Genomic DNA, 72,089 nt, shown 5'->3' with positions numbered 1-72,089 from the left:
AAATAGACACATATAGGAAGGAATTGGTGAAATTCAAGTCCAATAAATTTAATACAGTCACAAAGGACTATGAAGATAACCGGGTTTACCGGTGGCTGATGGGCGGGGATAGTAGGCTCCCAAACTACAACAGGGGTGGCCCTAGTAATTATCGCCGCAGACGCGAATATCAATCCCGAGATGCCCCCACATCCAACTCGGATAGTGATTTCCGACCAAGAGATTCTGATGACCCCTCCTCAGTAGTAGCTGGCCCTTTAGAGCAGGCACCCGCACCACAAAGGCGCGTAAGAGGAAGACCACCCGCCGCAGCGGCCAAAACGCGAGGCTCTCGCGAACTGAGGGCCCTCATGAGGAGTTGATTTATAACCTCTCAGACCATTCTCTCTCCATAGCTGAAAAATCTGTATTAAATAAGGGATTGTCCTTCATCCCTACCACAGTACATGATGATACCCAGTGGGAGATTGATAAATACCGCTTTGAAAGAAACCTGCGGCTCAAAGAACACTTTCAAGACCAACCGGCTCAAATTAGTGAAAATGAGTCCTTCACTAGATTCATCAGGTCCAGAACAACATCCACATTTGACCCCATTTCCGTCAATAGGTCTATACCTACCTTCACCCGTCTTGTCAATGAGGCTGTCATAAAGTACAATGCTGCTGTACCAGCCATCCATCAGAATCTCTCCGCCCTTGAAAGACAGGCATTGAAAGATCTGGCCAGCTACCGACATATCATCATCCGCCCGGCGGATAAGGGTGGAGCCATTGTTATCCAAAATTTGGCAGATTACAAAAGCGAATTGTACTCCCAGTTAAATGAGGCTAATACGTACATCAAACTTGACAGGGACCCCACTGTGATCTATAAAGAAGAATTAGACCGCATTCTCCATCATGCTGTCCAGAACGGCCAACTGGACTCTAAGCTAGCCACGGCGCTCTCCCAGAAACACCCCGTTGTCCCATTGATTTATTCCGTTCCTAAAATACATAAACGCATTGAGAAACCTCCCGGACGTCCTATCATCACCGCCAATAACTCACTGTATCAACCCATCTCAAAACTTTTGGACATTATTTTACAGCCTCACATCCAAGTTCAACCCACCTTCATTCGTGATACCACAGCTTTTCTCCACCGTTTGCAAGAAATTGAATCTGTCCCTAATAATACTGTGTTGGTTACTATGGACGTGAGTAGCCTATACACTTCCATCCCCCAAAAAGCTGGGGTGGCAGCAGTGGCAGAATTCATGAGGAAGCTTAACATTTGCGACCTGGAACATCCATTATTTCTTGACCTTCTCACGCTAACCTTGGAACGTAATTACTTCCTATTTGACGGGCACTTCTACCAGCAGACCAGTGGGTGCGCTATGGGGAGCCCCGTGGCTCCCAGCTTAGCTAATATTTACATGTTCAGAGAAGAACATGACAAATTCCTGGATGTCCCTGACTTCAATCAACATGTGTTATCATATGTCCGCTTCATCGATGATATATTTTTTATGTGGACTGGCCCTGTGACATATTTGACCAACTACGTTGCTAACATCAACTCTAGCCCCTCCCCCATAAAATACACAATTAATGTGCAGGAAAAGTGTATACATTTTTTGGATGTCCTGGTTAAATTAGATGGAAGTCACATCAGCACTGAAGTCTATTGTAAACCCACGGACCGGAACATGCTACTTCTGGCATCTAGTCACCACCCCCCACCCCTCAAAAAGGGTTTACCCAAATCGCAACTGATGCGGGTTGCCCGTATCTCCAGCACTCCTGATGCAGCCATTGAGAGCACTAATCGAGTGGTGCAGCGTTTTGCACAGAGAGGGTACAATATGAGGTCTCTTAGACAAATTCAATCCGAGATCCTGGCTACACCCAGAGTTACCCTCTTGCAACCCACCTCCAAACCTCAAACCCAAGTACTTCCTTGGAAACAATTATATTCTACTTCAAGTCCAGTGGTGCAAAGAGCCACTAATGCCCTGTGGCCTATAGTCAAGTCTGACAGGTCATTGCCAGGTCTCCAACAGCTCAAACCCATGGCCTGCTACACCAGGGGGCGCAACATCAAAGACCTAGTTATGCGCACGGATATCACTGGCTTTGATTCCAATACCACCACCACCTTTCTTCGTAAAGCCCCTGGTTGCTATCGGTGCATTAAATGCACCACTTGTAAAAATCTGGTTGTATGCAAAACCTTTAAACACCCCCATAGTGACCAGGTGTTCAAAATTCGACATGTGTTAACTTGCCAGACCACACATGTCATTTATTTACTTTTTTGCCCGTGCAATTTATGCTACGTAGGAAAGACCATCCGCACTGCTAGGGAGCGTATGGCGCTGCATCGCTCCGCTATCAACAGTGCCAGGCTTAGTAAAAAATCTGACCAACCTGTGGCCCGGCATTGCCTTGAGGCAAATCATGGAGTGTCTGACATTAAATTTATTCTTATTGACCATATACCCGCATCTTTGAGGGGCGGCGATCGTGATGGCCAACTCTTAAAACTGGAATCCAAATGGATTCACAAGCTACAGACTGTTAAACCTCATGGACTCAATGATAGACTCAACTGGAACATTTTCCTCTAAAATTTCATTTAGTCTAACCAGCAGTTTCAGCGTTCTGCATCCAGTCTGTGTGTTATTGCTTTTGCTATTTGTTTGGTGTTGTCTGTCACTAGTCTGTCTGTTGTGTTTACATCATTATCCACATGGACGTTGATCCCATTGGCTACAGCACTGGTGGGCTAGTCCCACGTCGGTGACGCGTCTTGTCCCGCAGCGTTGCCTAGCAGCGGGTACGCGATGACGTCAGCAGGAGGCGCCCCGTTCTCCGGAGGGAGACGGAACGTGTCATGCAGCCGGCGTGTGGAATTGGCCCGGGCTGAGCTGGTGAGTGTATTTATGTGGTCCTGCCGCCGTGCGGGCTTTGTATTTGCTGTTGTCTAGTTGAACAGGGCACATGGCGCCTTGATAACAATACCTATGTATTGAAACGTCGGCTATTTGCACTTGTGCACCTGATATATGTATTCTCTGCCTCAATACATTGGATGAAAAATCCCCTTGGAGTGACGAGTCTTCTTTCTACTTTTGACATATTTGTCTCGGCACCCGGGGTTTGCTGTTTATTGGAGGATAGAGTGCCGAATCGCTCCCCCTATCTATATATATATATATATATATATATATATGTATAGACATTGTAGGGGCTCTGCACACACTAAATTAACTGATAATAAATAGTGGAGATTTGGTTCATGAATTGATCAATGCATTTAAGCCTGCAGCCCCCGTCACGGGACCCGACCTTTCTGCAGGTCCTGACACTATGGCTGAAAATGGCTACAATACACATATCTATCACATCAATGTTTGATTCCAGGCATGCTATCTGGTCTGAAGCTTACAGCACACTTTGCTTTTATAGGTGAGCAGCTACCAACACACCTGTCACTAATCATCTAGGGAAACGGTTAACATAAGCTATGGAATCTTAGTTAAAGCAGGGTGCATGAGAGAATGTGACCACAATAAGACTAATTTAAAAAATTAATCTAATATATATATATGTTAGTAGCTGCTTACCTATAAAAGCAAAGTCTGCTGTGAGCTTCAGACCTGATAGCATGCCTGGTATAAAACATTGATGTGATAGCTATGTGTATTGCAGCCATTTTCAGCGATAGTGGTAGGACCTGCAGAACAGTGGGGTCCCTTGACGGGGGCTGCAGGCTTAAATGCATTGATCAATTCATGAACCAAATCTCCACTATTTATTATCAGTTAATTTAGTGTGTGCAGAGCCCATCCAATGTCTGTTTAAACAATGTGGTCACAAGCCATAGGGCACCCCAAAACTAGGAAAGGTGAGTGCCGATGTTAAGTGTATATATTGTTTATTAGATTAATTTTTTTAATTAGTCTTATTGTGGTCACATTCTCTCATGCACCCTGTTTTTAACTAAGATTCCATAGCTTGTGTTAGCCATTTCCCTAGATGATTAGTGACAGGTGTGTTGGTAGCTGCTCACCTATAAAAGCAAAGTCTGCTGTGAGCTTCAGACCTGATAGCATGCCTGGTATCAAACATTGATGTGATAGCTATGTGTATTGCAGCCATTTTCAGCGATAGTGGTAGGACCTGCAGAACAGTGGGGTCCCTTGACGGGGGCTGCAGGCTTAAATGCATTGATCAATTCATGAACCAAATCTCCACTATTTATTATCAGTTAATTTAGTGTGTGCAGAGCCCATCCAATGTCTGTTTAAACAATGTGGTCACAAGCCATAGGGCACCCCAAAACTAGGAAAGGTGAGTGCCGATGTTAAGTGTATATATTGTTTATTAGATTAATTTTTTTAATTAGTCTTATTGTGGTCACATTCTCTCATGCACCCTGTTTTTAACTAAGATTCCATAGCTTGTGTTAGCCATTTCCCTAGATGATTAGTGACAGGTGTGTTGGTAGCTGCTCACCTATAAAAGCAAAGTCTGCTGTGAGCTTCAGACCTGATAGCATGCCTGGTATAAAACATTGATGTGATAGCTATGTGTATTGCAGCCATTTTCAGCGATAGTGGTAGGACCTGCAGAACAGTGGGGTCCCTTGACGGGGGCTGCAGGCTTAAATGCATTGATCAATTCATGAACCAAATCTCCACTATTTATTATCAGTTAATTTAGTGTGTGCAGAGCCCATCCAATGTCTGTTTAAACAATGTGGTCACAAGCCATAGGGCACCCCAAAACTAGGAAAGGTGAGTGCCGATGTTAAGTGTATATATTGTTTATTAGATTAATTTTTTTAATTAGTCTTATTGTGGTCACATTCTCTCATGCACCCTGTTTTTAACTAAGATTCCATAGCTTGTGTTAGCCATTTCCCTAGATGATTAGTGACAGGTGTGTTGGTAGCTGCTCACCTATAAAAGCAAAGTCTGCTGTGAGCTTCAGACCTGATAGCATGCCTGGTATAAAACATTGATGTGATAGCTATGTGTATTGCAGCCATTTTCAGCGATAGTGGTAGGACCTGCAGAACAGTGGGGTCCCTTGACGGGGGCTGCAGGCTTAAATGCATTGATCAATTCATGAACCAAATCTCCACTATTTATTATCAGTTAATTTAGTGTGTGCAGAGCCCATCCAATGTCTGTTTAAACAATGTGGTCACAAGCCATAGGGCACCCCAAAACTAGGAAAGGTGAGTGCCGATGTTAAGTGTATATATTGTTTATTAGATTAATTTTTTTAATTAGTCTTATTGTGGTCACATTCTCTCATGCACCCTGTTTTTAACTAAGATTCCATAGCTTGTGTTAGCCATTTCCCTAGATGATTAGTGACAGGTGTGTTGGTAGCTGCTCACCTATAAAAGCAAAGTCTGCTGTGAGCTTCAGACCTGATAGCATGCCTGGTATAAAACATTGATGTGATAGCTATGTGTATTGCAGCCATTTTCAGCGATAGTGGTAGGACCTGCAGAACAGTGGGGTCCCTTGACGGGGGCTGCAGGCTTAAATGCATTGATCAATTCATGAACCAAATCTCCACTATTTATTATCAGTTAATTTAGTGTGTGCAGAGCCCATCCAATGTCTGTTTAAACAATGTGGTCACAAGCCATAGGGCACCCCAAAACTAGGAAAGGTGAGTGCCGATGTTAAGTGTATATATTGTTTATTAGATTAATTTTTTTAATTAGTCTTATTGTGGTCACATTCTCTCATGCACCCTGTTTTTAACTAAGATTCCATAGCTTGTGTTAGCCATTTCCCTAGATGATTAGTGACAGGTGTGTTGGTAGCTGCTCACCTATAAAAGCAAAGTCTGCTGTGAGCTTCAGACCTGATAGCATGCCTGGTATAAAACATTGATGTGATAGCTATGTGTATTGCAGCCATTTTCAGCGATAGTGGTAGGACCTGCAGAACAGTGGGGTCCCTTGACGGGGGCTGCAGGCTTAAATGCATTGATCAATTCATGAACCAAATCTCCACTATTTATTATCAGTTAATTTAGTGTGTGCAGAGCCCATCCAATGTCTATATATATATATATATATATATATATATATATATATATATATATATATATATATATATACAATCTTAGTTTAGAGAGCACTCACCAGACTTCCGATGTTTGATGCAAATTAAAACTTTTAATACATCACCAGTGTCTTCATAACAATGTCGACGTTTCGAGCCACGTCAGGCCCTTTGTCAAGACAGAAATGAGTGTGGGTCACAGCCACACACACACACATATATATATATATATATATATATGTGTGTGTGTGTATATATATATATATATACATACATACAGGGGCGTCAACAGCAGTGTAGACCCCCTGGGCATAGCAATGTATTGGGGCCCCTACCGATCCTCCAGCTGTAGGGGTGGGGGAAGCTTTGATGTCCCGCTGGTGGTAGGGGGTATTATATCAACCGCTCAGCATGTAGGGCCTGGATCAGTAATTTCCACTAATTACCTCTTTACTGCACAGATGGTGGGAGAAGGGGGCATTGGGCTGAATAAAGGGTCCCTGATACATAACTTCCAGGGTGGTAGAGGATGTTTAATACGCAGATGAGGGTGTATAGCGGAGTGGGCTTATTATTCATAATTTTCTGGTGGGAGGACAGCTTGCTTGACTTACTTCCGGGAACTGCTTCCAGTTCCAGGAAATAGATTTCTTAGATTTTAATGGAATTAAAAACTAGAGAATCCCACCTACCAAATGGTATTGAGGACTAGGGGATCAGAGTTCAGGAGGCGGAGCAATCTGCCAACGAGTATATAAAACTACATACCAGGTGTGTGGAGCTGGAGCAGTAACCAGCTGCTGGAAGGCTGATATTTCTGGCAATGGGAATAGTAGAGACAAGCTGCTAGTGTCCCTCAAAGGGGGAGAGTACCAGCTTTTGGAATATATCCTCAGAAAAAAGTCAGACAGAACCTGAAATATCTAACTGGGAAGAGCAATTAACAGGCTTGGATGGGGACCACTGCTTTGAAGTCAGATATCTCCGGGTCCCAAGGGCCGATTTTTAAAATTCTTGCACCCAATGGAAAAAGGGGACCCTCAGCTTTCAGACTAGTGCCCTTAGACTCCTGGAGGGGTTTCTGGCTACGCAGAAACCCCCCTGTGTGCGCCACTGCTGTGCAGGGTAAAAACTGGCTGCTTTATTTTTACACTGCAATATAGATATCATTTTGAAGTACAAACCCCACCCTAATCTAACTCTCTCTGCACATGTTACATCAGCCCCACCTGCAGTGCACATGGTTTTGTCCATAAGAGAGTGATTGTGCCTTTGCGAGTGAACTAGAATAACCCCCAGAGAGAGGAAGGAAAATGATGGACCAAGAGAGGAGGGACAGCGACGAGGAAAGAGAAGGGAGACAGCGATGGGGAAAGAGAAGGAGGGACAGCAACAAAGAGAGAGAGTTAGCAAGGAGAAGAAAGACAAAATACATAATTGCAGTACTATAATAATTATAAATGAAATAACATATGCTACATTTATTAAGCTTTTATATTGCCTCCAAAAAACCCTCCGGCCCCCCTGCAACAGTGGGATGAAATATCAGGGGATGAAAAAGGCGGAGATGAAAAAGGGTTTGGAAATTTGCCACAATATCAGGGCAGCAGCAACAAGGACGGGACTCCAGTGGTCAGCGTTAGAGGCCCCATCAGCTGACTGCAGGTCCTGCGGTCAGTGGACAGGGCCTCTAACGCTGAGCGCTGAAGTCCCATCTGTGCTGCTGCTGCTCTGACATTTCAAATCACTGACCCTTCCACCCTACTTATTACCCACCCCAGTCTTCCTCTCCTCCCTTGCCCCGCTCCTCTTACCCGTCTAGCACTTCTTGGCAGCCCTAGTTCTCCTTCCCAGCTGTCTGCGGTATCACACTCCAGTGCTCACCTTCCCGCTGATCGTTCTTCGCACCACATGTGGAGAGCGGGCTGGTGGCTCCATGCTTTTGCATGTCACTGCTGTGCTGTCCGCTGCTCTGGTGTGACTGGGGGCAGGGGAGCTTTGGGGCCCTTGAGTCAGCTCAGGTCCTATAGCAGAAGTTCAACAAGGATGCTTCTCAGAGTCATTTTCTGATAATGCGACAGATAGGGCATACACACGGGGTGAATAAAGACCCATTTCTAACCGATATGACTAGATCACTTAGAAATTAAGCACAGATTGCTCTGTGTGTATAGACCTCAGTAACGGCATGCAATATATATCGAATCATCACCAGTGTTCTCTCTCCAGAGAACATTGACCAGGACAGATCGCTCAGCACACATAGCCCACGTGTGTATGAGGCATAAGGTGAACCCCCATATTCTGGAGCTCCTAGGCCTAAAACTGCCTAACAGTACAGATTAGGGTGCTCATCTATTGAATGCAATCTTACATGTTGGAATGGCCCCTGGCTCTCTGAAGAAGCACTGGAAGAGAGCAAACAAATGCCACTAGGCAAACAAATTTCTGACTACGCCCCCTGCTGGCCACACTATATTTTTCATTTATACATCTGCACACATGTCAATGTATATTACAACTTCACTGTGTATATTAAGAAAATACTGTCTTTGTTACCATCTTTTGGGCGTTACCCATTTCAGAAATGAAAAAAACACAATTATTAGACATCCCTTTGATTACGCTTTCCCGCATCCACTATGAGTTAGGTTATTTGTTTCAGGGAAGTAAATAAATCCTAAAACGAAGAGCTATTACTGTGACTCTAAACCTGTAATAGCTCCTCTTGAAATGCAGAAGCTATAAATAAAATGTAATCACTTTACAGGACATTGTGAGCCTCCACAAGTGGTGACCACAAGCAGTAGTTAGAGAAGCCTTTATCTTTTAGAGAAGTATTTGATCTAAATGAGCTTATTCCTTTCCCTGGATACAGCTGTATAACTGGTTTAAAGTATATTTCAAAAACAATGTTCTTTACAAAATAGCAATGAGTTTTTACTACAAGAGAGACTTATCTATTACGATGTCATACTACAATCACTAAGTCATATGCAAACAATCTAGCATTTGTCCTTGGTAAAGCAGCATATTCATATATATATATATATATATATATATATATATATATATATATATATATATATATATATATATATATATATATATATATATATATATATGTACAAAAAGAAACACAGGAGGAGCGCTCCATAGTGTAAAACCAGATATGATTTAATAGATATAAAATATCCACGGTACAGTCAATCAGTACTCGTACCGTTTTAAAAACAGCAGTGGGCTGGTTACCACATGATGTATATATAACAAGCCAGGCAAGCCTCCTACCACCATCCGGGGCAACTGCAGCACGACACGGAACCTCACCGAACACTCTGTGAGGGAAGCGGTGTACCGAAAGGCTGGAGAGGATCAGATGCGGCAGGGGCTTCCCGACAGACACAGAGCTCGCCGTCACCAAGGCCCGCCCTAACGCGTTTCGTAATCCACTTCGTCAGAGGGCGTCCTCTGACGAAGTGGATTACGAAACGCGTTAGGGCGGGCCTTGGTGACGGCGAGCTCTGTGTCTGTCGGGAAGCCCCTGCCGCATCTGATCCTCTCCAGACTTTCGGTACACCGCTTCCCTCACAGAGTGTTCGGTGAGGTTCCGTGTCGTGCTGCAGTTGCCCCGGATGGTGGTAGGAGGCTTGCCTGGCTTGTTATATATACATCATGTGGTAACCAGCCCACTGCTGTTTTTAAAACGGTACGAGTACTGATTGACTGTACCGTGGATATTTTATATCTATTAAATCATATCTGGTTTTACACTATGGAGCGCTCCTCCTGTGTTTCTTTTTGTACAGATTGTCGCTTTTTCCTGTGAGTCCCAGGAATTACTTTGGAGGAAGCTGCAGTTCAAACTTGGAACTTTTAGTGTCTATTTTAAAGGGTGCTCATATCCTTTGTTTCTGACTGGTGCTAGCTAACCACAAATTAGCGCTGATTGGATCCACCTTAATCCACTTTTCTACATATATATATATATATATATATATATATATATATATATATATATATATATATATATACATATATGATAACAGAATAAAGCCAATAATCATCATTACCGTTGTGATCATTGTGTGCTAGCAAAATACATTATATATGTTACAAAGGGTACAATCGCTTGCTAATGCCACCTCTCATGCTCGTCATTCTGAACCGTTGGCCAGGGAGTGAGAAGGGATTATTCATCAGATGAAGGTGTGTTCAGACAGTGCCAATCCGTTGCCAGCAAGTAAAACAACATCTAATAGTTTTGGAAGCATTTGCTCCGAGCATGCTTACACTGACATGTGTTGTTTCGAAGCATTAGCTTCAAGTGGGCTTACTAGTGTGTGTGAGTATATAGGCGGCACTCAAATGGGATTTTTCAAAAGTGTATTGTGCCAAAAGAAAGGACCAACGTTTCGGGGTCTTAATCACCCCTTTGTCAAGGTGCAAGTGCTGATCTCCACTTGCACCTTGACAAAGGGGTGATTAAGACCCCGAAACGTTGGTCCTTTCTTTTGCCACAATACACTTTTGAAAAATCCTATAATATATATATATATATATATATATATATATATATATATATATATAACCCCAGAGTTGTCACCAGTGGTTTTGGGTCGAGTTTCTGATTGTCTCTCTGCCATCTCATCTTGGATGTCTTGTCGCCAACTCAAACTCAATATTTCCAAAACGGAATTACTTATATTCCCGCCAACTAAGAACAGTTACCATCCTGACATCTCCATCGCTGTTGACAACTCGATAATCTACCATACCCCACAAGCTCGTTGCTTAGGGGTCATCCTCGACTCTGAACTGTCCTTTCTTCCCCACATTCAATCTGTCTCCAAATCATGTTACATGCATCTAAAAAACATATCCAAAATACGACCCTATCTCACACAAGACACTACCAAATCTCTTATCCATGCACTCATTATATCCCGCATTGATTATTGCAATAGTCTCCTAACTGGTCTTCCCAAGAACAGACTCTCACCACTGCAATCAATTTTAAATGCTGCTGCTAGGCTGATCTTCCTTGCAAGACGCTCATCGTCTGCTGATCCGCTCTGCCAGTCCCTCCATTGGTTGCCTGTATATTACCGTATTCAATATAAAACACTTCTACTTGCTTATAAAGCTATTAACCATACTGCACCAGCATATATCTCTGCACTTATCACAAAATATATCCCATCTCGACCACTACGCTCTACACAAGATCTGCGTCTCTCTTCTGCACGGATCACTAGCTCCCATTCATTATTACAGGACTTTTATCGGGCTGCTCCCATCCTATGGAATGCCCTTCCACGCACATTAAGACTCTCCACCAGTCTCCAAACTTTCAAGCGTTCCCTGAAAACTCACCTCTTTAGGCAAGCCTATCATATTTAAGTTCTACATGCATAACCCTCCGAGGCACTTATGTATTATATAGCTTCCCTTCTGGACTTGTAACTGCTATGCTATTACTGGTGACTGTCCTTATGTTTCCCCCCTATATCCCTATAGATTGTAAGCTTGCAGCAGGGCCCTCCTACCTCCAAGTCTGTCTGTTGTTACCCAGTTTGTCTTATCACTGTCTACTATTGTAAAGCGCAACGGAATCTGCCATGCTATATAAGAAACTGTAAATAAATAAATAAATAAATAAATATTTATATATATATATATATATATATATATATATATATATATATATATATATATATATATATATATATATATATACTGTATATATGGTCACACCTATTATGCAATAAAGCAGTTCAAGTTATTGAAGCCTCCGAGTGACACCTTTTGCTTTCTACCTATATATACACACATTTATATTTGCAGCTTGCAGACTTGCAGCTTTGGAGTGTCATATCCACTGGGACATTTCTCTTGCGATATCCTGATTAATTGGAGAGGAACTACGGATAAGTTCCTTTCCGGATCTTATACTGTGTATAAAAAATTATTTGCCTATTTCATCATTGTAGTTGAGACCAGCGAATTTATCATTTAGTCTGTTCGGGAACCCTAGAGGAACCAGACCCGTTTTTAATTTGAATTATCAATAAGATGCATTCTACCATTGAGTCTATTCTTACCCCTGATGAAGTCTGATTGACGAAACGCGTCGGGTTATTATGATGACTGCTATATGACTCTTCATGGAATATTGGATGAAATAATGCTGCAATTCTGCATGATTTTCTAATTTTAATAAAATGTCTGTATAATTTTATTCTAATCAATTGCGTGATTAATACTTACCAATGAATCCTGAGGTGGTGGTGATACACTAAGAGGCGCACTCTATGTTCTTTCTGTGCATTTTGTCCTTTTTCCCCACTAACAGGGGGGACTTATAGAGTTGCTGCCATAGACACGTCTTCAGCATAGTGAAAGGGTCCACACTCATAGCTAATATATGTCCTCATAGGGGTGCTTGCTTAAGGTAACCTGATTTATGTTCCAATAACAGCAATGTAGGACAGTGTGGAGGAGAACATTACCTATAAAAGGAGGCTGAACCCAACCCTGGGATCCATCTAGTGTCATAGCGAGGACACTATGCTGATGCACTGCAGCCTTCCCTTGTATTATAATCATTTTACCTATCATTTCTTATCTTTACTATACATACACCAGGTATCAGGTGTGGGATTTCAACTCTTCCAATAGGGGAACACACAGCCCAGTGTGATTGACCATCAATAACTTTGTGGTGCACCTCTGGTTGGCCAGAGTCTGAGGTAGAGGCAGGTTAAACATTGAGAAGGCAGGTATACAGCAGCCTTCACTGCTTTTTTCCCTTTGAAGTTCCATTGGGCCATCCTGAGATGGCAATTTTATTTTGAGGATGAAAACGGAAAGCTGAGCTTTCAGTTCTTGAATTGATTTGCCCATACTATATATGGAGTAGCAGTATGTACAGTACGAATGAGAGGAAGCGGTAAAAGCCCTATTATCACTGATAAACTACTCACCACTGCATTAATAGACTACAGTGTCTGGTCTATGTTTGCGGATTATTCTGTATACAGGAGATATAGCATCCATCTAACAGCTTTTTCTAAATCATCTTGTATTGTAGTTGTGGTTTTTGGATTGCCAAGTGATCACATATGGCTGATTCTCATGAATGATAGTATCTGGGGACTAGACCGCCACACAGTAAGAATCTGGATAAGACTTTCCTGAGGTTGAGCGGATTTTTGTAATTCCATATGAATCCACAGAAGGGAGATTGAGGGCAGGTGGTGTGGGTGGGGTCCAGGATAGGCAGAGTTTTGAAGTGGCATAACCATTTATAGTTAATGAATTTATCTGTCCTATCCTATGAAAAGTAATGTTTTTAGCTGTATCCTAGATCTTGTACAGACTGCTTGATAAAGGCTGATGCCTTCAAAATTGTTGTTGTTGTAACAAGGATTTTGTCTAACTTTGAAATGTTCTCTAACAATGTAGAGGTGGATGCAGTGACAGAACTTGTGGGTGGTGGGCTCTGGTGCAATAATATAATTTCAGCCTTCCTTCTTCATCCCAGCGTAAGTTCACAATATGCCACACGGCAGTGGGTGACAGAGAAAAACAGTGAGTGACAGGAAGAGTGTGTTTGTTGCTGTTGGCAGTGTCAAATCAGTATAAAATTAGTTCTACAAGGACTGTTATATGGTATATGATAAAATAGTTTGGAGGAATATACCACAAAAGACAATGTAAGCAGGGTTTGGAAAATGAAGTGCCAAAGAAACCTTGTTGAATAATTTCTCTGTATCCAGAGCAAGTACCAGAGAAGGAATTGTATGGTCTGATTTGAAGTTTTGGTGGAAAGGGAACAAAAAGGATCCAATTACAACTAAACCATAACCTTGTAAAAATAGTTTTCAGCCATTCTTGTTGTTTGTATGATATCATAAACATATCCCAGTGTGTTATGAGTGCCTACATTCCTGCACAGCTCAACATATTAAACCGTTTTATTGCTATGCCCTCACACAGAGCGTCCTACACCAAGTCTCAGGGCCGGATGAAGGGGGTTATGCTGGTTGAGTCGCTCGGATCCGTATTCTCATCCTTGCCAGTCAGCCTAACTCCGCCTTGCGAATGATGGTACGCCGGCCCACCATTCACAAGGCGAGTTTCTTCTCACTGGCTGTGAATGGAATGGATGTTTTACATAAACATCCTTTTGCAGCACGCAGGGGAACACCCACATCATTCGATGGTCGGCGCTCATAAAATCGCTGGGCGTTCACATGTGCTAATGTGGTCGCCCCACGCCCCTCCCCGCCCCCCCCCCCATGCTGTCCTGGGTGTGTGCACCCAGCGATCCGAGTATTTGCAGTGGGTGCACGCACCCTACGTATGCACATGCTCAGAAATGCGCATGTGCAGTAATAAAGCGTCGGACCATGTGCGAACGCGCACCAGCAGCGAACGGACCAGAATAAGGTCCTAAGGGAAGAGCAATAGGAGCAGCCGTCTTTAAGTTTGGGGGCTCAGCTATTGTGTTCTAGTGTATCCTGTCCCATTAACCTGCAGAAGACGTTTAGCCTTTAAGGACACTAATTACAATCTCATTTTAGAGTTTATAATATCCCTGACCCAAATGCTGAAGGGATAATACATTCATTTTACACAAGGATTTTCCTCATTTGATCGATGACAATCTAAGATGCAAACAGCAGTTGAAGATCATTTGAAAATTACAGATATAAGACAATCCCCAATTTACAGTAATAACAACACGTATTTATTATATAAACATTTTTACACAGACAATTTGAGTTACATAAAATAGATGAGAGACAATGGTTGCCTGTGACAGGCTTTTACAAGCTGGCCTCACCCCAAGGGATTTACAAATACAAGGAGAACTGGGCGTTTCCGTGCCTCCCACATTTATACTTTAAGTGAGGTTTCAAGTCTTACTACAATTATTAGTATGTTAGCATTTTATGTTTTACCTTATTAGTACAGACAGCTGTAACAGAATATTGAGTCTTAAATAACATCATTAGGTAAAAAAAAAAAAAAACATATTAGAAGAAATGCACAAAAGAGACGGGTGCGAGTCATTGCGACAGCGGCCGCACTTTACATTTGGGATTCACGAACGAGTGTTTAGTTTTGCGCAAGGTGAGGCTGATTTCAGCGCCCATCGTACCCTTTGCGATGAATAGGAATGACCCCATAGAAAACATATAAACATTATTTACAGAAGATAGAACAGGCAGCATAAAAACAGTTTATTATAAAATGTATAAACTCAGACATTTATATACAGTATGATATGGAATAACAATGCTATGTGTCTGATGATGTCACTCGGTGGCACCGCTGTGGAGCGAGTCAGGCAACACTGGCGTCCTGCATTGGTGTCTTTCTACTATTTAGGGAAGTGTCATTTTGCTTTTGATTGTCCTTGATAACAGTATTAAATTACAGACACATTAGAACTACTTGCTGGTGTGGTCTGCAATGTCTGATGTTTGAAGTCCATTGAGTGCCACTCTGTGTACCCTGGTACCACCCGCTATCTATTGATCGATATCTAGTGATCGATCTATCATTATATATATATGCATATATACATATACGGATGGAGCCAGTTTAATCTATACTCATATATTCATCTTTCTGTCTCGGCGCACGATTGTCTCAAATGCACACGTGTCCCATTCTCAGTGAATGGGGCACCGAAATGGAAAGATATGGCACTCCGGCCAGATAGATGAAACTGGCTCGATCGGTATGTAGGCCACCACCCATTTTAAAATGGGATGTGGTCTTTCATGAGCTAGACCACACCCATTTCTGCATGGTATTGGCTCTTTGTCTTACCAGAACATATTTTTGGCTCTTTGCCTCTGATTGGTTGGCTAACCCTGCGCTAGGGGGATCCCGTATTTTGTTTTTGTTATTTAGGAACACCTATCCTACAGCTACATAGGGACTTTAAATCGACAATACTCGACTGCAATGGCCAATATTGACTTTTTTATACACCATTATTGTACACACCAACCCCTACCCCAGAGCGCACCAATATATACTTTTTATAAATAAATGTGAACATCTCTCTGTGCTTAACTTGCCACAAATCTGAAATGCAGAAATATCTAATACAGATGCATTTTGGAGCACATGCACAGTATGGAAATGTGAATATTCATGGCAAAAACATTCATAGTTCAAAGTCTAAAAAGAACCTTAACACAAGTTACTTTGACATATGCAGTCTTTTATAGGCAGAGTTTAGTGGTGTCATTTGCTACTAATTTCACCATTGCAAGGAAACGCAGCTCCACAAGTAGTTAACACAGTATTAACCATGATACAATCTATAATCTTGGGTTGAAGATCCCGGCAGTCACAATCCTGACATTCAAGATTTCGACAGAAGCAACCCACCAGTCACACAGCCTAACCTGATCCAAACCACCCTCTCCTGCAGTCTAACCCTAACCTCTCCCACCCTTACAACCTAATCCTAACTCACCCCTCACCTGCAGCCTAACCCTAACCTCTCCCACCCCTGCAACCCAACCTTAACCTTCCCCCTAGTTCCTATCCCTATCCCAATACTTACAGTACCACAGGATCCTGACCATATCCCAGCATAACAGCCTCTCCTATGCTTGATACACTGAGCACCACAGTGAAGACATTCAAATTATTTTCCCAAAATGTACAGTCATTTTACTTTCAACAAATGGCAAAATCCATAAAATTTTTACCTAAACTGATTTATTCCAGAATACCAGACAATAATAAAAAAAATGATCAAATCCAACTGTTAATTGTATTTACAAATTGCAATTTCACTGGATATGTAAGCATCCCTTCCAAGCTTCATACGCATACAAAGGGGGAGTCAATTAGACCTGGGTACCAAGCGCTGAGCATGGGAGTTAATATTATATGACATTTTGGGCAATATTTTCATGAAGCACTCTCAAGAAACTTGCACAATTACATTAGAAACGCCATGTTGGGAATGTCATTTATATACTCTGCAGAGGGCAGTGTCTGATGACGTCACTCTGTGACGATGCGGTGGAGCGAGACTGGTGGTTATATGCTCCATTATATTTACTCCATAAAACATGTTGTTATATGGAGTCAAATGGTTTCATTTTGGAATTTTTATAAATGGTGCAAAAATGACCATGAAGTGTATTTCAGCCAGTAACGGTGTCTAGGGTGTCTTTGGTGAAAGTAATGTGTCTGCAGTGATTTTTAAACAGGATTTTTTTAAAAAGAAATTATATATTTTTTAATCAATACAACACCACATCATATGCCCCACATCATTTACCCCAATTTTCTGCAAAACAAAGACATAAATGCCATGTATTTATTGCCCAATAATTACTAGTTAATAACCTATAAATACATTATTATTCATAAATAAGGGTATTCTGGGGAAAATGTTCAATGCAATCCATTTTTTTACATTATAATACAGATTATTTTTTTGTGTCTGTATTTGCAAACTAAAATCCACTCCTATTAAGACCTGTACTAAAGTAATGTTCTAAACAAATAGAAAAAAGTTGCGAACTGTGGCATTTTTAACCGTATTAAACAATTTTTACCCAATTTGCAGATATTTGAATCTCCTCCTCTGATAATGAATTTTTTCAGAGCAGAGAAACGTGAATCCAGGTGGTAAATAGGGTCACAGTGTTCAGTCCGGTGATCCTGGAACTTGGCATGTATATAATTCAGTACTGTACAAATATGCTGCCATGCTAATGTGGTCAGGGCTGCAAGTAACAAGGATGATGTTGTGATCGTTGTGAGTGGAACAGAGGTAATAGTGAACCAGCAGAGAGAGAAAGATAGTGGGCGGGATGTTCTAACATACACAGCCCTGTTTCGCCCCCCCTTCGCCGGTCACCGCATTCTTAATGATCGCATATGCTCTAACATATGCGATCATTAACGCAAGGGACAGCTCTTGCGTTAAGAGCTGTCCCTTGCAACAACGGCAAATGTTGAACTTCTAAGATGCAACCTCCATATGTTCACCTGAGATCCTCTAAAACTGATTTTTTTTCCAAGGGTGCTGAAAAACATTGAACTAGCCCTGACTATAGCATGCGGGAGAGTCACAATTTTTTTGGGTAGCCCTTAGGACCCCTGGGTAAGTGAGTGGATCTCCTGAGAATCTCACTAGGTATGATCTTCCCCACCCTGCTCACTTCACTTCCTGAGGTTGGCAGGATCGGGGAGACAATACTAAAGGACGCAACAAGCCCAAGCCTACCCTGAAATTGGTCAGCAGCATCTCGTCTCCTACTTCTAGGAGAAGTAGGCAAGTATGAACCGTAGTATACAGTAATGTACAAGAGATTATCACAGTATAAACATGGAGTAGATAAACAATATAATTTAAAGGACATTATCACAGTATCAATATTAATCAGGCATTTATAAAAGAATACTTTCTAAATGTATTCACAGATATATAGGCATACATTGAAAAACCTGATAAAAACATTGTTCTACAGACATTAAATTAAAAAAAAGACCTTTGCGTACTATACTGTACTTTATATACTGTAAATATGTTGGTGCACTTGTCTTCCTGTCATTTTGGAATACTGTTTGGGTTGCTATGGCACTTGTGGGCTGGAATGTACTAAAGTCAAACAGTATCTGCTGTTTCATGCATAAAACCGTCTGTATAACTGTTACCAGCAGTCTCTGTCCGTGCCTGTTTTCACAATATTATTGCAAGTACAGCTCCGTACAAGTTATATGCATGTTTTCACGCATATGTAAATAAATACTCCATCAATTCAGTTTAGAATTAATCCATGGAATTAGAAAATGAAGTTGCCCGGAGGATCTCTAGGCAGTTGACAAAGATGAGAGTTCCGCTGAGCTCCCTCCATTCTCTGGTCACGGGATACTTCATCTTGTCCAATGCACAGTGCAAGTCCTGTAACACATCTCTGTAACTCTCTCCGTAGTGCGCCGCCCAGGTGTGGAGAAAGTCGAAAGCGGGCTTCCACATCATCTGCAGGGAGAGATTCGGGGGTGATCAGTCAACAGAAGGAAATGTATTTGAAATCTGAAAATAAGCCCCTTTCTCTTCAGGAGCCTTGAGAATTATACATGTGTAGTCTAATACATCCAGGTGTTACGTAATTATAATTATCAGGTCTGGAATGCAATAATAAAGAGGTCCTCAAGTGTACTACAAATCTTCATAGTTCGGGAATGATAGCTGGGAGATGTTCTATGTCTGAAACAAGTGCTAGTTGGGCTTGTGTTACTGACTGATACTGCAGCTTTTCGAAAGCCAGGTACACACTGGACCGATGTGGGGCTCATATGCTGCCTTGTAACAACATACTGTGGGCCAGATGCACTAAGCTTCAAAAGTGAAAAAATGGAGAGTGATAAACAGCCAGCCAATCAGCTACACAGACTGTGTTTGAAAAATGTCAAGCGGGAGTTGATTGGATGGTGGTTTATCACTCTCCATTTTATCACTTTTGAAGCTTAGTGCATCTGGCCCTCAATCACCTACATCACTCAGAGTATACATTCAATAGGCACGCTTCTACAAACATAGGTGCTGCACATCAATCCCAATGATATTGCTATCATCCTATAGTACGCGGTACTTGTGTATTATCTGAGCGCCCGGTTTTTTCATTGCATGCCACTAATTAAGGCATGCGATGCGATGCGATTTTTCATTGTAAAGTCCCGATTTTTTTATTGTATAGTCACCCATGGGTGATTTCATACCCCCACTATCCAACTACGCATGGAGTTGATTTTATATAGTGTGGCGAGCGCAGCGAGCCACCGAGCCCGAAGGGTGGCGAGCGCAGCGAGCCTCGCGAGGGGACGCGGATTACTTTACATGTATTCTGCGACTGCTCGCCAGGCTTCGGGCTTGGTGGCTCGCTGCGCTCGCCACACTATATAAAGTCAACTCCATGCGTAGTTGGATAGTGGGGGTATGAAATCACAATGAAATCTTTACAATGAAAAATCGCAACGCATGAATTGTATGCCACTATATTGCATGCGATGCGATGAAAAAATCGGGAGCCCAGATATTACATAAGTACCTAGAAATACAATAATAAGTTAATGCCTGCACAGTGGCGCCGATAAGAGCCTCTCTGGTCGGAGAGTTTATAGTAAAGTGATAATGTTCGCTATCACTTTAATTCTGGTGGTTATGAAGGCTATCAGGGAGGCTAGTCACAGGGAGCCAGCTGGAGAGGAATCAGAAGATCCCTCTCTGGTGATGTTCTCCCCAAAGGATAAATACATTTTAGGGGACGAGGTGAGCTTTGTCAGAGATTAGGAAATTGGTCCAGACTGCAGTCCCCATTGTGAGTTATGCGATATTTTATATAAGTTGCATAAGACGGGAAATTTTAATTGCATTTAGCTTTTCACGCCAGTTGCGTAGCTACGTTTTGGGCGCCCCCCCCCCCGTCGCCGCCCCGCCGAGTAACCCCTACCCCGCCGCCCATGCAAACCCCCCCTCTATCCCCCACAGCCTTACCTATCGCGCTGGTCCCGGCGGCTCCGTTCTTCTGCTGAGGACCACCAGAAATTGGCCACCCCCATACAGCAGACAGTTTCAGAGAACTGTGTGCTATATGGGGGCGGCCATTTTGTTGTGGTCCTCAGCAGAAGAACGGAGCCGCCGGGACCAGCGCGATAGGTAAGTCTGAGGGGGGGTTTAACTATAGCACCGCAGCCCCCGGCGCCCCCACATGCATAGCGCCCCCTGCGGGGGGGCTGCGGTGCTATAGTTACGCCGCTAGGATAGAGAAATAGGTACCTTACACCCTATCTCAGAGCATGTGATATATGTTATCATCCGCTGCTGCGGACAGATGAAAAATAGGTAACATTACATTATTTAAGTGAATAAAAAAGCGACACTTGTAATATGATTTGCCATGGTACCTGCAAACTAACTTCTCCACTCTTCCCCTGGTGAGGGATCTCATAGGCTTCAATCTGTTGCTTTGTAAACCTGGCTAGTTTCTCAGCCAGCTCCCTCCAGCGCACACCCAGTTGCACGGCAGCAGTCAGAATGACTGTATCTTGTGTGAGACGGGCCACCAATCCCTGACAGTCCATCTTCAACAGACCCTAGGTATGCAAATTTGGAGGGGAAAAAAACAACATGATTTCCATTGATTTATTCGTCATTGTTTTCAAATCAGTCCAAGCAATGCAATATCATACCTCCCAACTTCTGTGTTAAGGAAATTGGGACACTCCGAAAAAGGGGCGGGGCGTATGCAAATGAGGGCACAGCTTATGCTAATTAGCCGCAACCTCATTTTCATACGAGAATAGACACTGTGCGCATGCGCACAGCATCTATTCTATTAGATTGGGGGGTCTCCCAACTGCCACCCCCCGCAGCCGGACAATGCCTGCCGCGGGTAAGACAGCGGGACAGGACCCGAAAATCGGGACTGTCCCGCTGTAATCGTGACAGTTGGGAGGTATGCAATATGTAGACTAGAAATAGTGTTATTTGTCTGGTCTTGCAATTAATATAATTAACCCGGGGAGGTTCTATGCTTGCATAGTAATTGACTGTATTGAATTATTATATATATATATATATATATATATATATATATATATATATATATATATATATATATATATATATATATATATATATATGAGACATAGATTAGTGGCATTCAAGTAACTTCAGAAATGAAGTAGTCACTGTTATCATTTCTGAAATTACATGATTTCTGAAGTTTCTATGTCTCATATGTGTGATCACTGGGCTCTGCTACAGATGATTGTAGGGGGCACCCGTTCAAGCTATTTCTCAATTGGTTGAGAGCCAGATATACTGTGAATATATATATATATATATATATATATATATATATATATATATAGTTTACATTTTTTATATTCCATTGGTTTTATATTTAAAAAAAACAATATTACTTTCTTTGGTACTTGTTTCCTAGCACGGCCACAATCGCGGGCATCGTGTACCTTAAAGTTAAGGTACACGATGGCCGCAATGGACTCGATTTCCTTTGAAATCAGGTCTATTTTGCCGGCAAAGGCGAAATCGCGGGCATCGCGTCAGTCGCGACCATTAACAATGCCCCCCGACGCGTCCGACGCGATGCCCGTGATTTTTCCTCAGGCTTCAATGTTAAAATAATTTTTAACATTGAAATCGGGAGCATCGCGTCGGTCTTGTGCCATTATAATGGCACAAGATGAGATGGACTTGATTAAGTCCATCTCACATAGGAAACAATGGGAAATGGGCCAATATGACCCATTTCACATTATATATGGCCCCGTCATCACCCCACGATTGACGCAAACCCGAAGTGTGGCGAGCGCAGCGAGCCCGCGAGGGGCGGCGGTGTGCGTCCTCCGACCTTTTCATTCCCCTACTATCCACGTCGGCGTGGAGTTGAGAATATAAAGTGTGGCGAGCGCAGCGAACCACCGAGCCCGAAGCGTGACGAGCGCAGCGAGCCCCGCGAGGGGACGTGTATACCTGTGAAGTTATACGCGTCCGCTCACCACGCTTCGGGCTCGGTGGCTCGCTGCGCTCGCCACACTTTATGCTCTCAACTCCACGCCAATGTGGATAGTCGGGGAATGAAAGGTCGGAGGATGCGCACCGCCGCCCCTCGCGGGCTCGCTGCGCTCGCCACGCTTTGGGTTGGCGTCAATCGTGGGGTGGGGTTTACGGTGTAAAATTGGGGGTCTAGGGAATATTTTACATTGAATCCAATGTAAAATCGGGTCCCAGGGACCCCATTCACATTTGATTCAATTTAAAAATGGGGTCGGTCGCATCGCATGCGATTTGGTCGCATGCGATGCGACTGACGCGATTTTTCCGACACGACCACCCCGATGGAAATCGGTGTGGCCGTGCTAGGAAACATGTACCCTTTCTTTTTATATTTTTTCTTTTTTTTTTTGTTGTTTTTCCTATATGGTAAATGATTGTTAAGCTGCGTACCCACGGTAAGATATAGTGCACAATCTAGCACACTATCTAGCCAGTTTCGAATAGCATGCTAGATAGTGCACTATATCTTACCGTGTGTATGCACGCAGGTCGTATGGGAGGGAGCTGATTGGGTGAACATGCAACCCAATTCTGTCTAGAAAGCATAAGATAGTATAGTGTAGTGTAGCTGTGACGTCAGATCGTTTGCTATATCTTATGCACATCGTACCTTATTTTAAGCACAAATCTTATGCTTTTTAACCACCAGGACTTTTCTGGGGAATTGTATATGATATCTTACGGAACATAAATCGTACCGTGGGTACGCACCTTTATATTGTTAATCAATAAATATAAAAAAAAGGAAGGAGAAGGAAAGTGGACTCTTTTTGTGGGGCACTCTCTGAGATATGAATTATTAAAACTTAACTTTTATTAACTTTATTCCATAAGATATTCTTGGACTGACACCTAGGTGGATGTCCAACAAACAATGAAGACAGGTACAAACAAAACATACATAGATTGCAGTGAGCTTGGCAAAATATACACTATGCAATGCGAATGAAGAAGGATGAGTTCTAGTAAAGTGGAACTAACTCGTGGGGTTCAATAAATTTGATATAGAGTTTTGTTCACTAGAACTCAAATTATAAGGATGTGCCTAGTCTGGCAATTAGCTCTTTTGACTAGGGATCGTTTAAAGGGAAATGTAATGGTAAAAGGGTGGTGTTCCCTTGTTTGACTGCGGTGTATTAAAGACACCTAGGACAGGTATTAATATATTCTTAAACGTAGATTGTGAGTGAACAAAAATTGTGTTCAAATGGCATATGTAGTATATTATGCCCCCGTTTTAATTGTGCTACCAATAACTCTGTGTAAGACAGAGGGTTTGGACAGTGACTTATGCTAATATTTTGATATGTGTATCAACTACTGTATCTCAGATGGCTGACACAATTTTTTGGCTAGGCAGAGAATAAATAGAAGATAAACAGTGGATTGTCTAAAATTGTGGTTCTATGCAGGTATGATGGCCACATACTGACACCAATCAAATTGGACAAGAGTTGTACAGTGGATTAATTCACTCTTAAGCTCTATGCCGACACAAACATTAACGTCCTCGGTAGCACAAAAATCAGCGCTGCCAGAGGTCAGAGAGAGTAGTACAAAAGGGAAAGGCAGGTTGCATCCAAATGTTTTCAATGGTCAAAAATGGGTGTACAAAATCAAACTCAAAATCACTGCTGGTTTGAGGAGATTTGTCGTCTGACTCAACTCAGAGGATTCAACAATCATGAAATACAAATACGAAATATATGTCAGATAGTAGGTCAGATTGGTTCAACAATACAATACGTCACCTAGTTTGGTCAGATTGATTTACCAGTAGATTGCGCCAACTTGCGCCGTACACACCATTGATTGGATCAATTTGAAGAGAACATAAGTAATGTCAATTTGTGTCAGATTGTCTCAGTTGGCACTGGAAGATTATAAATAAGTTTGCCAGCGATTTGTGTCCAAAGAAAAAGCTACTTAACAGTTGATTGTGTCAAAGTTCACTTTGTGTCCATTCACTTTTTGCAAAACAAGACAATTGTACCATATAGTTACTGTTTAGGTAACACTGTTTCTATGTTGTTCTATCTAAGGTTAAGGTGACCTTTCAGCAAGACGGGGAAGACCTGCTGCTTTCACAGAGTCTTGCAAACGTGTATAGGACTCAGGATGAGAGAGCCTTGTCACGTGCTGTAGGGTCAGAGAGAGATAGTGTCACTTCTGCTATTGAGGGATCTGGTGGCCCATTTGCATTGGTGCTATGCCAGCATTGCAATACAAAAAGGTTTGCCTGATGTCCGCAATGAGAGAGTGTCAGAAAGAGAGAGATAAAGAGAGCGTATTGTCACTCAAGTTGAATTGAAAGGGTTAAGGTAGCACACGCAAAATCTGTGTAACCTTCTGCTTTTAGGAAGTCATGTTCCTACAGAGGACTTCAATAATGAGAGTGGAGCACAGATTCGCAGTTGTGGCAGTAAGAAAGGGGAAGGAAACCGCTGCTACTGCTGCCGTTAGATAACAGCTGTCATGGTGTTCATATGGAACAGAGCATGCACAGTCTGTATAAATCAGCAGTGAGAGGGCGGTTGGAAATACCTGTCCTGGAGAGGCTGCTTGGGTAGGGAAGAAGGTATGCCGGTCCGAGTGGTGTCCGGGAATCCCTGCTATTGGAGCCGTCCGTGTACAGCTAGGATTGCTGTGCAGTCAATGTGCTCCTACACCGCCGGCGGGTAGTATGACGGGATGACGCGCGTTTCGCCTTCCTACGGCTTGATCACATCAATTGATGTGATCAAGCCGTAGGAAGGCGAAACGCGCGTCATCCCGTCATACTACCCGCCGGCGCCGGCGGTGTAGGAGCACATTGACTGCACAGCAATCCTAGCTGTACATGGACGGCTCCAATAGCAGGGATTCCCAGACACCACTCGGACCGGCATACCTTCTTCCCTACCCAAGCAGCCTCTCCAGGACAGGTATTTCCAACCGCCCTCTCACTGCTGATTTATACAGACTGTGCATGCTCTGTTCCATACGAACACCATGACAGCTGTTATCTAACGGCAGCAGTAGCAGCGGTTTCCTTCCCCTTTCTTACTGCCACAACTGCGAATCTGTGCTCCACTCTCATTATTGAAGTCCTCTGTAGGAACATGACTTCCTAAAAGCAGAAGGTAACCGTGTTTCCCCGATAATAAGACACTGTCTTATTTTTTGTTTTCCTCAAAAAAGACCATAGGTCTTATTTTCGGGGGAGGGCTTATTTTAATAGATGCTCCATGTTACATGCCCCACTGTGCCTTTACAAAATGCCCCACTGCGCCTTTAGGAAATGCCATCCCAGTGATCCAGATAATTTAATGTATTTAATTACATGCCCCCACCTGTTTGTTTTATTATTACCGTACTTAAACGGTATCTTGACGGCGCTGTGTGGTGAGCAGCAGCCAGCCAGCCGCGTGATATGTGTAGTCCCCGCTCAGCCCCCGCTGACTCCCGCTGACCCCCGCTGACCCCCGCTGCAGTGCGTGATATGTGTAGCCCCCGCTCAGCCCCCGCTGACTCCCGCTGCAGTGCGTGATATGTGTAGCCCCCGCTCAGCCCCCGCTGACTCCCGCTGACCCCCGCTGACCTCCGCTCACCTCCTCTCACTCACGCCCGCTCACCTGCAACACGTGACGTCACGCCTACCGCAATGCATCCCTGGGAACGGGAGCTGCGGTGTTGCAGGTGAGCGGGCATGAGTTAGAGGAGGTGAGCGGAGGGCAGCGGAGGGCAGCGGGGGTCAGCGGGAGTCAGCGGGGGCTGAGCGGGGGCTACACATATCGAATACATAAAATTACATGGGGAAAATGATAGGGCTTAATTTCGGGGGAGGGCTTATTTTGGACCAGCGTCCAAAATCTGGGGTAGGGCTTATTATCGGGGTAGGTCTAATTATCGGGGAAACACGGTACACAGATTTTGCGTGTGCTACCTTAACCCTTTCAATTCAACTTGAGTGACAATACGCTCTCTTTATCTCTCTCTTTCTGACACTCTCTCATTGCGGACATCAGGCAAACCTTTTTGTATTGCAATGCTGGCATAGCACCAATGCAAATGGGCCACCAGATCCCTCAATAGCAGAAGTGACACTATCTCTCTCTGACCCTACAGCACGGGACAAGGCTCTCTCATCCTGAGTCCTATACACGTTTGCAAGACTCTGTGAAAGCAGCAGGTCTTCCCCGTCTTGCTGAAAGGTCACCTTAACCTTAGATAGAACAACATAGAAACAGTGTTACCTAAACAGTAACTATATGGTACAATTGTCTTGTTTTGCAAAAAGTGAATGGACACAAAGCGAACTTTGACACAATCAACTGTTAAGTAGCTTTTTCTTTGGACACAAATCGCTGGCAAACCTATTTATAATCTTCCAGTGCCAACTGAGACAATCTGACACAAATTGACATTACTTATGTACTCTTCAAATTGATCCAATCAATGGTGTGTACGGCGCAAGTTGGTGCAATCTACTGGTAAATCAATTTGACCAAACTAGGTGACGTATTGTATTGTTGAACCAATCTGACCTACTATCTGACATATATTTCGTATTTGTATTTCATGATTGTTGAATCCTCTGAGTTGAGTCAGACGACAAATCTCCTCAAACCAGCAGTGATTTTGAGTTTGATTTTGTACACCCATTTTTGACCATTGAAAACATTTGGATGCAACCTGCCTTTCCCTTTTGTACTACTCTCTCTGACCTCTGGCAGCGCTGATTTTTGTGCTACCAAGGACGTTAATGTTTGTGTCGGCATAGAGCTTAAGAGTGAATTAATCCACCGTACAACTCTTGTCCAATTTGATTGGTGTCAGTATGTGGCCATGATACCTGCATAGAACCACAATTTTAGACAATCCACTGTTTATCTTCTATTTATTCTCTGCCTAGCCAAAAAATTGTGTCAGCCATCTGAGATACAGTAGTTGATACACATATCAAAATATTAACATAAGTCACTGTCCAAACCCTCTGTCTTACACAGAGTTATTGGTAGCACAATTAAAACGGGGGCATAATATACTACATATGCCATTTGAACACAATTTTTGTTCACTCACAATCTACATTTAAGAATATATTAATACCTGTCCTAGATGTCTTTAATACACCGCAGTCAAACAAGGGAACACCACCCTTTTACCATTACATTTCCCTTCAAACGATCCCTAGTCAAAAGAGCTAATTGCCAGACTAGGCACATCCTTATAATTTGAGTTCTAGTGAACAAAACTCTATATCAAATTTATTGAACCCCACGAGTTAGTTCCACTTTACTAGAACTCATCCTTTTTCATTCGCATTGCATAGCGTATATTTTGCCAAGCTCACTGCAATCTATGTATGTTTTGTTTGTACCTGTCTTCATTGTTTGTTGGACATCCACCTATGTGTCAGTCCAAGAATATCTTATGGAATAAAGTTAATAAAAGTTAAGTTTTAATAATTAATATCTCAAAGAGTGCCCCACAAAAAGAGTCCACTTTCCCTCTCCTTCCTTTTTTTATAATTATTACGGACTCAGGGGAGCACCACCAGCAAGAACGGACACTTTCTCCCATACCAGTGTACCAAACGTCCACTACAGCTGGTCTTAGGCGACCCAGGCCGAAACCCACTAGCATGGTGAGAGGGTCTCACTTGACCCTCTCCGCATGAAGTGAGCATAACCTTGTGCAGCTTCCACAAACCGACTCCTTTACCTTAATCAATAAATAACTATTTATTTCATTATCGTGTTGTGTTGTCTAACGCCACATAGAAGTATTTTCTCGTTTCCAAATTTTGGAGATTGGCATATCTACACTATTGTGGCAGCTGATAAACACAACCACTAGTCCACCAACCACTCTAGTGCCTATGACATAGCTTTTCATAGAAATTTACTGTATCACTATGCATCAATGGGCAGTCATTTTAACTTGGAGAGTTAGCAAAGCTTGGAGAGAGGTAAATTAGAAAGAGATAAAGTACTAACCAATGATCTACTGTCACTTTAAAGGCTGTGTTCCAAAAATGAACAAGCTTTTATAAATCTATGCAAGCAGTGTCTGTTATCTACGGATTTATCAATTGTTTTTTAAATAGAATTTATTTTCAATTTAAAGTTCCAAAGTTTTATGCCATGGAGCATCCATTGTATCTCCTAAATTAAAAAGTGCATCTCTTAAATGAAACAGGTCTGTGCTATAAATATTGAGAATGAATATTTATTGAAGACTGAAATAATTTACTCTTATTGTATTTTTAAAGTATGGAATTCAAAACAGACAAAAACTAACGTGATATATATATATATATATATATATTCTAAAAAAAATCTGCAAGTCAGTGATCTTGTGTAGGACCCACTTCCAGGAATGCATTATTAATGGACAAATCAGTCAATACAGTTCACCCGCTTCTACAACAGTGGGTAAACTACGAAATTCCAAACACGGGACTTTTTTTTACAGTATTAATAAATACAAAACTTGAGTACTTACCATAATAAGTTCATAAGGGAATTTTCTTGTTTTGGTGTCAGCATGGCAATCTTCTTTCAGCTTTTTCACTACGGATGAAACACGTTCAGATTCCTTCTCCGGAAGTGCATGACAGAGGTCGTCAAGTGACAAGTGTGAATAACCAAGGACATCCGCTAAGCTTCTCCAGTCATAAACATTTTCAGAGACATTTGAAAGTACCGATGAGTATATGTAAGTCAGTTTTTTAAATGGCATTGCGATCTGTTCCAAAAGCATTTTGGTTGTAAAATGTGCATCTGAAAAGTCAATGACTTGTTCTTTGGATATAATCTTAACATTTTTGCAATGTACAAGGCCAACCTTTCCCCTCAAAACGCCCACATACCAGTCTTTAATTTTGGTCTGACCAATGGCCTTTACTTTATCTTCACCAAGAAGTGCAATGGTGTCTCCTTTAAAATATTCCAAGAAGTAGTCAATCTTCTGTTGACGTAGGACAGTCTTTAAGGTCACAGCAAAGTTGTGTATCTTCAATGTTTTATCTTGGAACTTGGGATATTTGACAGTGTTTACAAATAGCGTGACGGGAGATGACATGATTTCTTTACGTTTTTGTAGGCGAGTTTGACTTTTTGGAGTAAAGTGTATTTTAGGTGCAGGATTTGGAGTGTTGACTGCAAATTCGGATATTGACGATGAACCTTGAGTGTCTTTGATTTGAACAGTGAAAACAAATGCACAAATTTCTTTGCCACCTTTTAAGGAGAATGGAAACTGTGTCCGAATCATCTTACCTGTTTTCAGTAGATGTTCCTTGATCTCATTATTATCTGCCTTCACTGAATAACTGGATTCTTTTGTAACAAATTGAATTGACAAGTCTTGAAAAGGCTCAAGTACAAACGGGTGTTTTCCCCAAAGGTGAAACACCAGTGGGGGCATACTTTTACCACGTCTCTTGAGGTCATCTACTGTAATTTTGTCTGGAGTGTAGTTGTGTCCCACAATCGCTAAAACTGTATTGAATGCTGGATGAATGTGTTTGGGTCCATACACTGCCACAGTTAAACTTTTCTGGATGTAATTATAAACACTGCTGGCTGGATTTTGATTCAACTTGATCTGGGCTGCACTGACAATGTACGTGATACGACTCAGGATTGGCAGTTTTATTTGTAACATGTTCTTGTAAATATAACCATATGGAATTTTTTCAAAAGGACCTTCTTTGCTGTAACTGTAAAAAGTTGCAATCTCAGTCATTACTTGGCTGTATGGATCATTCTTTGCCTCAGCAGTAATTTTCATCTCCAGCAAAAGAGCTTCATTGGTATTGATGTTGCTTAATGTTATTTCCAGAAGAGGGCTAACAGTTGTTGACAGGTCATTATTAAGCATCGGTGGTGGATCAAGAAAAGCTTTTAAAGAGATCTCCTGGTATTCCCCATGACCCACGTGACCTTCGGGGACATGGACGGTTATATCTGAGTCTGGAAGCTGCACAGATCCTCCATTATGATCTAGCTTGCAAACTACATGAGTGTCTGTTGCTTGTGTCTGTGCCCATCCAGGACTCTGGCTCATGACATCCAAATCCAGACAAGATCTAGTTAGTTGCCTATGACTCAACCATGCCATTTTATAGGCTTCACGGTCATTTTGGAGCCATTCCAAATCCGGAGCCAAAATCTGTCCATTAATACCATTGACACTGGACTCCTTGTCGTGCAGAACATACAAATGAGAAACACTCTTAGACCTTCCAGATTTCCTTGTTGCTGATTTTTCCAAGACGCGATCTATATCAAGTTCATCTCCTGAACTTGAAATGGAATTTCTGGTTTCTGAGTCCCTGAATAACATAAATGGGTCCTCTTTCAGAATAGATGTATGTTCATTAGTCTTTGAAAATGTCTTGGCTTGAACCACATCTTCTAAGAAAGGGTTGGATTCAGAAAGGCCATTCCAAAAGGGGTTTGTATGCTTCGCATAATTCTGGGAATGATCTTGGAACACATCAGACCAGCTAATAAGAAGATCCAATTCATTTCCCAACTTTTCTGTAAATATACAAAAATAATATAGTATGTAAATAAAAATATATATATCCTGAATTGCACACAATCAATACTGTACAAACATTTAAAGCAGCAAATTGCCAAATCTTTTATAACATAAAGTGATACTTTGTTGATTAAATGCATGATACACATTGGGCCAAATGTAAAAGGAAGTGAGAGTCCGAAAGTGAGAGATTTTGGAAGAGTTTTCCCATTTTTTTTAAAGCGGCAATCATTTACACTGAAAAAACAGGTTGATTTTGCCATGTAATTGATGCCGCTTTAAAAAAAAAAAGTAACTCTCTCACTCTCTGATACTTACACCCTATTACATTTGCCCCTTGATTTTGAAGCCCTGTCAATGAAAAATCAGTGGAAATGTAGAAATTACACTTGCCCTATTGGCTTTATGTAGTGGGAAACATTTATAAGTGCCACGGAAATTGGGGCTAATTCAGTTCTGACTGCTAATGTGATAAATTGCAGTCGCCTGAGAGGAGAATGCCACTGCCCAGATAGAGAGAGGGTGTATACAATTAAAAATCGGGTCTGGGTGGGCATTTAACATGGGAATAAGCCCAAATCGGGCATGATCGTGTCGAATTGCATGCCATTATAATGCGATGCAACTCGATATTAAAATTGTATACTCACTCCCGGGGAAAGGCTCAAATTGGGTCCCATCGCACGCCATCGCATGCCATCGCACACCTTAATTAGTGGCATGCAATGCGATGGGCGCCGTGATAATACACAAGTACCGATCTTTTTGCAGCAGTAATTAGAGATGGGAAAAAAGGAGTGTAGAAGTCAACTTATATGGGCGCTATGCTGCCTAAAATAAATTAAAACCCAAAAGATGTCACCACATCTACAAGAAAGCTAACGAAAACAATGGGTAGGGCATTAATATAATCCTATGGCGCAGTGGATTATATCAATACCCAAGCCATTGTTTTTGTTCTATTCGGTGTTGCCGAACTTTGAGGTACGGAGTTGAACACAGTCTCTGTTGACAGGCCAAATGCCTCAAGTACTGTATAAGAAACATACTGTATACTGTTTGCATATACAGCATGGAAACTTATATACAGACTCCAAATATCAGTCCCATAGTTACAATTACATTATATTGTAATATATACTGTGTTGACTGTAACACAATTGATTATAGTTAGATATTTCACTACTGGATAAAATACTATATATGAGGTATATTTATGTATACTGTAACCTGGAAAACCGTGATATACAGTAGGAGCCTATCTCATCTATCTTCCTTAGGCCATGGCTATCCTATTGTTCTCAGCTGCAATACAATACATAGAACAATAAAGTAGGGGATTAGCAGAGTAATCCAATTACTCACTTAATCCTATTATAGAGATAGATGGCAGTGGCTCCCACTGAGGTTTAAAACAAAATAAGGAAAACAAAATACATTATTTTCTGATTGTCATAGGTTTCATGATATAAATATTCTTATACAGTATAATGAATATTACTAGCATACACAAAAATAAAAATAACCAATGGTACTCCCACATCTCTCACATGGGGCGAGATGTAATGTCGCCCGAGTTCAGCGGCGGTGTGAGATGTCCGCCGAACTCTGATTTTTTTTAAAGGGGAATTAAAACTTACAAGCCGCAGCAGTGGGGTGGCGGGTGTGGGGGCCCCCGGATGGGTGGGGGCCTTGGGGCGACAGGGGCGGTTGCCCCGAGGCCCCCACACATCCGGGTAATCTGCCACTAAATACAGTATATCCAGCTGACTACAGGATACTCATTAATATCTGGTGTTGACTGTTGACCTTTCATCCCGATCCCGCATAAAGCTTTCCATAAAACTTATATTGATGCAAAGAGATACTAGACATTAAATATGCAACGATCCCCCAGTCTTTGCCAGGTTAGGCTGGTCCCAATGAAACAGATTGCAGAGCACCTGTCATGGAGGGAACCAGAACCAGAACAAGAGGAAGAATCAGCTAGAGGAATTAGTCATGAAACTGCCCCGATTGGCTGTCCTTTTCTCATTCATTTATATTTATTTATAGTTTCTTATATATTCTGCAGCGCTTTACAGAGAATATTTGAACATTCACATCAGTCCCTGCCCCAGTGGAGCTTACAATCTATATTCCCTACAACATGTACACGCACACACAGACAATTTTTTAGTCAATTAACCCGAACAGTATATTTTTTGATTGCGGGAGGAAACTGGAGCACCTGGTGTAAACCCACGCAAGCACAGGAAGAATATACAAACTCCACACAGTTATGAAGGAAATCTAACCCATGACCTCAGTGCTGTGAGGCGGTATTTTTAACCATTACACCATCCGTGCTGTCATTTATATTGTGTCTTGACTAGAATGAAGTCCTCCTTTATGAGGTTTTGTGTGGTTTGTATGCTTGTTACTTTTGGATCATTTAAGGGCAGCTGGTGCTTGTAGTACATCACAGGGCTGGCTTTTCCTTGGGCAAGGTTGCAATTGTTTTGCAATCTTATTCACTCAGGCACCTTCTAGATGAAATGTGAGGTCAGGGAATAGAATGAAAAAGAGCTCCTGGGCATCCTGTATACTCAGCTCTGGAGTTTCAGTGACACCAGCAGTTTACACTGTCCATGACATGTGACACATTCTTGATAAAGGATAAGAATGTGATTGGTAGCTTCAGTAATATCTTCTAATACCAATTTCCATCCTGCATTCAGCACAAATATAACAAAACACATACTTGCCTACTTTAAAAAAAACTAGTTTCTGGGAGATTATAGTTGGTAATAGAATTTTGCACCTCGCCCCATTAAGGGGGCGTGTCATGCTCCACCCAAAGGGTGTGTCTAGTTCCAAATATGGAGAGATTGTGAAAAGAGATTGTGAACGTGGCATCTAGAAGCGTGGGTGTGTACTGCTGCATCTGAGAGGAATCTTTTAAAATGACAAATAGATCCAAATGTAGATGAGCCCCAAAGCAGTTAGTAAGAGCTACTATACTAGGTAAAGTGCTGAGAAATGGTTCTGATGATTCAATGTAAATGTATCTATCTCTCATTCCTTTTTTTTTCCTAAAAATGTAACAACTACATAATGTGGGCTAAGTGAAATGAGGGAGATTGCTAGACTAATGAGGGAGAGAGGGAGATTGCTCTTATTTCAGGGAGTCTCCTGCACAATGCAGGAGGGTAGGCAGCTATGACACAACAACAGTTTACAATTCCCACTACTAATAATGGTAAATGCCAGCTATGATAGAATTTGATTTGTATAGGTGTTAGGCTGTCAGTTTAGTGATGCTAGACATGTTAGGCTTTAAATCATGGACAATGTCATTAGTTAATTCAGAGTTTAATTATAAAGACTTTCTGAAAACTTGGCAGCCCAGGCCATTCTGGTACTTAAAGCAATTAGACATCATGTTAAAAACAGTGTAAGTGAATGTTGTTTAAAAATTAATAACAGATGATCAGAAAAAGTATTTGCTATGTGTGCTCTCATCATTCTTTCTACATAGATTTCATGATTCACTCCATCAGCCTACCCAACAGGCTAAACACTACAGTATATGTGGCTGCTGACCACCTCGCATCTCTGCTGCCCCTTACTTCCTCAGTAATGCTGAGTAAGAAGGTTGTTAGGAAGGCTGAAATACAGAAGGAAGGTGCCGCTGGAGAAAATCGGTTCCACCAGCTTGACTGGAAGCTTACAAGGCAGGTAGAACCCATACTTATTCTGGTTCACTCGCCAAGGCAAATTCCTTCTCAAATGGACAAAACCATGTGCACTGCAGGTGGGGCAGATGTAACATGTGCAGGGAGAAATAGATTTGCGTGGGGGTTTACTTCAAAGTGAGATCTATATTACAGTGTAAAGCAGTCAGTATTTTCCCTGCACAGAAACAAAATAACTCACCCAAATCTAAATCTCTCTGCACAGGTTACATATGCCCCATCTGCAGTGCACATGGTTTTGTCCATTTGAGAAGGAATCTGCCTTTGCGAGTGAACAAGAATAAGGGCCAATGGCGTAGCTACGTTTTGGGCGCCCCCCCGCCGTTAGGGGGGGGGGGCGCCCATACCCACCCCCCGCCGCCGCCCCGTCAAGCACCCCCCCACCGCCCATGCTAACCCCCTCTGCCTACCCCGCAGTCTTACCTATCGCGCTGGTCCCGGCGGCTCCGTTCTTCTGCTGAGGACCACCACAAAATGGCCGCCCCCATACAGCAGACAGTTTCAGAGAACAGTGTGCTATATGTTGGCGGCCATTTTGTGGTGGTCCTCATCAGAAGAACGGCGCCGCCGGGACCAGCAAGATACGTAAGTCTGTGGGGGATTGGGGGGGGGGGGTAACTATAGTTACGCCCCTGATAAGCCCCAATATTTCCCTAAATATATAAAAGTACAAAAAATGCATAAATGTGTAAAACAGGAATGCAATTTTAATACTTATGATTTATGGCCAGTGACCCGGGTCCCGTTCACACCGTAAAGAGGAGGCAGCATCAGCTTCAAGCTCCTCCTCCTCCGCCCCCCGATGACACACCACAGCTCTGCCCCCTTACTGACCCTGTGGAGAACCATCATCCCAAATTTCTGGGACTGACCAGTGTCTAAATCTCGAGTGCTACCAGGGGCTGGCTGGCAACTTTTAGCCTGGGGGGCAAGTCCAGAGCACCGGCCCATAAGTAACAGCGTATCGTTAAATGGAGGTTTTTCGTATATGTATTAATAAAAAAAAAAAACCAATAATAGGACACCACAGGCTGCTCCCCAGTATAATATCAGGAGCCCTACAGGATGCTCCCCCTGGCTAGTTATGCCAGAACCAGTGGCATTACTAGCCACTTTGGTACCCTGTGCCAGAAAGGAAATTGGTGCTTGCCCCACCACTGCACTAAAAATAGGAGAGTGCGCGCCGAAGGCGCGCAGCAAAATGTAGGAGCGATACTTCATGGGGAAGAGGCGTGACCCTATAAAAGTACTAATAACATCATAATGCCCATTATGTATTATGCCACAAAGCGTAATGCCCCTTACACAATATGCCGCACACCATAATGCCCATATGATATTACGACACACATTATGCTCCACGCAATGCCCCGAGTACACCTGCATATGACTACATAATGGCCCAGGGCCGACACTAGTAGCACTGATTATACATATGCCCACACCAGTTGCCGACACTAGTAAAGCTGCCTGTACATATGCCCACACCAGTTGACGACACTAGTAGCGCTGATTATACATATGCCCACACCAGTTGCCGACGCTAGTGGCGCTGCCTGTACATATGCCCACACCAGTTGACGACGCTAGTAGCGCTGCTTGTACATATGTCCACACCAGTTGCCGACACTAGTAGCGCTGCTTGTACACATGCCCACACCAGTTGCCGACACTAGTAGCGCTGATTATACATATGCCCACACCAGTTGCCGACACTAGTAGCGCTGCTTGTACATATGCCCACACCAGTTGCCGACACTAGTAGCGCTGCTTGTACATATGTCCACACCAGTTGCTGACACTAGTAACGCTGCCTGTACATATTTCCACACCAGTTGCCGACACTAGTAACGCTGCTTGTACATATTCCCACACCAGTTGCCGACACTAGTAACGCTGCTTGTACATATGCCCACACCAGTTGCCGACACTAGTAGCGCTGCTTGTACATATGTCCACACCAGTTGCCGACACTAGTAACGCTGCCTGTACATATGTCCACACCAGTTGCCGACACTAGTAACGCTGCTTGTACATATTCCCACACCAGTTGCCGACACTAGTAGCGCTGCTTGTACAAATGCCCCCACCAGTTGCCGACACTAGTAGCGCTGCTTGTACAAATGCCCACACCAGTTGCCGACACTAGTAGCGTTGCTTGCACAAATGCCCACACCAGTTGCCGACACTAGTAACGCTGCCTCTACATATGTCCACACCAGTTGCCCACACTAGTAGCGCTGATTATACATATGCCACACCAGTTGCCGACGCTAGTAGCGCTGCATGTACATATGCCCACACCAGTTGCCAACACTAGTAGCGCTGCTTGTACACATGCCGACACCAGTTGCCGACACTAGTAGCGCTGATTATACATATGCTCACACCAGTTGCCGACACTAATAACGCTGCCTGTACATATGTCCACACCAATTGCCGACACTAGTAGCGCTGATTATACATATGTCCACACCAGTTGCCGACACTAGTAGCGCTGATTATACATATGCTCTAACCAGTTGCCGACACTAGTAACGCGCCTGTACATATGTCAACACCAGTTGCCGACACTAGTATCGCTGCTTGTACATATGCCCACACCAGTTGCCGACACTAGTAGCGCTGCTTGTACACATGCCCACACCAGTTGCCGACACTAGTATAGCTGCTTGTACATATGCTGACACCACTTGCCGACACTAGTAGCGCTGCTTGTACACATGCTGACACCACTTGCCGACACTAGTAGCGCTGCTTGTACACATGCCCACACCAGTTAAAGTACACTCACATTTTACTTAATTGGTTCAGGGCACTTCAGGCTGGCAGCTCATCATCTCCTTCACAGTCGTGTAGCTCCGCCCCCTCCATACGTTAGCCCCGCCCCTTTTTCGATCCCTACAGGGTGTGACGCTGCCCAGGAGCAGGGAGGGATCCTCTGTGCTGTCCACGCTGCTGCCTGTAATGCAGTGTGATACAGGCGCAGCAGCTGGCGGCAGCCACAGAGGTCTGAGCTCCTCATAGAGTCCACAGCCACTCTCTGTAGCGGCCTCCTGCACTAGACGTCCTCAGACGAAGACCAGTCGGAAACTGGTTAGCCGTGGCTGCAGCAGCAGCCTCAGAAACAAACAGGCGGCCCGCACACAATAGATTGAGCGGCCCGGGGGGCATATGGCACCCTGCCCCCTGGCTCAGCCCGCCCCTGAGTGCTACCCAGTATTTTGGGTTGTGAAAGGGATAATAGTCACAAAATCCGGGCAGTGGAAGAATGATCGCGGTAGGGCCTCTTTGGTGATTTTTTTTCCACAATGAAAATCATTGCAAATCTGTTTCTTGAGACCTGTATTGATATGTTATTGTAGGATATCCCGCCAGAACTATTTACCCAGCAGCGGCTGAGAGTGATTTAGCACAGCAGATAAATCACTACTGGAAAATAAAGCTATATTGAAATCAATAGTATCTGATAATTACCTGTACACGGAGCATATCCCCCACTGTTAAACAGCCATTTTTCTCTGTGGAAAATCCACTAAAAATCACTTATGGCAATAAACTCAGTGTTTTACAGCTGTGGAAAACTGCAATAGAACAATATCCACTGTGACCGTTTATTATGCCGGTGACATATTGGTGATGTGTTTTTTCTTCTGTAACTGGAAATTCATTGGCGTTTAAAAAGTTCTAGCAATTTTACATAGGTCTTGCCTTGAACGGTGTTGGCTTATAAAATGATAAGGGCGGGATGTATTAAAATACATTGCCACCCTTCGCGCCCCCCCCCCCCCCCCGCCGCGATGCCAGCGCATATGTACTAACATATGCGGCTGGCATCGCAGTGCGGTAACGGAGCCCCCCCGCGATACCTGTACTCTGGTCTGCGGGGGGTCTCCGTCACCTCCCAGCCGGCTCCTGATGCCTACACGCCGGGGACAGCTAAGAAGGCTGTCCCCGGCGCCTCCTCCTCCCCCCTGCAGCCGGAAGGACGTCCGGGCCCGGCTGCGTTGATAAGGGGAGGAAGGGCTTACCTTCCGGGGTCCAGGAGGACCTGCAAGAAGGTAAGCCCAAGGGAGGGGGGAAAGGGGGGGGTCGGCGAGGCGGCGGGGTTGTGGCGACGTGGCGGGTAGCGAAAAGAACCCCATAGGCTTCTATAGGGTATCGCCACCCAAAGGTGGCGATACCCTGCCCCGTGATAACGGTGCGGCCGGGTAATAGTACATAGGAAAATGCGGTAATACGGGGGTTTTACCGCATTTTCCCTTTAGTACATCTCGCCCTAAAACTGTCCGCGGTTTACATTATTTTGCATTGCTTTGTACATTCGTATACATACTGTATTACTCACTTAATTATTACATTCATTTTAAAACATCCTATCAGTGTAACATTATTACCAGATTACCATTGCAGCAAATGTGTCTTCATTTTTTAATTATAATTGAGCCTTTCCTAAATAACGGTTGCCAAATTGTTCCCTTTATTGGCAGAATAATGTAGTACAAGACACAGTGATGCACAGATCCAAGCAGTTTTCCCTGTCACATTTCCAATAATTGTATCCATATAACAATATTAGATTTTGTCTTTATGGAAACTGGCTGGGAAACAGCTGACAAAAACTTACTTGCTGTAAGTAAATCATTAATCGTGGGATGTTATTACGCCGCAGAGTAAGTTAAATCCAAAATCTACTTTTTTTTTATTTTTTTTATAATAATTTCTCTATAACAATGTTACTAGGGGAGAACATCTGCATTTAACTTTTACTATTAACAAACCTAATTTGCCAAATTTGACAATAAAGTGAGTTCAATAAAAGCTAAATATGTATAATGCATTGCAAACAGTACAGTATATCGTGCTGATACAAGTTAAATGTTTAGTAAACTTAGAAGACAGGTTTTACCTGGTTTATTTGTAGATACATTTTGTCCATCCAAGTCAATTAATGTTCCCTCGGATTTGCTTCTTGAAATGCCACCGGACTTGAAGGAATGCAGTCGTCTTGACATTGTCCTGTCTAATAAGACAATAAGAGAATTGATGGGGTATAAATAAATTAAAATGTATGAATATCACTCTGGCGAAAGTAATACTTTTAGAAGAAGATTCAAGCTTCAGCAATATCACAAGTGTTTCCTGCTGGCCATATATCAGAACGATTCTAGGCCCGAATCCACGATCCGATGGATTTATTATTTATTAACAGTGTCTTATATAGCGCACACATATTCCACAGCGCTTTGCAGAGAATATCTGAACATTCACATCAGTCCCTGCCCCAGGGGAGCTTGCAATCTATATTCCCTACCACATGTACACGCACACATCCACTCTTGGGTTAACTTTGTTGGGAGACAATTAACTTAACAGTATATTTTTGGGTTGTGGGAGGAGACAGAGCACCCAGAGGAAACCCACGCAAGTACAGGGAGAATATACAAACTCCGCACAGTTAGGGGTGGGAATCGAAACCGTGACCTCAGCGATTATGTGCACATTGTGAGGTACTCCGGTACAATGACCTGGTTCCGCAGGTCGAGAGTTCGCTCTGTTGATCATATGTGCTCCACATATGATCAGTCAGGATGGCTTGGGTCGTAAGCAGATCGTACAGTATGTGCTTTAAGCACATATGTTCGATCATACGACCTGCATCATATGCAGCTCATTCTAATATATGGCCAGCTATACAATGCTGAGCCTACCATATGACGCAATGCTGAGCCTACTGTATGGGGCAAACAACTAGCTGTATATTCACTGAATTGGACTAAGTACTGACAAAAATGACCCTTTCTTTTGTTGATCATTGTATAAAGATCTAGGAGTATTTTCATTGCTGATGCAACACATTTTCATAATTCAAAGCTTAAACTTATTTATAAACTAGTAGTAATGTCTGCCTTGCCTGGCTTTTTTTGTGTAATTTTTTTATCCTCTTTGTCTCCACCACCACCCCAATCTAATTCTCTCCCCCACACCATGTATATTCCCTCCTAACACTTTCTCCCTCCCCCTTCATTTCCCCTTCTTTGATTTTCTTCCAAACCCACTACTTTCCCCTAACTCTCTGCTCCCTCCCATCCCATACAGATTCTTATCACCGCCCACTCAGAATCCCAACTGCCCGGACTAAGAAATCAGGGGAGTGCAACGAAGCCCGTTGTGGGCTCGCTGCACTCGCCACGCTGCGGGCACAGTGGCTTGCTGCTCTCGCCACATATTTTATTCTCCTTCTATGGGGGTCGTGGATCCACTGCCCATGTTTTGGGCTTTTAGCAGTCGGGATTCCGACATCAGATTAACGACTGTCGTGATCCCGACTGCCGGTGAGTCCTCCGGCACCCGTTACAGCCCTGTACTGACCTGGTGACAGTTCTCACACTGCTGCCAGCAAGGGCACTTCTAGAGAGGAGTAGTCCTGTGTACAGATTCCACCTAGGCCCCCTCCTTTCTAGCCGGCATCGCTGTAGACTCTGGGCATTAGGGTCACTGGTGAACCCTAGCACTGTCACAGAGTCACTGAGCATTCGCAAAATGCTACAAAAATATATAATAAAAAATATGTTTTGTGATGACCTGCTGACCATTTTATATCTTATATAATGATCTAATAGGATGCTTAAATATAATTTGTTACCGTCCATAAGCTAATAAAACCACCAATATTTGCAGGCAGCTTTTCCTAGTGTGAATGTTGGCTGTATACTATACACACAAACGCCAGCTGTGGAGGCGCGGCTTTACGTAGTTCTCACATGGATCTGATGCTCCAGAAACTTGCTGCTCTGTACAGTAAGCAGCCTTGCGGGTTTGGAAGAGTACACACCCTACAGCTGTCATGTTAACAGCCAAGTGCAGAAAATCATGTAATTCAAGTTTAGAATTCATATGATGGGGAAATGCAAAACCACGCTCACCGCAAATGGTGTCCTGATGAAGGCTGAAGTGAAATTACTAGGCTCTTCTCCATCAAGCTGTCAGCAACTCTATTATTTCTTTGTACCCTTTGCTGCTGGGCCAAGTACGTCACACGCATGGAGCAATTAGCCAAGCCCGAGGACAGTGTTCATCTTTATAAAAGGACAGATGTCTCCTGATCACTTATACCTCTGTCAGACATAAGCATATAACTTGGCTACAGGGCATTATAGGGTGGCAACGTTTCATTTTGGGTGCATGGTATGGACAAAAAAATTAGTGTCTGGACCGTTTGGGGGTGGGGGTAGCAGTTGCATGATGTGACACACAGCCACTGTGACCCAGAAGATGGCATTCCCACATCTGGCTTCGGAGACAGGCTGCGCAGCCAGGGGGCTTAGACAGGATTTTCAGGCACCCAATGAATGCTGGGAGACCCTTATCAATGGAATACCCAGGTCTGGTGTGTAGGGGGATGACCCAGAAATAACCAGGGTCATCACCCATGTACAGTATGAAATGGGTTGCCCCAGCTTTGACCCTTGCTTGGTGTTCCGTGTCTGATTTTACGACTGAAAGTATTATTTTTGTTTTTTACACTCTATGGTGCTGTAATGCATGACTTGAATTAATTGCCTGTCTTGTGCAACACAAAATGGGCTATTCGGTGTGATTAGAGGACAGGTGAGTGAGGTCACATCTGTAAACAAAGCAAAACGGAATACACTTTATTATAACCTTTTGCTTTTTACTAAGGAAAAGACTTTCTCAAAAGTCATGTACATTTCTTTTTAAGGTTATTTTCAACTTGTTGTAAACTTTGTGTTCGATTAGCATTCCCAAAGTATCTGGCTGAAAATTTTGGGTACTTATGTAGTATCTGGGCTGCCGATTTTTTGATTGTATGCCTTAAGTTAAGGCATACAATCAGATGCGATGCGATGCGATATCGCATCGCATCGCATCGCATCGCATGCGACCATCGGATGCGATGACCCGATTTTTCCATAGGAATCAATGTTAAAATGGACTGAGTCCATTTTAACATGGAATTCAATGGGAAAAAGGGGTCCTTTTCATACCCCTGCTATCCAAGTGGGCATGGAGTTGGATATAAACCTGTGGCGAGCGTAGCGAGCCACCGAGCCCGAAGCGTGGCGAGCGAAGCGAGCCCCGCGAGGGGCCGGTATTCTGTGTCCCCTCGCGGGGCTCGCTACGCTTGCCACGCTTCGGGCTCGGTGGCTCGCTACGCTCGCCACAGGTTTATATCCAACTCCATGCCCACTTGGATAGTAGGGGTATGAAAAGGACCCCTTTTTCCCATTGAATTCCATGTTAAAATGGACTCAGTCCATTTTAACATTGATTCCTATGGAAAAATCGGGTCATCGCATCGCATCGCATCGCATCGCATCGATGGTCGCATGCGATGCGATGCGATGTGCCCGATTCGACCCGATTTAGAAATCGGCAGCCCAGATACTACATAAGTACCAAATTTTGTTCTGATAAATTAGAATGTTCCGATGGATCTCAGTATGATCTAACAGATTGGTGGATAGAGATTTTGTTAGGACATAAAAAATGGTAAATACAAAGTATTGTCCCTATATAATGCATCTATTATTATATACAGTGGTGACTTTCTATAGTACTTGATCTATTTGTTTTGCTCTATTAAAACTTTGAGACATTAAAAAAAAAAAACCTAGGCGGCAACCCTACAAATTACACACAAATAAACAACTTTTTTTTTATGAAGATGCAGCTAATTAAATAGTGTTTTATTAGAGATATTAAAACATAATCGTTTAAGTAATCATGTGCAATTTACACTACTCTAATTTCCTTGCTCTGGCTATACATTGGCCTAAATAAACGATGAATGGCTTTTAAAATTGTAATTGTAAACTCCTTAGTCGCAGTGTGATAAATACACAGATGGATTAAAAGTAGTACGTCTTACAGTACCACAACCCAAGGAAATTGCAGCACCCTTAGAATACAGCTCCAAAAAAACTATATTATTATTTTATTCAGTTTTTTTTTTATTTTAAAAATGCATTTGTACTGGAAGCTCTGTCAGGATTTTCAGCTTCCAGTGTCCCGGTCCTTGCTCCTGTTTTGCCTTATTTGTGTATTGTCACTACAAGGCCCCGTTTCCACCAATCTCAATCCAACTTTAAAAAAGTTGGATTGAAGCAGGAAGGATGGTGTTGGGTGAGCAGCACTCCCAGCATTGCCCCACCTTCCACCACCTTCTCCCATTGCTCACCCAGCCCCGGCCAGGTGAGCAGCAGCAGTAGCCAAATCCGACAGTCATATTTGGCCGCTGATTGAATAGGTAGTGTTGGATCCATTCCGACAAATAAATGTCGGAATGGATCGGACAGTAATTGATTATACCTCCGTGCAGTGACACAATCAACAAGCACAGCTATTTATTTGCTAAATAAAATTTACACTTAAAGAAATAAATACACTTCACAATACACATGATTGGTGTTGGACTGCTACTATGCATCATAAAAATGAGATAGCTTTTACAGATTTACTAATGGGATAGAGATGGACACGCCTGATAGACTCACACTGAGAGCTGTGGAAGATATAGGCCCTTATTCTGGTTGGTGCGGATATGTCCGCGTGCGTTCGTTCCGCCGATGTTTTGTGTCTGCGCATGTGCAGAGGCATATCTGCGCATGTGCGAAAGGGACATACGTCCAAATTCCGCATGAATTGTTTACACTACGAACAGGGGGAAGAGAGGGGCGTGAAGGGCTGTTTGGCCTCATTAACATATGCATACGCCTCGCGTTTCATGGGCGTTCCCATGAAAACGCTTGGCGTACGTATGGTAATGCGGCTGTGACGCACGTGTAGGGGGCGGACATATGACATTGCCGGATGTCAGCTGCCCGCTCAGATCTCTGCTTTTGCACGGAGAAATGCCCGAGTGGTCTGAGCTCGCGGGAGCTGCCTGACTGCTCGGTCCTGCATTCGATGGTATGCGACCATCGAATGATGGGGGAGGTTCCCAGAAATGGAGGAGGTGTACACATGAGAAATCCACTCGTGCTCCGTGCGGTCAGCGTCTTACCGCATTCGGACGGAGTGAGCGATCCGTACGGAAGGCGGGGTTTATGACGCACAGTCCTGACGCATAATCGGCTCCGGCCGCACAGACCAGAATAAGGCCCGTAGTGACAGAAATGAACAATACATATATGACACTTGGAAACAGATTCAAAGAACAGTCAGAGACTTATGGGACAAATAGACAGACACATTGATAATACTCCAATCGCATTCAAATTGATTGTGGTATAATAAAATAGACAATGTTTAGGTAGACAGTAATTTGGTTGACACCATATGGTCGACATTCATTAGGTCAAAAGTGGTTTAGATCAACAGGTACATATGACCAAAACTTTTTTGGGGGTTATTTTGTTCCAAATGTAGTATACCATTTAATTCAAGAAGTCAACTACTTCCTGAGTTGTGTACAGCACTCCCTGAGAAGTTGGGCAGCCCCCAACCCAGCTCAACACCCTTCACTGCTGTTAGATGATCATAGCTTGATTTGCAGAGAAGAGCAGTGGTGACCATAGACAACTTTCCACCCACCTGCAGGTGACAGTGTCCAAATAGCAGGACTAAGCAATGTCATTGGGAAGGTTGGGAGGTATGGTTTTTAGCATCCATGGGCATGATTATAACAGTACAATGTGTGTGCAATAAGTTTTTGGATGTGCAGCTTTATTGGTAGAGAAGACAACATCTGTCTGGTTGACAATCTATCTCTGACTAAAGTTCATGTAAAATGTCAAGGCACAGAAAGAATAATGAACATCACTGCACACCAAGGACATCAGCATGTTCACTTCCTTCACAAATGTGTTGTAGAGTTCAACAGAGGTCACTGGAGAGACATGATCTTCTAAGACTGTGATAGCAAGAAAGTTTTGACCAACTGCAAGCTGCTTTTGAGGAAGACGCACCATCCCAAACCACTGTGTTTGAGCGCTTGCAGAATTTTGGCATAGGCGATGGGGAGCAATGCAGCTGTTCTGTGTCTGCCATCACCAAGGACATTGTTGCTGGGTGGCCCAGTTAAAGAAGTAGAAAGTCGTCTCATTGGGATACATGCACTTGATATTCAACAAAAAGTGTAGTCTCAGTAATATTTCTACATGCTGGGTGCCCCATCATCACTTCAAACGCAAGAGGAGGCTCGGGGTGATTTGTTGCTGCAACTTGCTGTCTAGGTTTGATGGCAGTCACTCAAACCCTGCCTGGGAGATTATCAACGGTGATGATTCCTGATCTACAGTTTTGACCCCAAGACCAAGTTGGTCTAGTGTAACCCAGTTTGAGTTGTGCTGCCACAGAAGTTCTGAAATTAGCCCAGCATGGCCAAGCAGAATGTGGCTATTTTTGTGGCCAAGACTGGTCATGTTGGTACCTTAAATCTCATGTAGTAGCACACCGTCACTGGGGAATGGTACACAAACAAAGTGCTAGAAGCCATTTTCAGACACCATTTAAGAACTCATGAGTTGTGGATTTTCTGGCCCATGCACGCTTCCAGGAGCCTAGTCATCCTGTATAAGACCTGCTTTGGACCCAGGGGAAATGAGTGCATGCAACTTTGCATAGACTTTTCTGGCAAATACTTTGATAAATTGGAATGTTCACTTTTTATGTAAATAAAATGCTTTTTGCCTATCCGGAAACTATTGCAAACCCCACCTTATACTGTGAACATACCATAAAACATCAATAAATATAATGATCATTCATATCCATCTCTTTTTGTAGATGCAGAAAATGGATTCATCTCTGTTAATAGTTTTTGAACAGTTATTTTTGTTATGAAAATTACCTAGAATTCAATTTAAATTAATTGATTAAATTCAATATGAATACTCTAAAAACATGGCAACCTACCTCCAAATATTTTCACATGCACACAAACCCTGCCCACTTTTGGTTAAAAATCATGTCCAGCAATTTGGGTCAATACAGAACGTATACCTCCCAACTTTGGAGATATGCAATCCGGGACTCCGAGCTCCGTGAATAGATGTGGCCTATTTGAAAGAGGCATGGCTTTGTGGGGATGACACTCTTACGAAGCCACACCCCTGTTTTGCCACCTTGGGGGTATGACCAGCGTTCTATTTTGCAAAAAGGACTATTTGATGAAATCCTAAACCATTAATATAAATAAATAACCCATAGAACTGGGTTACAGGAGACAAATATCTAGATGGGTGTATATAGCTTTAACTAATTTGAACTTGTTTAGCAATTATTAATTCTAAAGCAACACATGTACAGTTAGATATGTTTTTAAAGGGAAGCTTTGCATTGTGTTACATACAAAGAATGGCACTCCTAGGAGGAGGATAAAGACACCATATGGAATCCACTTGTCATAATTCGTTGCTCAGCGATATGAAAGATAAAAGGCATGTTTACATTGAGTGGCAGCTGACTTTTGTTTGGTATGCATTTCTTACTTAACATATGCTCTTGTAAAACAACAGGTGTAAGGTGAATGCGATTCTGTAGTACAAAACCTTTTGAGATCTATATATACCACAAAGCCTCTTAAAAAATAAAGACATCTGCAACTTCACAAGGTACATGAAACGAAGACACATCCAATCGCATGCCGCCGCTGCAGGATAGATCATTCGATGGTCATGACCATCGAATGACTTCTCCTGGCTTCGCAAATATAAGTCAATCTGACTTATATTTGCGGCTGCCAGGACAAAGACAGGGCGGGCAGCTGACATCATGTGACTTCAGGCACCCGCCCCCCCGGCCTGCCCGCGTACCCATGGAAATGACCATCAAACACTGGGCGTTCCCAATAGCCACCAGCACCGCCATTCCGCTGACTGGATGTGCAGATCGGCATTGAGCAATGATCGCCGATCCGTAGAGGGATCAGGGAAAATTAAGCATGCTTCCGATGTACAAAATTCATTGAAATAAGTCCACCTGTGTCAAATTAAAGTGTTTCAATTGTTGTCAAAATAAAAAGGTCTATTATTGGGAAATGTATTTTCAAACAAGAGATAGAGGGTGAGATTTAATGGGATGAGAGATTCAGAAAGTGAGAGATTTGGTAAGAAATCTCCAGTTTTTTTAAAGCGGCAATCATTTACACTGCAAAATCAGTTTGAATTTGAAGTGTATATATTTGCCGCTTTAAAAAAACTGGAGATTTCTCACCAAATCTCCCACTTTCTGAATCTCTCATCCTATTAAATCTCACCCTCAATGTGAAGATCACAAAGGATTCCAAAACAAATCAAAGAAAACTGTTAAGAATTAAAGATGCAGAATATATAGTGACGTTTAGTATTTACAGCGGCATTCTTTATTAATGATTATCTTGCAAATAGGAATACTTTTTCAGACCCTGTGCCAGCAAGTGCTAAAAAGTTAATTGCGCGTATACATCATCACGCTGGGTTCGGACAGAGTTGAGCTACTTTACATGTGCTTGAGATAATTACAAGAGAAGCATCCAAAAACAATTGTGGAAAAGCACCCCAATGGCTTCATCTAACACCAACATTTTCCAACTGTTCCGATTCTAGTTAAATGGAACTTGTATAGACAGCTGGTTGTCCTGAAAATGCATGACTAAATCTGTTCTTCATTTAAGATCATTACAAGTTCAGCAAAATCAGTGAAGCAAACTGTATGAGTTAGTATTTAACTGTCACAGTGATAAAGTTCAGTCTCCTGCCAAAGGCTTTGCTCTTTCAACTGAGCTTGCACAGCTAGAAATGTTGAAGACTCATCTATCTGTGAGCATCTGAATACATAATATCCATCACTAGGATTTGATTGGTTCTGTGCAGAGTGCATCCAGACAGAGGAGTGTACTCAGGACATCAACTTATGCAGCCGAATTGTGCAACCTTTCATTGTTCCTTCTGGATAGAAACTTGTATTGATTGATTTTATACAGTAGCGTTACTATAAAAACTGCCTTTATTCCCCCCTGCTAGAAGTTTCAGGCAACAAATCCCCCCCAGCCCCCTGTGGTACCATCTTTTTGCAGGAAATCTGCCACCAGATTCTGTCGCATCTGCCTCCATTAACATTGTCCCTCCCAAAATGTCCACCACCTCCTTTAGAATCTATAATAACTGTCTCTTGTGAGACAATGGCCATTTTGGTATGGACATTATCAATGGGCACAGGTGTGATGGGACAGCTGATAAGTATATTGGAGTGTTATGGCCCCCACACATAGCACAATTTTCAGGCACTTTCTGAGCGATTTTACTAAATCGCTCAGAAAATGCCTGAAAATGCATGTAAATCGCTGTGTATATAGCCCACACAGCGATTTACATGCGCGCCCCCGCCGTTCTGAATCTGCACAAGATTCAGAATGGCCCGGTCAGTCAATTCATAACAGTCGCTCAGAAGCTCCTGCTCATCTCCCGCATGTGTGGCGCGGGGATGAGCAGGGCCATCTGAGCGACTGTCATGCCGGTGACTGTGACTGTCAAGCCCCGCTGCCACCGACCTGGAAGCCCCGCCGCCGCCGCCTGGAAGCCCCGCCGCCGCCGCCTGGAAGCCCCGCCGCCGCCGCCGCCTGGAAGCCCCGCCGCCGCCGCCTGGAAGCCCCGCTGCCGCCGCCTGGAAGCCTCGCCGCCGGAGCCCAGCAGAGACGCTTCCTGGACCTGCCGGGTGCCGCGCCCGCCCTCTGCAGTCAGATGGAAGCTGCAGTGAGAGGACGCGACGCTGGAAGACAACGGAGTTGGTAAGTATATTCTTTTTTTTTTTTTTTACACTGTGCCACCAACGGTTGAGGGGAGAGGGGGATGCCACACTATACCACCAACGATTAAACTTTTTATATGGGGGACTAAACTGTGTATGCATATATATATATATATATACTGTGTGTATATATATATATATATATATATATATATATATATATATATATATATATATATATATATATGTATATATATGTATATGTATATGTATATATATGTATATGTATGTATATATATGTATATGTATATATATATATATATATATGTATATATATATATATATATATATATATATATATATATATATATATGTATATATATATGTGTGTATATATATATATATATATATATATATACACTATGTATGTGTATGTATATATATATATATATATATATATATATATATATATATACTGTGTGTGTATATATATATATATATATATATATATATATATATATATATATATATATATATATATATATATATATATATATATATATATATATATATACTGTGTGTGTATATGTATATATATATATATATATATATATATATATATATATATATATATATATATAGCGCAGTCTGGGCAGGCACATCCAGAGTAGCCAGCTGCACAATGTCCAGTCGTGACAGATTTGAGATCTCCCGTGCTGAATCTCCCAATTTGAATCTCTGACACAAATCTCTCTGTATGTGGCTCATTGTCTGAAATGAGCCAATTAGTGAAATCTCTTGTGCTGAATCTCCCGTTATGTATCTCTGGCACACATCTCTGCGTATGTAGGGCCCTTTAGCAATAGCTAACCAGTGATTTTAAGCCACTGCGGCATCTTTTGCTAAGCCACTAATTTTATATATAATTACATGCTACCATCATATATATCCAGCTTAGTTGAGTAATGCAGGGGTCCTCAAACTATTTTGCTCTGGGACCCCATCAGACAATAAAAATCAGAGCCGGCCTTAGGCATAGGCAAACTAGGCAATTGCCTAGGGCATTTGGAATGCCTAGGGGCATCAGCAGCTTCTGCTGATTAAAATGATATGCAGCATGCCTATATTCTGTGTGTGAGTGAGGCTGTATCTGCATATGAAATAGTGTATTCATGGAAATCATTATAACATAGTATTCCGTATGCAGGTACAGCCACAGTCGCACACAGAATATAGGCATGCCGCATATCATTTTAATCATCGGAAGCTCCTTGTGTGTACTGGTCATAACAATGCAAATAAGATGAATTTTCAGCAAAAAAGGCACCCAACGTTAGCAGAACTGGCCAGGAGCTGCATGGTCTATTGAGGCAAGATGTATGAGGAAACATCTGTATCCAAGCAGAGGCAGAGGTCACAGTGTTAGCGGCTGTGCGAGTGCTGTCTGCAGGTGGGTTGGTTGTGCAATAGTGTTCAGCATATGTGTAAGGGGCATTATGTGTGTCATGCATAAATGCATTAATAATGTGCAACATATGTGTATCAGGCATTATGTGTGTCATGTGTATAAGGGCATTAATAATGTGCAACATATGTGTAATGGGCATTATGTGTGTCATGTGTTTAAGGGCATTAATAATGTGCAACATATGTGTAAGGGGCATTATGTGTGTCATTATGTGTATGAAGGGCATTAATAAAGGTTGGCATAATGTGTAAGGGGCATTATGGTTATAAGGACATTAATAATGTGTGTCATGTGTAAGGGGCATTACTGTGTGGTATTATCAGGGGTGCCGAGAGAAAGGGGTAGGGGGTACAAATTACCAGGGCCAAAGTCTGATGGAAGGGCCCAGTGGGGGCCCCGGGCCTCCTCCCCTTAAGTGACAGCAGCAGCTGCAGCTCTTCTCCTCTGCCCAGCACACACTGCTTTGTGCTGGATTGCAGTGTGGCCATGGAGGTGCTTAAAATACAGTATTTTCTCAGTTTTTTTTTCTAAGGGTATAATGTGAATAATGTGAGGAGTAATGTATATAAGGTAAAGTGGTACTACTGGGTGATGTAACGTGAATAAGGGACACCATTGCATGATATAATGTGAATAAAGTGGCACTACTGTGTGGCATAATTTGAATTGGGGGTACTATTGTGTGGCCATGCCCCTTCCCAGCAAGAACACACCCCTGTTTGGGCTGCGCACTGAATGTGTGTACTGTTTCTATTTAAAATATTGCGGGTAGGAGCACCAAAATGATGACTGCTATGATGAGGGTTGATGGTGCTGGGAAAGGGGAGCAGGGTCAGAGGCGGAACTAGTGGTGGTGCTAGGGGGCACCAGCCAAAATCTTGCCTAGGGCTTCATTTAGGCTAGGGCCGGCTCTGATAAAAATAATGACAGGACCCCAGCAAGTTACTGCAAAAAGTCATCCCATCACATGTGTAGTCAGCAGACAGCACATACATGGCAGCATTGTGGAGGCACAACATGATGGGAGGCGTCTAATATACCATAACCCATCACATCACATGTGTAGTCAGCAGACGGCACATACATGGCAGCATTGTGGAGGCACAAAATGGGAGGAGTCTAAAATAACTGCTAACCTAGAAAGGCACTTCTAATTTAAAATCTCTAATAATCCAGCACATCAGTATTTTATTTGAAGTTAAACATTAAAATCAATGATTAATTTGGATTTCCCTGGGCCTCTAGGAATCTCTGAAAGGGTCAGAGGAATACTGAAAATACACAATCATATGAGTAACAGCAAAGTCACTAAAAAAACATTTATCCACATTATCCACATCCGCTGATCTGTGGGTTTACCTGTGTTTATTATAAACATTTGGCAGCTATTGTTTCTGTCTACGGGACTTTGCATATTTTTGTGAGTCACACACATACACACAACACACACACACAGGTGTGGTCTCTGTTCATGATACTGATAAACAATTGCAGTGACCAAGAAGAATGTCAAAGTCATTTGAATTTGACACTCAGCCACAAATAACGAAATAATGATTAAATGAGTTTAATAATAATTTGTTACATTAGAACAAATAATAATCATAGAAACTTAATGTAAAACAGTATTTAAAAAAATCCTTGAAGTTTAGTTCCGGTTTTTGGGGATGTTCCCGCATCCCTCCCGTGGCTGGCCGTGCTCACTTTTGCCGTGAATAGAAGTTGTGCGCAAAGCTTCTATTCATGCCCCACAGTGGTGAAAATGGGGGCGTGGCCTCGCGAGAGTGTTGCAAGTATAGGCCATGCCCCTATTGTTAGGCCATGCCCCCAAATGTTTGACGCACCTTCGGCGCGCTTGTGAGCGTCGGAGGTGCATTCCTCCTCCTGATCTATGAAAGTTGGGAGGTAGCCATACATATAACACACACGCATACACAAACACACAGAACACACATAAAACACATACATATACACACATGCTGTAGAACACATGCATACACACAAAAACAAACACACATGCACAGATACACAAAATAGTCTGAATGCTGCTAAAATTAGTAATGCTCCTCATGTACTGAAAGGGTGGGGGTTGTTCTAGACTGGAAAGCCACACAAAACAGTTTTCCCTCAACACATAAAGAGACATTAGCAGCAAGATTTGAAAAGGTGCATGGTAGTAGGGAAGTCCGATCTTAGATACAAATATACAAAAAAAGTGTAAGCCTCCAGGCCATGGCCAAGGCTTCCCTGATACTGGAGGTCCCTAGACTGCATGATAACAGTACCCACTCTGTGCCATATAATTGTCTACTGCAGGACCTGGAATGGCTGGGAGGCTTCCGAAAATCGGGTCCCCCTCCTGGCCCCCCAGAAAGGTGGGCAACCCTCCTGGATAGTGGAGCCCCCTTCATCTTCCCGCCGTAGCATTAATTTGTGGCTTTTTTTTGGGGGGGGGGCACAATTGTGTAATTTAGCTCCACCCCTCCCTGAAGACCCACAAATTGCGGTATTTGCATTACTGTGGGGTGGGGCTTGATGACGTTTACATCATGCACCGCCCCTCTGACGTGCTGCTGACAGTCTACTCTACAGGCTTCTCCTGGTGAGGAAACTTTAAAAGTAGGCAACCCTGTGTAGGACTATACGGTAATAGCACATGCTGCAATTCCAGGGCTGGTTGTTGAGGACAGAGCCAATATTATGCAATTGTATATGAATCATACACAGACCTGAAGATTGCAGCACCCACCCACGATGGGCTAAAGTCTTGGGCCATGGGAGAAACATGTGTCCATTGATGGAGGATGGGGCATATGTATCAATTATTGGGTTTTACACCCGATAATTATCTCTTATCGCTGCTATGCATGGCAATAAGAAATTTTATACCACCTGTACGTATCACTCTAGCACCTGTCCTTGCTATGTGTATTAGATGCTAAGTAGTTGCTCCAGCTGTCTCATCACTACTATATGGGGAATCCTGGCACATAATGTGCACGCGCAGTCTAGTGACCAGGCCCATGCAGCTTCCATTTCCAGGGAGGGTCCCAGAGGAACTGTTTCCAGGTGATGTCTGTGAAAGGTAGCCCATAGGATAGGACAGAGCGTCTACCGCTATCTGCAAATAACGTTAGCTGTCGGACCCAAGCTACAGAATGATTCAAATTTTACGATCTCGGTAAATCTGACAGCATTGCATATCCCATAGATACCTATTGGGACTGTGGCTGCTGTCAGAAATGGAGGAGCAGCAGCAAATATCTCCAATATCTTCTGTCCATCCTTCATAGAGTTACTGTAGGTACATTTTTGGATGATATTGCTCAAACAAATGATAAACAGGCTCTTTACTACTTTGACATCTAGCAGAGCTATTGTTTAGAAGATAAAATGCTCCATGAGTTATGGTACCAACCAGTGACAGCTAAAAAGTTGAGGCTGCAGTACAGTCCAAAATCTAAATAGGGGAGCCACCAACCGACATTCCAAACATTGCTGCCCAGGACTCACTAGCAGTTGTTGTGGAAGCCATATTTGAATTTTGAATTGCGTTGTAGCCCTCATCTGGAACTGCCTCTGATACAGGGGCCGAATTCAGATCCTGTTACTGTTGCATTGTATGTCACAAAGTACTTACTGTATGCTCTGTATTTTGCACATGTGCACGACCCCTACTGCGCGAATACAATACGTTCCTGCAATGTTGGATGTACAACAGCTGCAGAATGCAAGTAATTGACAATCTGCAGCCACTTGGGACAGAGGAAGGGGCAGATGACGTCTGGTTACCAAAACAATGAGTGTCACCTCAATTTTAGGAGAGTGCAGAGTCCAGAATCTCTAGCCTGGTAAATTAGCCAAAACCCCATTGTCCCCATTGAGAAAATAAGGGGTCCTTCACTATCCTGAGATACTTAACTAAATGTAGGAGATAAACCCCTTAAGCATGCATCTGGAACAGCCAGTAGAATACGGGTGTGGTACAGGGGTTCGACAGTCGGGATCCCGACAGTCATTAGCCCGATGTCGGGATCCAGACTGGCCGGACCCAGACAGCATGGTGAGCGCAACTAAGCCCCTTGCTCCGCGAGCCACCGATTCTATTCTCCCTCTATGGGGGTCTTGGACCCCCACGAGGGAAAATAGCCGACGACCGTCGGGAACCCGACTGTCAGTGTTTTGACAGTCGGGATCCCGATGTCGGGGAAATGCCTGTCGGGATCCCAACTGTCGGGACCCCATCTGGCACCCATAGAATACTTGGTTATATAGGAAAAAGTGATGGGAAAACAGCAGTTTATATTACCACATACTGTATATACAGATTCGTAGCACCTAGAATAGAGAATAAAACAGGAAGTAGCTGCTAACGTGCTTCACTGACTCCATAACAAATCTTATCAGAAAAGACATCAAGAGATGAACATGTACAGCTCGGAGGAGAGAAGGGACAAATGGGCTATTATAGAAACATTCAAATATATCACAAGTATTGATAGAGCTCTGGAAGGCAGTAAGAGGATTATTTATTTACAGTTTCTTATATAGCGCAGAATATTCCGTTATGCTTTACAATGCAAACAACAGTGATAAAACAAACTGGGTAATAACGGCCCGACCCAGAGGTAGGAGGGCCCTGCTCGCAAGCTTACAATCTACAGGTAGAACAATGGGGAACACTGTGTGGAAGAATTCTAGAGCTCATTACAAGGAATAACAATGGAGAAAGCCCCAAGATAGATGCGATAGAACAAAGAACCCTATCAATTGGTCAGTGTTGGTGATAGCATTGCAATCACCATAGGTAACCACCAAAAGAGAAACTTTGTGTATGGGAAATCATGGAATTACTTAATCTGCTATTGTTATGTCAGGATAACTTTGAGCTGAAAAATGAATGAATTAATGCTTTATTATAATTATATATTATAATTAATAGAATTGAAATACAAAGTCAGAAGATAGGGGTAATATACAGCAGGTCCTTTAATTCATTTAAAATCATTTCCCCGTTTGCTAAAGGAACACGTGGTGGTAACACTTTCATTAGAATGGGTAAAGAAATGGGACAGTCAGCATTCCCTGTCTAAGATCACAGATTTGTTACAGTGATTTCATAAAAGTAGCCCAAGAAATCATTTACCTCTTTTTAATATGTTGCATTTTTATTGGAATACTTTATATTTGTCATCCGAAAACACTGTAAACTACTATTTTTGCAATATATTACTTTCAGGGGACTACAGCACAAAAATCATTTGTAGCCTTTTTTAATTGTGCTCAGATGAATACATTTTATCAGTAGCATACTGCACTGTAGCTCCAAAGACAGACACCTGTTTATCGGAACACCTCCTTCAGTACTATTGTATGAACCATCATCATCATTTAGAAATTTTATATGCAAAAACCAATATGTTAAAAGAAAACTGTATGATATGACTGAACTATACTGTATATAGATAACACATAACAATAAAGCGTACAGACACTTCTAATTGAAACGTCCTTGCTCAGTTTATACAAAGTTCCAAGTCATTACATAAATCTCAGTCACTTCGATGAAATCCAACATTGTTTAAAAAATGATTGTGTAGTTGATGTTATATAAAAACTTACGTTTTATAGAAATTCAACTCAGGTGAATCTATTCATGGTGCTCTCCCCATGCTCGGTTGTCCCTGTTTGTTTACCTAGTAAAGCAGGTAACTGCAGAGAGTAAAGATTAGCTTGTTGAGCAAGACTAGGCAAACTCAGACACACCTTGCCCACTCCTCCTAGCCCTACTCACTGACATACCAGAGTGCACAGGCTGATGGGATCTGGAGTCCATGGGTGTATTATTACATGCCCAGTAATAAGAATGAGAACACACTACCCACAATCCCCACCTGTCTACCTGTGTGTAAACCTGAAACCAAAAAAGGAGTTTCGGTTGAAGGAGGGGAAAAAAGTGAAATCTCCTGTCTCTGTGTCTGAAAAGTGTCATGTTTATAATTGTAAAGGAAGAGGAACTATTGCCGTGTGCAATGTAGTGTAGATATAGTGTGAGGCTCATAGTTCTCCCTGAAACCACCTGCTCCTATTCAATAAATAGCACAATACATACAGTACATATTAGATACACAATTATTAGATTCATATTAGATAGATATTATAATATATGTAAACCATTAGATCTCTGATTTGTGTTTTAGATAGATATATGGTATAGATAACACTCACTTTTTCATGCAAGAAAGAAGAAAAAGGACCAGCACTCACATTTCAGTGGCATCGTTTATACCTGAAAAAAGTTTGAAGATCAAGGAGCCCCAGAAGACCAACTGCAAATAAAGATCCTGCTAATAAAATGTGAGCGCTCGTGCAAGAAAAGTGTTATTTACTAATTCTGGACCCCGCACTGCCCTATATCTCAGATGGTGTAGTGGTTAGTATTACTGACTCACAGCGCTGAGGTCATGGGTTCGATTCCCACCATGGCTCTAACTGTGCAGAGTTTGTATATTCTCCCCGTACTTGCGTGGGTTTCCTCCGGGTACTCATTTCCTCCCACAATTCAAAAATATACTGGTAGGTTAATTGTCTCCTAACAAAATTAACCCTAGAATGTCTGTGTGTGCGTCTACATGTGGTAGGGAATATAGATTGTAAGCTCCACTGGGGCAGGGACTGATGTGAATGTTCAACTATACTCTGTAAAGCGCTGCGGAATATGTGTGCGCTATATAAGAAGCTGTTAATAAATAATAAATAAATATTGAGTGCTGTCTCAGTGTATATATGTGTGTGTGTACATATTGTAGACATCACAATGCCAACAGTTCTAATGTCGACATTGATGAAACTTTGTATGTGACAAAGTGAACATGTTCACACTGCTGACACATGAAATGACAACATAAGGAGGGTATGTGTGTAATGAAAACAAGAGACAATGGGTGACATTTAATAGAATGCGATTTTATTGCACTTTTAAAATCGCCCATTATCGCACTTTTTAAAATCACATTGTTTGCCACGAATTCGCACATTTAATGAGGTGCATATTCCAGAAAAAAGTGCGATTAAGTGCGATAATGTGCGATTTTTAGGCATGAAAATGTGCGATTTTTAGGCATGAAAATGTGCGAATTTGAATAAATGTGCGATTTTGTGTTTAGAAAATAAAAAAAAAACCAGCGTGAGGTCCCCCCTCCTGAGCATAACCAGCCCCGGGCTCATTGAGCCGGACCTGGTTCCAAAAATACGGGGGGACAAAAAGCATAGGGGTTCCCCCTATTTCTGAAACCAGCCCCGGACTCTTGGACCGGTCCTGGTTCCAAAAATACAGGGGACAAGAAATCTGGGGGGCCCCGTATTTTGAAACCAACACCGGGCTCCAACAGCCTGCGGTGTCATGCCACAGACAGGGGACACTTTTTAATATAAGGTCCCCCGGCCGAAACATGAGCACCGTGGCTGGTCAGCCTTGGACAAGGTACCTGGAGGAGTGGGGACCCCCATATAAAGGGGTCCCCCCAGGCTTCACCTGTCCAGGGCTGCCACCTGTGCCCGTGGCCAGTGGACACCGGCCTGATAGGGTTAATTCTCACATACGTAACATTGCTTTATGCAGAACTACAAGTGCCAGCAGAACTCCCCAGCATGCTGGAACTTGGAGAACCACAAGTTTAAACAATTAATGGCCTGCTGGGACTTGTAGTCCACCTGTAAAAAAAATGTTAAAAAAAAACCACACACACACAGAAAAGTATAACTTTATTTCACACACATACACACACCTCAATTTTACACCAATATACTTACCAAGCCAGGATCCAGCGCTGGTCTGTCTGCAGCATAGCCGGCTCACCCTGCACTGACAGCAGGGTGAGCCGGCTTTCTCCGGTGCAGCCAACACCTTCTGTATCGCTGTCCCAGCGCTACAGAGGCTGATAGCGTCATTGGCCGAAGCGTCTCCATGGAGCCAATGAGCCTGGGGCTGGTTATGCTCAGGAGGGGGGACCCCATGCCGTTTAAAAAAAAAACCAACCCCTGCATAAGTGTAGCACTGGCACTACCACCTGCAACATGCATATTTATCTAGTGGTTGGACACCCTCCAGACCCTGCCCCAGAGATGTCAGACTCCAAGTACAGCATGTAAACACATCCCTTATACCAGTGTGTTTTTTTTATTCTTTAGATCCCTTCTAGGCAAATTTCACTTGGCAAATCCAGACTTCAAAAGAATGTAGAACTTTTCTGAGAACTTTCCAAGATTCCCTGTAACTTACCAGGAGAAGCTGATGGTTAATAGCAGTACTTTATTTTAGTGCAATATAAAGAAATATGTAGCTGTCTGCATTGTTACAAAAACATCCACTGCTGTCAACGTTATTTAAATTGAATTGTCATAATGCAAAAACAGAAAGTTTAGTACAACGCAGCCGAGACAAGTGGTGATAACTGATGTCAACTGTCAGTGTCTCTCCACATAATTATATGTAGAACAACTAAAGTGTTCCGGCAGTGATAGCAATTCTAAATTACTAGTATCAGTAAAAAAAATAAAAAATCGGTGAGGTCTATAAGAAAGAAAAAAAATACATAAATATTGCATTGTTTTTCTCTGTCTCATGGTAGCACTAGACTACACATTACAGTCAATGACTATGTCAGTAATAGCGTATTAAATGATTTGCACGTTGTCTAAACTGGCATGCGCTTACTCAAAGTGTGTTTTCAAAAGTGCTTACAGTTTGAAAACTCCTTGAAGGCATATTCTATATATACATGTAGCTCAAAAAAATATAAATTTAATGTTGAACTACAGTACTGAATTATTTATAGGCTGTACAGAAAATGAGGAGATGGAGAAATTTAGGAAAGATTGTTTAAAAAGAACTTGTATTATAATGTATAGCATTCTACTGCAGAATGCATTTAGAGGGTATTTGGAGGGCAAATGAGCATCAAAAAGATTGTCAGTATTACTAAATGATTTTTTTTTTCAATACATATTAATATAAAATGTCAAAAGTTTAGCAGAAATGTTTATGGAGCTGAAAGGCTTATTCCCTGAGAGGCTTTTGCCTTATCTAATGCATGGATTTACATATTTATACAATGCATCCTTGGGACCGGGGATGCCGCTAAAGACAAATCCAGTGGTCACCTTGGACACCGGGGGACCTCCATGGGACCAGGTAAGTACTGTATGTAAAAAAATGTTCAGAAATCCAAAACAATCCCTTATCCAAAATGTTCATGGTCCTGGGCATTTCGAAAAAGGGATACTCAACATGTATTTTGATTTGGCTCCAAAACATGTGACAGCTGGATTGCCAGTAAGATCTGAGAAAATACCGGTAAATCCAAACCTGCATACCTCTACTGCAGGGGTGGCCAACCGGTCAGAGGTAAAGAGCCGAAAAATATCAGTAGTCAAGCTAAAGAGCCGGCATCATGCGCGCGCCGAAGGCGCATGCGCCAAAAAAGGGCCGTAGTCTATTTTGACCCCTTGGGTGGGTGTGATACAAATATGCCTCCAATAGTGCATTGCCATATATACATATGCCCCCAATAGTGCTAGATACACATATGCCCCCCATGGTGCCAGGTATGCACCACACGGTGCCGGGTATGCCCCCACAGTGCCAAAAAGCTGGTATGCCCCCACAGTGCCACAAACTGCTATGCCCCCACAGTGCCACAAACTGCTATGCCCCCACAGTGCCACAAACTGCTATGCCCCCACAGTGCAAATTTCCCAGCAGCAGCACTCACCGTTGTTGCTGCTGCTGCCAGGTGGGGAGAGGACAGTCTGGTGTCCCCCTGCAGTCCTCCTGTCATGTCACCGATGGGAGGAGAGCACAGGTACACTGCGCGTTTCCTTCCCCCTCATTTCCCTGTGACTGGGCCGCCCACCAATCAAAGCTCGCTGGCCGGCTCCTGATTGGCTGCTGGACGAGCTCTGCTTGGCGGATGGCCCAGTCACAAGGATGCACAGTAAGGGGTAGGAGAGATGCGCGATGTGCGCTCTCCTCCCCTCAGAAGGAGAAGGGATTCAGGGAACCGGCAGCAGGGGGACTGGGACAGACGGTGGGTGGCGGGCAGCAGTGGGAGCAGGAGCCGCACTTTACAAGGGGGAGAGCCGCATGAGGCTCAAGAGCCACAGGTTGGCCACCACTGCTCTACTGGAATGGCATTCATGAGCTGTTTATACTGGAACTCCGCATCACATAACTGCAGGGACTCAGAAGAAGAACCTGGATACACTGCTGCCACTAGGACCTGATACAGTAAAGCTGGTTTCACATTGCAAAAACCTGCTTTCAACTCATTTTTGTAAATGTTTTTTTTAAATGGGTCAAAATCCAGTTAAACCCCTTTCACATTGCATGTTGTAACTGGTATATTGCAGTTTCAATACCATTTTTGTACCTTCAGATTCAACCCATTTCACCCATAGAAAGCCATACAATGTAATTTTAAAAGTTTTTTTCCTGCTGTACAAAACATCATTTGTAGCAAATACCGTTTCTGAGCTGTTCAGACTGCAGGGAAAACGGCTCAGAAACGTGTAGGATCCTGCTTTTAACACGTTTCAAAATACCGGTATTTTGTAACCGGTAAATTGATTGTGGAGCTTTCATATTGCAGCTGGTACCGTTTTAAAGCAGTTAAAAATCGGCAATATGCCGTGTTAAAACTGCAATGTGAAAGGGGCTTTAGTGACCGCTGGCCAACCAAGAAACAGTGAGATAATCTTTCAGGAAAGGTTGCCTTCAACCTGGATGCCTTCACTCACCCTCCAGTTTTTATTGCACTTGATAAGTCATATAATTGATTGGAAGAGCAACAACCAATACCATCAACCTGCCTCAACATTAACCACTTCAACGCAGGGATTCAAAATTTTGTGGCCACATTACGCGGATGGACTCAGTGAGAAAAGTGGCATAAAATTAGGTATAAACCACCATGTACCCTCAGATCAAGCTCTAGCTTTCCATGCCTACCGTAGTAGGACTAAACCCTCAGGTCTGACACAAACCTTATCACACCCAAAAGCTAGATACAAACTATAAGCCATATCTATCTAGTCACTAGGCTCATCAGTGCATATACAATTAACATATAGGGTGAGATGTACTAAGCCTTGAAAAGTGAGTGTACCAATTCAATGGCAATTTAAAGGCAGGTGCTACAAATTGTGGATGGATGATGGGTGCTGACCAACACTTTAAGATTAGCTGAGACCCAACACAGAGGTGGGGCCAAATGTAATAGGGTGAGAGTTTCAGAAAGTGAGAGATTTTGGGAGAGTTTTCCCATGTTTTTTAAAGCAGCAATCAATTACATGGCAAAATCAACCTGGTTTAGCAGTGTAATTGATTGCTCCTTTAAAAAACATGGGGAAACCCTCCCAAAATCTCTTACTTTCTGAAACTCTCATCCTATTACATTTGGCCCGTGGAGTCTTACATTCCAGTGGTTTTCACCAGTTGTCCGGCATTCAGGTTGTGGACCTCTGCCTACGTTCCCATGTAAGGGACTGGTGTGCCCTGACGTAGGAGCTGATCATACATTGTGAGGCATATTAACATGGAGCAGGAGTTGATGGGAACTAGGGCTCAACAAGAGGCAGGAATCATACAGAGGTTATGCACCGGAACTAGGCTCAGGTAATAGAGGTTGTTCAAGGAAGAATCAAGATTCTAGGGTTTACACTGAATGTTGTTAACAATGTGCGCTCTTGCACATCATTAAAGACCCCCTCCCTCGCCCTACATGTTCAAGCGAGGGAGGTACTCGTTAACAATGGCAATGCTGCAGACACAGCTTAGCCCCCCACCATAGCTAGCTTCTTAGCCGGCATCGGCATGTATGTATGAACTTGTCAAAGCCTGCCCCCCCCCCCCCCCCCCCCCCTCGCTGAGTCTCCAACACGGCCAATATCGGCTGTGGGGGGTATCAGCAAGTGTGTATGGGGTTTCACTCACATTTGCATAGACTGGACCAATTATTCAATGGTTCAGGAATTAAGGTTTGGGACTGAATGGCACATGCATGAAAAAGGGCAAATGATGAAGCCACATTTCTAGTCATATTAGGGGTATGCCCAGCACTCCGAGATGCTGCTGTAAAATGCATTTCACATTCAATTTAATTGCAGTTTCTTTTAGATAGATAGATAAATAGATAGATAGATAGATAGATAGATAGATAGATAGATAGATAGATAGATAGATAGATAGATATTGGGCAATATAATGAGCGATATTACTCATTTTAGACCTTCTAAATGATATCGCTCAGTACAGTATATCGCTCAGTGTGCATGCCTCCAACGATGGCCAAAGTGCACTCTCGCAGTTCGTTAACAACCACCTCCAATAGATAGATGTATAGATAGATAGATAACCAGAATACTCCACAATGATTTACATTTGGAAGGTCATAAAATTATATTATATATTCAGGTGTAAGGGGCCCTTCTTGCAAGATTATTTTCCATACAACTGCACTAATCTATATTGACGTATGTTAATGTATACACAAGTCAAATAAAAATAGTTTCAAGGAAGTTATAATATGTTATATTTTAGAGAGATAAAGGTACCAGGAATTGAATTTAAATGCATGTAGGGCAAATATTGAATCTGTGGGACACTGAGTCATGTGTTATAAATAACTCAGAAGACAATAATTTTGCTAACAGCGGCCTGTCTATTGCTTTGCTGTCAGTCCGGATGTGTTCTTCACTCACCCTAAATATTTAGGATAAAAACTATGGAAATGATTGCTTACTGTATTCACCAAATGTATTATTATTATTATTATTATTATTATTATTATTATTATTATACTACAAATTACCAAATAAAAACCCAATACTCCATTATAAATGTAGGTATCCATTCTATCTCAGAAAAGAGAAACTGATTGTAATATCCATATTTATAAAAAAATTGTAGATTCCCTTTTTCCTTTATTTTGCCATAGTTACATCAAATACTGGCCCTTATTCTGGTTCAGTCGCAAAGCAAATTCCCTCTCTAATGGTGGGGCTGATGTAACATGTGCAGAGAGAATTAGATTTGGGTGAGTTATTTGGTACTTGTTTAGTTTCACGGCGGCCGATATATCGGATGTAATATTGGCCGATATATATTGGCCGATCTGATGCGATCCGATGCGATTTTTTACCTGTTCATAACCCCACTATCCATTAGGCATGGAGTTGATTTTATATAGTGTGGTGAGCGTAGTAAGCCCTGCGAGGGGACGTGGATTACTGTGCTCGCAACGCTATATAAAATCAACTCCATGCGTAGTGGGGTTATGCGAAACAGGTAAGTATCACCAAGGATACAAATGGGGGTCGGTCCTCACTATCAGCGCTCACAATAAATGATTCAACCACACCTCCCTTAGGATTTTGTGGCGATCCTCTTCTCCAAAATAACGACAGCGAGAGTTAGGAACTCTGGACCATTTTCACACTCCAGGTCAGCACACACTCCATCCAAAATGGATTTCCCACATAGGAAAAGAGGAGAACAACGATTGCGCAATACCACTTTTATTTATGTACACACAACTAAGACAAGTCAATGTTAAAAAATATGCACAGATCCAGTAGAGAGGAGAAGGGGTGAAGTTTACCATATAGGATGGAGAACCAGGTGAAAGGCTCTCTTAATGGGCATAGACGGTGACAGATGTTGGGACCCGGGTAGCCACGGCGTCAGTCCACAGAGAGGTCACTCCTTCTCCAAATCTCCCAGTCTGTAGGTGCAGCCTGCTCCAACGCGTTTCGGACACCAATGTGTCCTTTCTCAAGGAGTATGGCTGCAGTAACAATAGTGACCCTATTTATAGGGGAACTGTCTATGAAAAGGTCCAATCATTAGCGTCAGTCCGCAAATGCGGCAATGACTTCCGGTATCGGCTGGCGACTTCCGGTTCCTGTGACTCGCCGCATTTGCGGGGAGATGGGCAGGGTTAGGGGGGTGCTCGGGGTGGCAAGGGCGACGGGCGGTGACGTTGGGGGAGGCAGCGGAGACCGGAGACAGGCTCCGTTGTCCAGGGGGCATGCGGGCGTCTCGTGCGCGCGCGCCCCCTGACGAGGCTGGCGTGACGAGGCTCCCCCAGGGAGGATGAAGCCAGCCCCATCTGTACTTTTCATATGGCGGCTTTGGGGCAGGCGCTGACGACATGTGACATTATCCACCTTGACCAAGCAGGCAGGGCCATACGTGCATTTGCTGGGGTCCGCCCAGCATTTCCATATGTGTGCCCACCGTTTGGTTGGGCACGCCCATAAAACACTGGGTGGATCCCAGTGACCGCCCCCTGCCTGTCACTCATTTTGCGAACACCCCGGCAAGTGAAAAATTCACCAAATATGTTTGCTCCGGGGTCTGCGCATGCGCATGAGTGACTATATGCACGCACACAACCTCACCACCAGAGATGGGGCCCAATCCGGGTATACGGTCACTAGGTCAACAACAACTGGGTCGACCAGTTGCTGTCAATCCAATGATCCCTACGCCCAGTTCAGACCTGTACGAAGAATCATCCTGCTGTGATCACTACCACCGCTGGTGTACGCTAGATATGCAAATGAATATGCACAAAATAAAAACTCTACATAAGCATAAAACATCATACGAATAATTAGAGATGTGCAGGTTCTGATTTACTCTGATTTCAAAGCGGGATCTTATTGGCTATCAACTGTCAACAACTGTCATGTGATTTGGGATAGCCAATAAGATCCTGCTTTGAAATCAGAGTAAATCAGAACCTGAACATCTCTGCAAATAATAGTGCAAGGGAAATCTGGTACCAGCTGGTTGAGAAGGGCTCACTGCAACACCTGGCTAAACAATATCCTCCTTGTAGTAGAGGAATCCTTCCAGAAATGGCATATTACATAAAGTAGTACAGTATAAGTAGTTTTTTTCTCCAGTGGCCGACAGGACGGTGTGCTTTATGGTCGGCAGGCCTGGAAAATAATGAGTTATTCTCTCTAATAAAAGTTTGCAAGGAAAATTAAAAGTCTGTATCTGGCATTTATATTGAAGTTTAGAAACACATTGTCACAGAAATGATTTCTTTCCACACGGCTTTATGTTTTTTTGTCTTGCTTCAAGGCCAATACAGCTTGCAGGAATATGTATATTAATAGCAGCTGGCATCAGCAGATATAATGATGAATCAGTGCACAAACACCTTGAGAAATTATCTTAGCCAACAAAAACCAAGCAATGAGTTATCAGGTTCCAGCAATTAGTAAACCGTAAGGCAACACCTTTAGGCATAATATTTTTAGCAGTCTACATTATGTCCCTTCTGTCCCTGACATCCAGACAGGTAGGCGCTTACGTATTTTATTTAAAAAAAAAAAACCTTATTGAAAGAGTTGGGCAGAAATATAAAACAAAAGCCTGATGCTACCTGTGATAGTTCCCAATAGAAGGGGGACATGATGACTGGCACAATCACCTCAATAAAATGGTAAAAATATATATTACCTACCAGAAGCATTGTAGGGCAAGTGGCACTCTCAGCATTATTAATATACTGTACATAGGGGCAGATGTATTAAGATTGGAGAAGAGATAAAGTGGAGATAAAGTGAAAGGAGATAAAGCACCAGCCAATGAACTGTGTTTGAAAATAACAGCTGGGAGTTGATTGGCTAGGCACTGATAGCTAACACCAAGGACTTATTTTCTCACCACCCCATAGTAGTTGCCAGATATCTCATCTTAATCCATGTGTCAGTGTTTGCCAAACTTTCTTGAATCACGGCACTGTAGAGTTTCAGCATTTCTTTCACAGAACGCGTAGGCCAAAAGTTTGATTGATTGTTGGTTCTGGCTGGTTGGAACAAAAACCTGGTAGTATCTGAATGACAGTTTGAGTTTGGCAGTTTACCAGCATTTCAAAGCAAATGGTCAACATAGGCGTGCACACGGGGGGTGCCAGGGGTGCACAGGCACCTCCTAATGACAGGCACCCCCACCGCACCAAACGATTATAGCACCTTCCGGCAGCAGCATCGAAGATGCGGCTCGACCGGGATGGCTGCTGACCAGTGCTGAGGCTGGTGGCCGCCACGGGCGGAACTTACTTTGGTGCCGTTCGCACGCCGTTCACTGTGCAGTTACGCGGTTTGCAGTTTGCATGCTGCGGGATACCTGAAAACTAAGAGGACACTGACAGACGCGGCCGTGGTAGTTCCTCCTCCTCTCAGTCGCCATAGCATCCGGCTGGCACCCAATCGTGAGGCTGATTGGGGGGCGGGCCAGAAGACAAGATACTGCGCTCAGGCACGAGTGATCTGAGCAGTATAAGGAGCCTCACAAATGACCGTGATGCCAGAAGCAACAAGTCTAAACCTGTGCAATAATGTAGGTACAATAAACTAACTTAAGGGGAGGCGGGCACATTAATATCAGTAGAACTAAGTTATCTATGGGGGGGGGGGGGGGGGCTGCCAACATTTTAATAACAGAACCACAAGGAGGGGGTTGTTGAATGCTAATAAAACTAGTAAGGTGCCTGATAAGTCAACAGTCTGAGCAGGAAACAGCCTAGAACGCTGGGTCCTGGGAAGGAGTGCTTGGCTACTCTTCACCCAACGCGCCCATCGCCATGGCCCTGTCTGGTGGCTGCTCAGCTCCATGCCTGCTGAGCTGCACACACTGGCACTGACGAACATTTGAAATATGGCGTCTGTCTACCAGCCTGTCAGAGCTCAAGAATCGCCAGCCAGAGTTAGCAATTGGCTGTCTGACCGCAAGCTCTCCAGTACCATATATCAAATGTCTGTCAGTGCTGGTATGAGCCGCTCAGCCGCTCAGCAGCACAGGAGCTGAGCGCACACCACACAGGGCAGTGACGGTGAGCGCTCTTCTTCCCTCTTCTCTCATCTTCTGCACTAATATGTGAAATCTGTAAGGAGCACTACTGGGAAATTATGTGTCAGGGTAATTACTTGAGGCACATGTAATGGGCATCACATGTGAGGTGCAATGTGTAATGGGCATCACAGTGTGGCATAATGTGTAATTGGCATCAGTGTTTGGCATAATATGTATTGGGCATCACAGTGTGTCGCATAATGTGTAATGGGCATCACAGTGTGAGGTGTAATGGGCATCAGTGTGTGGTGCGATGTTTAATGGTTATCACAGTGCGAGGCATTGCGGTGTAAATTTTTGGCGCGTGTCTTTGGTACGCACTGTACCAGCTGTTCATATTTTTTTTTTTAATTATCAAGCCCTGGCATATTGTGTAATGGGCATAATGGTGTGTGGCATTATGTGGAATGGGCATTACTGTATGTGTAATGGGCATTACAGTGTGTGGAATTATGTGTAATGGGCATTACAGTGGAAATTTTTGCAGTGCGCCTAAGGCGTTCACTGTCCCTGTTTCTGATATGTGTGTGTGGTGGGGGGTGATTTATTCTGAATGGCATAGATATAAATAAGTCACCTTCTATTAGGTTTGCATTGATGCGTTGATGGACACACCCAGTAGGCGGTGATAGACACGCCCCTCTAATGGTGCACCCCCTAAGAAAATGGGCTGCGCACGCCTATGATGGTCAACTATTATTTGCTCTCATCCATTATCAGGGCCGTAACTAGGGGGGGGCTGGGGGGTCACGCACACCGGGCGCTGGAGGGGGGGGCGCTGTCAGGTCCGGGAGACAGCCAGCGGGGTTTCGGGGACTGATGTAGCCCGAGTCCCGCTGCTGGCCTGCCGTATTGTAACTGTGTCTGTTAGCTAACCCGTCGCTTGCGAGCGACGGGTAGCTCGCCGGGTGCTCAGTGGCTCGGCGCTGTCTTTACAGTAAAGTTTACCTCCTGCCGGGCTGCCGCTGTGTAGCGGTTCCTCAAATAGTGACCTCCTGCCGCCAAGCGATGACGCGCTTCCCGACGGCAGAGAGGCAGGAGGTCACTATCTGACCTCCTGCCGCCAAGTGAGGACACAGCACAGCGGCACTTGCCTTCCCATCCCCAGCGCTAGAAATCGCGCTTTATTCCTCCTCCTTCCCTCATGCCTCATGACATGCCGTCAACGCCGCTGCTCCTCCCAATCATCTCCCTGCATCTGGTAATCGATGTTTCATTTTTAAACTGTGTCTGACTCCAGCCTGCATACCTACTGATGTATAAATGGATATCATGTGTGCACTGTGGCAAATGTTTAATGACTCATTAAAGTTTAATGAGTCATTAAACATGTCATATGCCACACACATGATGCCCATTATACATATGCCCCACACCTTGATGCTCATTAATAAGGAGCATCAAGGTGTGTTGCATATGTATAATGGGCATCATGTGTGTGACATATGTTTAATGGAGCATCACGGTGTGGGGCATATGTATAATGGGCATCCTGTGTGTGACATATATGTTTAATGGAGCATCACGGTGTGTGTCATGTATAATGGGCATCACAGTGTGCGTCATATGTATAATGGGCATCACGGTGTGTGGCATATGTATAATGGGCATCACGGTGTGTGGCATATGTATAATGGAGCATAATGGTGTGTGTCATGTATAATGGGCATCACAGTGTGCGGCATATGTATAATGGGCATCACGGTGTGCGGCATATGTATAATGGGCATCACGGTGTGCGGCATATGTATAATGGAGCATCACGTTGTGGGGCATATGTATAATGGACATCATGTGTGGGGCATATGTATAATGAGCATCCAGGTGTGGGGCATATGTATAATGGAGCATCACGGTGCGGATCATATTTATAATGGGCATCACAGTATGCGGCATAGGTATATTGGGCATCACGGACTGCACTTTTGGGGTCATGTGTATCTGGCACTGCACTATTGTGGGCATATGTGTATCACACCTCCATTTTCCATGGCCGCACCCCATGTGGCTACAGCTCTTAGAGAGCTGACCATGCCCTCATAGAGTAAAAAATGGGGGATGTAGCCTCGCAGGAGTACCACGTTAGTAGGTGAACGCTCTAATTTTGGGCGCAGATGTCTCCTCTCCTCTGCCTCCAGTGTTGGGAGGTATGTTTGTGACATATTGGCGCGCACTGTCCCTGTTTTCAGGTTCATATAGTTTCTAGAGGGATCATTTATAAATATATAATTCATTTCACAATACAGTGTATATATAATATATGATATATTGTCTTGTTTGTTGGTTTAATATCACCCTTCTGTTGTCTGTAAGCATATATATATATATATATATATATATATATATATATATATACATATATATATGGGGGGGCACTAAATGAATGTCTTGCCCCGGGCACCAGAAACCCTAGTTTCGGCCCTGCCATTATATATATATATATATATATATATATATATATATATATATATATATATATATATATAGTAGAAACAGTGGTTCGGCACTCCCTATAACAAAGTAACTGCGGCCGGTGCCTATACAGAAGGCAATTTGTAGGAACACGATGGTATGGCACTCATAGCCAATAATTAATAATTTGAAGAGGAAGCCAGGTTGATAACCACGTTTCAATTTATGTAAATTTTCATCAGGTTAACCTGATGAAAATTTACATAAATTGAAACGTGGTTATCAACCTGGCTTCCTCTTCAAATTATTAATTATTGGCTATGAGTGCCATACCATCGTGTTCCTATATATATATATATATATATATATATATATATATATATATATATACACACTAACTACTAACTACTCCTTATCTCTGAAGTGAAGTACAGCCAGTGACTACTACGAAGCCACTTGGTGGTCCAAATTACTCCTTAACAGAAAGTGAAGCAACATGATCTGTTTCAAACTTGCTGGATATGGAGAGAAGGAGCTGTGAAGACAGAGATTGGAGCTAGGAGCAGAGACTAAGCCATTATTTTGATGGGCTTTTAACTAGTGTGTTATGATTGGCGGCACTTTGCACTGATTTTGACAATCACTTTGACCATAAATACAGTATGTAAGTTGATTTGGTCCTTAACCACCAACCCAAGGCACTCCTGCAAGAGTCTTGTGGCTCCTCAGAGTGCCTAGGCACACAGTTGGGAGATTCACACCTTCTAGCTGTACATCTACAGAGTGCTATGATAAAAGTATTTTAATATATAAAAGTAGCACACGTACCACAGTCAGCCCTCATGTGCCATTGCTTAGTTTAGTGAGGCTAAGCCAAGCAGTTTAATTGAATAAAGTATGGACCTAAAGTGATAGCAGTTTAATCTTGTGATGTATTTCTTCCTATTACAGGTGGAGTATCCCTTATCCAAAATGCTCGGGACCACGAGCATTCCAGATAAGGGATATTTACAGTTTTGGGATTATTTCTTTTTACATACTTGCCTTGTCCCCCTATGGTCCAGCGCCCCCGGCATCCTCTGCGTCCCCTCAGCGTCCAGGCAAGGTAATTTTCTTTGGGCCAATACCATCATACTTGTTAACCAATCTTCCCATCCAGCAGATGAGACAGGCTGGACGTAGCTTAGAAATTGCACTTTTACAGCTGGTCTTGATATTTGAAACAATAATAATTGTACCAGGAGAGAACTGGACACCTCTAACAACCAACACTTACAGTATCTGCTGAATATTTATACATTTACCCACTGAAAAAAATGCAAGCCATATTAATATGACAATGTGCAAAAGTCATCACTTTGTAATTTGCTAAGATTGTTTTCCAAGTTTAACAGTTATACATTTATTTAACTTAATAGAATAAGTGCCCCTAAATCAGCATAATAAAATGATCTGGATAAAAGTGGTGAGTAATGACAATACTTTTACAAAGCAAATTACTTACCCACTCAACTTACTGAGCACACTGCAGTGTAAGCTTCTTCACAGATATTTCCGTAACATACAATAATAGGTACAGAGAAGAGGTCACCTTCCAT

General features: G+C 43.0%; 1 protein-coding gene across 1 annotated transcript; it reads right to left on the bottom strand.

The window, feature by feature from the left end:
• Positions 1-14,847: 14,847 nt before the first annotated feature.
• Positions 14,848-56,909, bottom strand: MACC1 (MET transcriptional regulator MACC1). The gene is made up of 5 exons (XM_083189138.1): positions 56,772-56,909; positions 39,900-40,013; positions 29,208-31,249; positions 21,041-21,229; positions 14,848-19,115 (listed from the first exon to the last, which is right to left on the bottom strand). Exons 2-5 carry the CDS (start codon positions 40,003-40,005, stop codon positions 18,906-18,908), a joined length of 2,547 nt encoding a protein of 848 aa, XP_083045264.1. The 5' UTR covers positions 40,006-40,013; positions 56,772-56,909; the 3' UTR covers positions 14,848-18,905.
• Positions 56,910-72,089: the final 15,180 nt, after the last annotated feature.

This window comes from Crinia signifera, chromosome 5 (assembly GCF_055691185.1).
Source record: "Crinia signifera chromosome 5, ASM5569118v1, whole genome shotgun sequence".
Classification (NCBI taxonomy): Eukaryota; Metazoa; Chordata; class Amphibia; order Anura; family Myobatrachidae; genus Crinia; species Crinia signifera.
The sequence above is the reverse complement of the archived record's forward strand: the minus strand, read 5'-3'. Positions and strand labels throughout refer to the sequence as shown.

Excerpts from the sequence above, each read along its gene's own strand:
- MACC1 (XM_083189138.1), bottom strand. The coding sequence starts at position 40,005 with ATGTCAAGACGACTGCATTCCTTCAAGTCCGGTGGCATTTCAAGAAGC. Across the intron at positions 31,250-39,899 it reads TGTATCTACAAATAAACCAG|AAAAGTTGGGAAATGAATTG; the intron begins GTAAAACCTGTC and ends GTATATTTACAG. Across the intron at positions 21,230-29,207 it reads TCCCTTATGAACTTATTATG|GGTCTGTTGAAGATGGACTG; the intron begins GTAAGTACTCAA and ends TTGCATACCTAG.